Genomic DNA, 72,089 nt, shown 5'->3' on the forward strand with positions numbered 1-72,089 from the left:
TCGTTCTATCGTAAGTATTTCTCCTATCAGATACATTCTAGTTTTTGGATGTTGTTAGAATCGTTCGAGATTCGAGTATGTTGTACTTGGCGGAGTTCTGATCGTTTATTATATGTCAGTTTTGAAATAGAGCGACGTTCGGAATTGTTTTGATTTTTGGAAGCTATTTTTGAAAGTTTGAGTTTTGAGATTGGTTGGGTTTAAGCTTTTGTTGTTGTATTAGCATTGATTCGTATTGATATCGATATTGAAATGCTGTTTGCATTTCCGGTTTGTTCAGTTTATAGCCGTTATGCCGTCAGTTTGAGTTTCGAGATTTCGAACCGTTTTGAGTTATTGAACTTGGCTTGTAAGTTGATCGTGGTTATTGATCATTTATTGTATCTGAACAGATTCGTTTGGACTTTGTCAAGCCCAGGGTTAACAGCATTTGATCGTCAAGAGTTGGACGAAGATCGGTAAAGAGTTTTCTTTGAGCCGTCGATTGTTGTTTAGATTGTCTAGTAGTTGATACAATCTTTTGTTGTAGCTTTTCCAGAGTTGGAACTACTTGCCTTGAAAAGTAAAAGCAGTCATCGTTGTGTGGGATAGCATACTCGGGACAGTTGGTTCTCGAGTTTTCCTTAAAATCACATATTGCATCGATATTGGTTCTAGTTTATGGAACCTGTATTTTGTTGATTATTTGAATGAATTATATGGCTAAGTTCCTTTTGTTCCCATATGCATTCATATAGAGCCAGCACTATTGTTTCGATGGGCAGAACAGCCCTTTTGTTAGACGTTTGGGAGCTATAGTCGAGTGGCCTATGACGTAGTCGTTGCGCCTAGTGCTAGCATACTCATTATAGTTGCTCAAAGTCTAGAAGAGTGGGATACGTGGCACCACCTCGATTGTGAGAGTCGGTGAGTCGTCACGTGATCTTATCCTCGGGATCCCAAAAAGCACAGCAGTAATCCCTCGTTTATCAGAATTGATATCTCGATTTAAAGACATGCATTTCATTACGTTGTTAATTGATCTTGTATTTCCTTGGAAGCATGTTGTTTGATTGTATTACTTGTTATGTTGCTTTTACTGGAAATATCATTCTCACTGGTTATCCGGCTGTTGCTTTGTTTTGTATGTGTACTTGGCAATAGGAGGGGCAGGATCAAGTCAGCGTAGACCTGGTTAGCGTCAAGAGCAAGAGATAGAAGTGAGACTCGTTTAGAAGTCGAATCAGCATGTCAATCTAGTTTATGTTTTGGGATCATGTTTTGTCATTCGAACTTTTCGTTTTGTATTGTAAGCAAGAATCGATGTAGGTACTACCGAATCGAATGTTTTTCTTCCCTAAACTGTTCTTGTATTGTTATTGGCTTATCAGATACTTTAAATGCAAGTGTTTAGGTTTGGTTGGATTTCTTTTCGGTGCCTTAGATTTCTGGGTGAGAGGACGGCGCGGGCGCGCGGCCTCTTGGCAAGGTTAAGGCGCAGGCGAGCGTTCTGAGAGCGCGGGCGCGCTGGTTTTGGCGAGGCGCGGGCGCGCGAACGTCCTTTTTTAAAAAAAAATTATTTCTTTGGTTGCTTCTAATCTTGGTTCTTGTATGCTTATCGGTTGTTTTGTCCGAGATTAGTTGTTTAGAAACGAGGTCTCACACTATTTCTAGTCAATTTAACCTTGTGTTAATTATTAGAGTGATCGAAATCAATTTCTCCTCTGTCTACTTAGAATCGATTAACATGCAAGCAAACAATTGACCAGATCATTCACAAGACAAATATAAATCTAATAATCAATAATATAAAACCAAATTTGAAAAATCCCAAATAAACATTCAAGTTTTCTACATAGATTTTTTCGACCCAATCACGTGGCCTTGATTGAAAGGAAAATGCTACTCAATAAATAAAATTATGATTCAAACAAAGTTTTAATCATGAACTAAAATAATAAGAACAAAAAGAACAAAAAAAAAAGATGAAATTTTCACTCCCAAAGCCTGTAGCCGCCGTCTCTCCTGTGATAGAACACGTTTGGAACCTTCATCTGATGATAAAAATCCTATTTATATTCCCCAAATCTTCAAAATATTGCACCCTTTGCGATCAAGAATTTTCCAAAAATAAAACTTTGTACGTATTTCTCGCTCAAGCGCGTAAAGGTACGCTCGAGCAAGACATCTTATGTCTCGTCAATTTTCCTGCCCGTATTTCTCGATCAAGCGCGTAAAGGTGCGCTCAAGAGAGTTGTTTTCTTCCCCAAATCTAAAAATTTTGCGACATGCACGTGCCCCGTGTCTGGATCCGTGCATACCTACTTTCCAGCGCGCAGTTTTCTTGAAAAAATCATATCTTGAGTTCTAGCTGTCAGATCGAGCTGAAATTTGGACAGCAGCTTCAAAACATCTTGAAATTCATTTTGAGTAGTGGATATTGGATTTGGATCTATTTAAAATAAAAAAAATAATTTTTGTATCATGGATGCTCCGTAATTCATTCTTCAAAAATCTATTTTTTTACAAAATTAACCCGAAGAGTGAAATGCACACATATGCAATAAATCACATAAAAACACGATGAGACGATACGAATGTATGCAAAATAATCATAAAAATAACATAAAATAATGCATACAAAATGCACTTATCATTAACCTTCTAACGAGATATAGCTCTTCTCCAACCCGAAGACATTGTGTGAGACCTCGATTCTACTCATCTAATCTCGGAATAAACAATAATTAAGCAAACAAGATCCAAGATTAAAAGCAAAGGAAATATTTTTTTTTCTTTTAAAAGGGCTGCGCTCGATCGCATGTACTCGTGTGATCGAGCGCACCATCCAAAAAAACACACTGTCGGGAAAAATTGGAGGTGTCGCTCTCGAGCACATGAATTCGTGCGATCGAGCGCGCCCTCCTGCGCTATCTTCTGTCCAAGAATAAAAGGGGATGCACTCGATCGTGCCAACTCGTGCGATCGAGCGCACCTTGAGCTCAGAAAAACATCAGAAAACAGAACAATTTTTTTCCAACTTTCAACAACAATTCAAAATATAAATTACAACATGCAAGCATCAATATTCAATAACCAAAGTCGACTTATTCAATACAACAAATTGAGTCTAAAAGCTCTCAAAACAAACTAGATTGCCATGCAATTTCATTTCTAAACTGAGTCTCACTTCTATCACTTCCAACTTGATCTAGTCATGCAGCTTCTGACTCGCTCATGCCCCACCTGTTTCCAAGTACACATACAAAACAAGACAACAGCGATAAATTCGATGAGAATACAATTCCCAGTAAAAGAGACAAAACATGCATTTCAAATAATATATCGAACGCGATATATAAAACAACCAAACAATTAATTCTAATAGCATGTCAATAACTCCAAATCAAATGCATAAATGCAATGCATGTCTTTAAAGCCAGGATTATCAAGTCTGGATAATCACAAGGTAAAAGTTCTCTTCTCTCATTTGGGATCCCGAGGACAAAATATCACCAACACACCGACTCTCCCGATCGAGGTGGACGATGCATATTTTACTCCTCTAGATTTTGGGAACTTATAGAGAGCGTTTTTCGACAATTGGTAAAAAAAATCTGCTAACCAATGTCACTCAACTATAGTCCACAAAACATCTAACTCCTCTGGGCCTCTCTTGCCCGCAAAACAAGGGTAATTGGCTCAATATGAATGCAATGCAAATCATAAATCATTCAACTGACTTCAAGTAAAAACAGATAACATGCAAGTATGTGATTTCCTCGGGACTCTCGAATAAAACTCCAATTCGAGAACTCATCTCATTCCAAACGATGTCATATCTTACCTCTTCTTGATTCAACGAAGCTGAAATCCAGACAAGCTACAAGCACAAAAGGTTAAATCAAACATTATTCGAATCAAGTCAAAGAATAAGGTAACCTCGATACCAAACCTTGATCAATTCTTCAACGATTCAAATTTCTGTTAATTCCGGACTCCAAGATCTGCAACTAAATCTGAAAGGAGATATAAAAGAATTCCAAAGTCAATCCATCCAATTCAAACCATTCAAACTCAATTCCAACTCCTAAATCCAAAATCTCATCAATATAAACGATTGATATTCCAAAACTCAAACTAGCGGCATAACGGCTATAACTGGTCAAACCGGAAATACAGACAGTAGTACAGCATCTCAAACAACTCATATCAATGCTAAAACCACAATAAAGGTTCAAACTCAACAAATCTGAAAACTCAATTTTTAGAATAAACTTCCAAAATTCCTAACAATTCTGAACAACGTCCTAATTCAAAACCGACTGAGAATAAACGATCAGAACTCTGCCAAGAACAACGTGCTCGCAACTCAATCGATTCTAACAACATCCTAAAAATAAAACGAATCTGATCGGAGAAATACTTACGATAGAACGAAGCTCTCGCAGCCGTGATCGCTAATCTGCCTTCAAAATGAAATTCTATCGGACGGATCAAGCTCGGGATAAAATCCCAAGAGCTTGAGAGGCGTTAATGGCGGTTTGGAGCGTTGGAGGATAAAGTAAAATGGAGTGAAGGAGAAGTCAAAGTTGCTTAAATATCTAACAATCTCCAAATTTTCGTTTTAGTCCTTGAAAATTCCGAAATTTGCAAAAAGGACTCTCATCAAAATCAAGTCGGCTCTTAAACTCTGTAATCTCTGATTATCTCAAATAAAATCAATTAAGATAAATTCGGGGCATTACACATTGGAATGATGTAAAACACATATTTCGGTACATTCGTGGTACAACTGACATGGGTTTGTTTTATTCGAAAAAATCAAATTTTTCTTTATTAAGATATGCAGATGCAAGCTATCATTCATATCCACATAAAGCCAACTCTCAAACAGGTTATGTGTTTACACGATGGGGCACTTCTATATCATAGAAGTCGACAAAGAAAAATTTAACAGCGACATAATCACTCAGAGCTCATTTCAATGCACGAAGTAAGTCGAGAATGTATATGGTTGAGCTCTATAAAACAACATATTCAAGAATCATGCAGACTACAGACAACAAAACATAGTTCGACAACTATATTCGAAGATAATGTTGTTTGTATTGCACAATTAAAGGAAGGATATATTAAAGGCGATCGAACGAAACATATTTTGCCAAAGTTCTTATACATGCACGAACTTTTGAAGAAATGTGATATTGATGTCCAACAATTCGTTCCAATGACGATGTAGCTGATTTATTCACAAAAGCATTACCGACATCAACATTCAAGAAATTGATGCAAAATATTGGGATGCATCAATTAAAAAACCTTCGGTGATTGAAATCGGGGGGACTATCATCTTCGTTAAGATTTTTTTCACTAGGTTTTACTGACAAGATTTTAACGTGGCAACATTGGACTCTCCACTAATCATTTAAGGGGGAGTGTTATATGTATAGATGATATTTATATGATTGATTTGATTGTAATATTCTTTTTGTGTAATCATCTCTCTATTCTATAAATAAACATGTGTAATTGAAATGAGACATAATTGATTTTACTTATCTTTTATCTATTTCATTCTCTCCTCTCATTATCTTTCCTCTTTTATCTAACAATGTTATAATATAACTATTTTTTTCCAATATTAATCAAATGTGTTGTTTTTCCTCGACGGACTTTGACTTTTTCTACTCATAATTTCGCTGATTTGGGCTGACTTCACTTCGAAAGCCCATTATCACAATTAATTTTTTTAACCTACTAACGGTTGTCCAGATTCGTTTATTTTGGGATCAAACACTTTTCTTGTAATTGTCTGATTCCTAATTAAGCTAATCAACTGCTTAAACAAGTTTAATTGGTCAAAAAATGATTAAAGAATCTTCAATTGGGTTTAATGAGTTGAAAATCGGATTTAGGACCAATAATGGTCCAGAGAGCCCCAAGTTTTTGGGCAATTTGGAAGCTCCGAAGAGCAGATCGGAAGTTTTGAACTACATATCGAAAGATTCGATCGCCTTTGGATAAAAAAGTGTGGGCTTTTTGATTGCTTATTGGACTCGAGGGAGTTCGGAAGCTCCAAAACCCCCAGCTCAGAAGATCTGAACTCTACAAGCACGATGAGTTTTTCAATCATAGGAAACGCATTCGGTGGATAGAGATCGGATGCTCCAAATATACGATCAAACGTTCCGAACTCAGATCGGAAGTTCCGATCGTTGCCTATAAATAAAGGTTCGAGATAGTCATTTCATTTTCCAATTCCTCACTTCCCCGTTTTGTTCCAATCTGCTTATAAGGGCTTATAAATGTTGTCTCGAAGTCCGGACGATAACGGAGCGCTACCAAGATCGTAGCGGAGCTGTGCCTATGGTTTGAGTCTATCGCCATCAGTAGACTGACGACAAACACATGTATAAGTCTATAATCTAATTAGTTTTTGGGAGTATCTATTAGTCTAGTTGAAGTTTTTAGTATGCAATGAGTGATATGGTAATTACTTGCTTATAGTCTTGGACTTGTGAGCCAAAATTTCTAGGTTGCTTGAGTACAGGTATAGACGTATTATCTGAGATATCTTGGTTGAGTATGCATGTTTTATGTTTGCATGTTTATATTGCGTGTTTTAATTACATATATTATTTCTGATTTTTAAGTTGCATGCATTATCATGTTGAGTCTGTATCTTGATAAAATTTGTAGTGTGGTCGCTCAATCCCGTATTTTTGAGTGGATGGTTGGATCCATTAGTCTGGGACCAGGTCACATATATCCACAGATTGCTTCTGGTGTGTGAGCCACTTCCTGATGCGATGGCTCATTGTGCTACATATCATGACGTCACTTGACTGAACAGAGTTTACCGTGATAAATTTTTGGTACCCGTACATTTGCATTCACACCCATAGCATGTGTATACTCATAATTTTGTACTGAACCTTGTTATCGCTAATGTCTTTGGTTTTGTCTTGAAAACTCATTTCACGGGGGTAGGGCTTAGGTTGGACGGACCCGGAGGGAGTGGTCGTTGAAGTTGCAGTTGTTCTGTGGATCATGATTTGTTTCCAGTCTCAGGTTGATAAAATTTTAGTATTGTTTTGTCGATGGGGTTGTATAAACTATATTTCACCTTGGGTTTTAGGGCCGATTGATTTGTTATAAGGTTTACTTGCTGATGTTTTAATTTGTTTTCATACTTTAAGATTTAATTACATGTTATTAATGTTATGTAAAGATGATCCGGGAACGTGTCACTACTGTGGGTGCAATAATTGTTCCTATTTGATCGAGCGATCGAACATAATTGTAGGACCGAGCGCTTGCCGCTTTACCAAAAGTTATAGCTGGTGATAATGTTGCAATTCAAATCTTTTAAACCGCACATCAGCTCAAGTGTCATAGTTCGGTCGCTAGCTTTTGGTAAAGCGGCAAACACTTAGACCTACATGCAATTGGTATTAGAGCTAAGGACATGGGTTCGATTCTCATTGATTGTAAGAAGTGCAATTATTGGGAGGGACTGATTTAAGTTGCGCCATTACCACTAGTTAGCTATAACTTTTGGTAAAATAGCAAGCGTTTGGTCCTACAACTACATTTCTTTTCATTTCTTTTTTTAAATGGTTCTTGTTTTCAAAATATCCTTATTCCTATGGTAAAAAATATATAACAAAATAAAAACTCAAATATGAAATGGGTAAGAATTGCTCCATGATTAAACTTTAACAATAAAATATATTAATCTATATATAATTGCATAAAATTATATTTATATTTAATATATATGTGGGCATACGTACATAAGGATGTGACAAATTTAGCATATATATATAGTTCATCAGAAGTTAAATTAGGAGTGATATATCGTACATATTACATCAAAATCATATATCGTATACCGTATCAAAAATTACGATAATATTTTATATTGACACAGAAGCTCGTTTTATATCGAAATGAACCTTATATTTTTAAAAATGTATAAAATTATTGGATATTAAATTTTTTTATGTTGTTTCGGTATTCTGGTATATATCGAAATTTTCAAATTTCATACTGTTATCGTACCGAAAAGTAGGTATCGTTATCATACCCTATCAAAAATTTAGCAAATTCAATTTTTTCAACACGATAACCTCATTATACGAAAGTTCGGTATTTTTCTCATCCCTAAGTTTATAAATCACATAAGGATTTGTGATATTTGAGATTTTTCAATGCCTAAGTTGAATTTTAAATTTTGGCCTCCAAGCAATTAATTGTGCTTTTTTATTTTTATTAAATAGTATTTTTTTAAAAAAAAACTAAATTTATAACGTGTAACTTAGTTTAAAAAATCTATGATTTAATGACATTGTTTATTGAATATATATCTAGCAAATGTTATATGTTTGTGTACATATATACTATTAAATCATAATAATAAAATTTTTGAAATATATTTTCAATGATTTTTCAAGGTAGCAGGACATCTCTTCAAAATTCCAAATGTCCTCTTCGGATATTGTGTTCGTTCTAGCGTATTTGCACATCCGTTGTGTGTGACGAAAAATTTGATTTTTTTATTAAAATTAATTTTGAAAAAAAAAACCTAATAAATTTATGGGAACAAAATGAATGTTTCTTGGGTTAAATATTATAAATCTATAAGAAGTAGTTAAAATATCATGAATTATATATTTATATTAATTATTTCCCACCATTTTTTTCAAATAATTTGAAATTCAAATTAAGATCATAACATATCAAGTTGGTTTCTCTAAAACCCTCTCACTTAATAAATTGGTATATATATATATATATAACTGTTGCATGCAGCATGAGCTGCACACAGTTTCATTTTTTTTAATTTATTTATTTTTTAAATAATAAAATGTGAAGCATTTGAATAAAAATGGCTTGTAGAAATTAAAATTGGACTGAATAAAATTTGCAGATGTTGTTTTATATGATGTATTTTTGTTTATAAGTTTTCAAATTTTTGTGTTGCTTTGTTATATCAATTTATTTTTAGATAACATTGTAATATTATATTAAAATTAAATTAAACTTTTATTATTGTAAATTAATTATATTAGTTGTTATAAAATAAAATAATAAATCATTTTATTTAATTGAGAAATAAATAAATAGTAAGGAAGTGGAAATGGAAGTGGAAGTGGAAGTGGGGTCCACAAATATTTGGGTGTTGTGATATTTGATTATAGAATGTGTAATATTTGAAAGATGACGTGGAATAATAAGTCTACAAATATTTCGGAGAAGTCAAAAACTTTTGTGAGACGATTTCACGGGTTAATTTTGTGAGATGAATTTTTTATTTGAATTACTCATGAAAAAATTATTTTTTATGCCAAAAGTATTACTTCTTACTATAAACATGATAAGATTGATCTGTCTCAAAGTTAAATATCTAAAAGACCGTCTCACAAGAGATTACTCGAGGGAGAAATGTTTTCATTGTTGTGGATGTTCTTATTAAAGTTGCAAAGAAGTCAAAAGCATGAAGTACATAGAAGCTAAAAAAATAGTTGGTTTTTTTTAAAATATGAACGAATGGACTCACTCGATTCATATCAGTCATGAGTCATGACTCTGAGAGTTTGAGTGCCAACTAATTATGTCAAGAAATCCCATGACTTGAACCCAATTTGATTAATTTTGGTAAGAAAAATTTTGTTAAAACTGCTTTAATTTTTTTTTCTTTTAAAAATTTTACGAAACAAAAAATTTTCCAACTGTAAATGTACTTAAACTGCATACAATTTATAATGAACAAATGTCTTTTAGACTCTGATTTGACACCAATCATTTTCTTTAGTAAACAGTTTGAAAGGTGTTTATCACCAAAAAAATCCATTAATGAACCACAAACTTTCAGAAGATGTTAATGTAAAGAACATTAATTACTTATAATCTCAAGCAAATAATGACCAACTTATATTTTATTTATCATAGAAAAACGGTCTTACGGATCAAGTTCGTAGATGAATATCTTATTTAAGTTATTCATAAAAAATATTATTTTTTATGCAAAAAATATTGGTTTTATTATAAATATTCGTCTCACAAAAATACTCTTAATTTATTATATTGAATTTTATCTACGTTATATTGGGTTTGATTTATATTTAAATCATTATGAGCAAATGTCACTAAATTTGAGCCGGGCCATAAAGGGTGAAGGCCCATTAAATCCTTGAAAATATTATAAATAGGTCAATGTTATCACATTAAAGTGATATCCTTTATTAAAAGTTTCTAATTTTTGTAAGTATATATTTTGGATTGATCAATGACTTGATCGTCGGAGAGTTTTGTCGAATTTTATATTTGTTGAAATCTAGGAGTTTCAAGTTAGGTAGTGTCTAAGTCCTAACATCGGAGTGGGTGAATTACAAGACATTGTAGTTAACAAAGTCTTTTAGTGAATTTTTTCCTGTGAAGAAGAAGAAGAGACGTAGAATGATTCATCCTTCAAACTTCCATAATCTATGCACTATTTATATTTCCACACTACATCATTATTTCAGTTATTCGTGATTGTATTTCAATTAGTATCACTGAAATTGCTTGAGCTATTTTCGCACTTATTTTAGTTGCTTGATTACTCTCATCCCCAACAAAACTATCTTCACATAGCAAACTGCATTCAGTTTAGGGAGCTAAACTGAATGAATTCTATAAGGCCAAACTTCATCAAAGCTCATGAAAATTTGAAGTAAAATGCATTTAGTTTACGAAACTAAACTAATGTCCGAGTCAACTGACAAAGAGAATAATCAAGCAAGACTGAATCAACGCAACCCATTTGGATAGACTTTTTTGTACAAGACCAAACGTTGCATTTACAGAACATATCAGTGTACTTTGATGTCAAAAATGTCTGCGAAAAAGAGAAGTTAATGGCCATTGATTTGAATTCAAAAGAGTCATTGCTCGCCCAGTATAAATACTCATCAAGGGAATCAGAAATATCATACAACTTCTTAGAAAAGAGCCGTTAACTTGTCTTTTCCGCAGATATTTTTGCATCAAAGTACACTGATATCATCCGGCTTCTTAGAAAAGTAATTGCACATATATTTTCATTATCAGAGATAAACTGAATTATCCACACACAATCAGTTGAAGAGCAAAGAGATTATTTCAAGATCATATTAAAAGAGCCTAAGAACATAAGAAAAAGATTTAAGTACATCAGATTAGTAAAGATCATTTGTTGCAAATTGTTTAGTTGTAACAAGTTTTGTATTTGTAATTTATCAGTTGAGGTGTTGCAAACCTCGTTGTAACAAAAATCAATCGAGGACTGAGTTCTTGAGTGTCTAGGAGTTTTGGGATAGGTGATTGTGTGTAAGTCCTAGTCTTGAAGTGGTGTATTGAATCTTGATGTGTAAGATTAGCAAACACGATTACAATTCGAATCGCACCCTCTAATCAATAAACAAAAGATCCAAAGTTTTGTCCAATCTTTGAAACAAGTAAAATTGATAGGATTTTTGGATTTCCACCTTTAATCGACGGGAAGATTAACAACAGAAATCACAATAATTTAAACCAAAAAAAAACCTTCAGATAACTTGTATCTGACACTCTTCAGTGAGAAACAATCGACAAACGCTTACAAGTAATTAAACTGAGAAAGTTTGATTTGAAAAGCCAAAGCAAAGCTTTGTATAAAGTTCTAGAGAGAATTTCAATAATTTGTGTATAAACTGAATCTAAATTATTATTAATGAAATAAACAAAAGTATTTATAGTTTACAATCAAAAATAAAAGATAATGCAAAATATAGCCTAAAGATATCAAAGATATCATCTAAAAAGTTTCCTAGTATAATTAAAACTCTCAAAAAGAGGAAAATAACATCAAAATATCAAAATCCCGAACACACACAACACGCCGAAGTGTGTGTAAATTTCCGGAAAAATCACGCTCGCTCGAGCGAACATAACTCTCGCTCAAGCGAGAAGCTCTCTGGTCTTGAAATTTCCCAAGCTCGCTCGAGCGAGAAGTCCTCTGCCCAAAATTGTTTATGCAGCTCGCTCGAGCGAGACTGGGTTGCGCTCGAGCGAGACCTCTTCTGCATCACTTTGATTTTCTTCACTCCTTTCTACTCCCAACACTTCAAGGACGCATATGCAACTCCCAAATTGATCCTCAAGTACTCCAACTTCATCTTGGTAATTTAGCATTAGCTTTTGAAGTGCCTTCTTGAATTTGTTAGCTCGGCTCCTCGTTATTGACCCTCGTGAAAACTCCAAAGGATCTCGAACTCCACTTGCCACTCGATCCACATGCGAGCTATCCATGATCGCATCAAGTGGGCCATTGCAAGTTGATTGTAATAATCAAAGTCTTCTAAAGTGAATCCTTCCGAGATGAAAGAAGGGATGACGTAGGAGTCTTTGAAATCTCTGAACATCCATAAACAAACCCTTGTGTTTTTCATTTTCAGTCTATCATTCTCACCCACTCACGATTTTATTTGATCTATGTTCTAATATGTTATTCGATCTCATTCCGCACTTTACAAGATGATTGATTAACATAGACATACGAAAAGGAAAGGATTCAGTTGACCAATCTTAACTGAACTCCATATTTGAAGATTTAGGGATCAACTGCTACATTACACTTATCAGATTCAAGAAAGCAGCTTATAACCCTCAAAACGATCCTAACAACTGTGTTATGAGGAATTATGTTTGGATAAACTTGAGTTTATGTTGAGGTGTGTATTCAATTATACACGGAATTTTGTGAATAAAGAGAAAATCTATCCATCAAAATTCCTCATAACACAGACCTATCTCATACCTATCCATTAAAATTCCTCATAACACATTTTTCTCGACCAGACCTATGAAAAAGTATTATTCTTTATGTCGAAAAATATTATTTTTCACTCTAAATATAAATCGGATTGACATATCTCAAAAAAATAAATATTTGTAAGAATGTCTTATAGGATACCTACCAAATAAATATTTATTCACTAATAATGTCAGTCAAACATAATTCCTCGTAACACTTATTGGTACATTCTCAACTGACTGCTTCTTCTCGCTCAACTGAACTCCTTCTACTCAACTGATATTTTCCCACTCGAGTTTCTCTGTAATTTTCTCAGAATTTTGTGTAACGTTATCTCATAAAATTGAGTGTTATTTATAGAAAAAATTGAGTGTTATTTATAGTCAAAATTCTAACTTTTAGACTCTCATTTATTTCTTTTAATTGACATTATTTCGAGTTAATGCATTGGTTACAAATACGGAGCAGCAGTTATAGCTCGACTGAATAGTATACTGAACTTAGCTCAACTGAAACTCGAACTCAACTGAATTTTTGGCTATCGAATTTGGACCTTGGACCTCAATTGAATATAGAATTTCAACTGAATTTGGTCCTCAACTAAAATTCTCTCAACTGAAATTCGGGTTCTCACACATTCTTTAACAAAAAAATAAAAAAATAATAAATGTGTTGGTATTGTTGTTGTTATTGTTATTACTCCCACCGTCTCAATTATATGAGTCACCTTTTTTTTCGTTTGTCCCAAATATATAGGCGTATATCATATTTAGTAATATTTTTTTATACTCAATTACTAATATATACCTCTATTATCTATACCTTGAAAATTGTGCAATCATTTTTTGAATACATTAAATAGGGATAAAATAGAAATTTTGTACAAAATTTTTTTATCGATTATTTTTCTTAATTTGTGTGAAACAAATAGGACTATATAATCGAAACAGATAAAACATTATTAAATAATAAAATAATAATTATTGGTTCTCTATTAATTATTATAAAATTATTGTTGTTGAGTTCAAATAATATGAACCAAAATAATATATATAATAATGATATTATTATTATTATCATTATTTTTATTATTTTATAATTATAATAAAAACCAATAATTTTAATTTTGATAATAATAATTATTATTATTATTAAGTATAATAATTATAAATAATAATATTCAAAAAATTTCAAAAATAAAAATTACTTTTAATTACTATTTTAATAAATAATAATAATAATAATAATAGATAAATAAATTACTAATCATAATCGATATTATTAAATAATAACTATTAATTTATAATAAAGAAAATAATTATATAATCATTTATTATTTTACATATAATATTATAATAAACTATTGTTATATAGGTGTAGAATATCTTAAATAAACTAAATATAGAAAAAAAAATTGTACAAAAATAAAAATGGTAGGTGCATTTGTTATAGGATCGAAAATGTGTGTAGAGAGGGGTGAATACACATTTAAAAATATTTTCAGAAACTTGTTAAACAACTAAGCTAAGTTATCAGCTTGATTGCCAAATTTTTCTTAACAAAAAATTCGATGTGAGAATTGATCTGGTCAGTGCGGAAAAAATCTCACACTCTAAATTTGAACTTGTTACTAAAACAGATAGAAAAGTAGTAAAGTAAAGAGAACAACATATTTTTTATGGAAGTTCGAAGTCAAAGCATCTACGTCTCCCCTTCTTTTGTTTCCAGAAGGATTTTCACTAGAAGAATTTGATTTATACAAAACTTTGTACAAACTCAATCCAATCAACCCTTGACTGGAACTCCTAGCAATATTATCTCAATTCAAAACACTTTCTGATAGAGTTACAAAAAAAATAACAAGCTAAAATTGATCTTCAAAGCTTGAAAAGGTAACACAAATTGATCACTAAATTGATCTGATAAGGTAATGAATGAGTAATAGAAGCTCGGATGTTTGATCCGGCTCTTTGCTTGAATAATAATATGAGAGCTTGAGAACACTTACATGCTTAAATTGATAATTCAAAAGATTAAGGAGAAACTGCAATTGCATACTCATCAAGTATTTATAGGAGAGAATTTTCAACTTTATAAAATTTATCCGGTGAATATTTATTCCAAAAATTAAGAATAATGTACCACGTATCTTCGTTCTCTTTCTAAATATAGTACTGACAGCGCGAGACATTTGGAATATAGTCAGATATGAAAATAACGTCTTTATTCTTTTTGTCATTTCTCCAACAACCAAGATTGATCTTGAATTGATAGTGAAATTTGTTCTGATGAGGAATTGATCTGGTATGGACGATTGAACTAGTCTGGTAACGAATATTGATCCAGAAAGGTCAAACTAATTTCTCTTTAGTCAAAACTTGGTTCGATTAAAATATAATAAGAGATTATTTATAATTTTAGTCTTTGTTCAGATCAATTACTAAGATCATTTATGTAATTCATCAATTAAGTCCTTGGTTTTGTTCAAAGTTCCCAATTGATCTTCTTACATAAAGTTTGATATTGTTCGAGTAGTTTTCTTTTAGAATTGTCATCACCAAAATTCAGATTTTACTTTATCAAGATCGAAACGGTGGTTCCTTTATAAAATGGATGAAATGGCTAATTTCAATGGGAATGAAAATTCTCATTTCAATGTCAATCCAAACATAGGTATAAAAAATTAGATGAGAACATTCGATCAATTCTCACTTTATTCCCTCATACTCCCTCCGTCACACTCACTTAGGTTGTATTTATTTTTTCATCCATCCTAAATTATAGTCTAGTTTTCATTTTTAATATTATATCTTATATTATTTTATAAACTTATCCTTATTAAATTAATATCATTAAATACATATACAATTATTTTATTTTATTAAAATCTTCATTGCATAAGGGTAAAATGAGAAATTGCTTTCTAAAATTTATTTTCTTAAAAAACTTTCTTAATATATGTGAAAACACACGCTTGCCTATATCAATGGGACAAAAAAAATATCAATCATGTCCTTAGAGTCTCCTGCATCGTTCAACTTGGGAACAACACTTACACTTTCCTTCTCTTGGGGCCTCATCGCTTCTCGGGATTTTTCACAGCAGAATTTTCATTTAGTTTAATCTCACTCATATCTTCCATCATACATTTCGTAATATCAAACATTGGAGCACACACAAAAAAGTCAAGACACAATTGGCACACGTAGGTATCGAACAAATCATGTAACATGTAGCCGATTCAGGACGCAGATTTAATCTTAAATTACGGTTAATTCTCCTAACTTGTTTAAAGGTTTATTTCTAGAACAATTAAACCTATTAAAATATTGACGGATCAATCTTTCATAATTCAAATCCAATTCGAATGCATTAAGAACTGTGAGAATTCAGTTAACACCTAAAACCGCACGATGAAATCGAATACTATTTCTAGTCAATTTAACCTTGTGTTAATTATTAGAGTGATCGAAATCAATTTCTCCTCTATCTACTTAGAATCGATTAACATGCAAGCAAACAATTGGCCAGATCATTCACAAGATAAATATAAATCTAATAATCAATAATATAAAACCAAATTTGAAAAATCCCAAATAAACATTCAAGTTTTCTACATAGATTTTTTCGACCCAATCATGTGGTCTTGTTTGAAAAGAAAATGCTACTCAATAAATAAAATTATGATTCAAACAAATTTTTAATCAAGAACTAAAATAATAAGAAGAAAAAGAACAAAAAAAAAAGATGAAATTTTCACTCCCAAAGCCTGTAACCGCCGCCTCTCCTATGATAGAACACGTCTGGAACCTTCATCTGATGATAAAAATCCTATTTATATTCCCCAAATCTTAAAAATATTGCACCCTTCGCGACCAAGAATTTTCCAAAAATAAAACTCTGTACGTAATTCTCGCTCAAGCGCGTAAAGGTGCGCTCGAGCAAGACATCTTATGTCTCGTCAATTTTCCTGCCCGTATTTCTCGATCAAGCGCGTAAAGGTGCGCTCAAGAGAGTTGTTTTCTTCCCCAAATCTAAAAATTTTGCGACATGCACGTGCCCCGTGTCTGGATCCGTGCATACCTCCTTTCCAGCGCGCAGTTTTCTTGAAAAAATCATATCTTGAGTTTTAGCTGTCAGATCGAGCTGAAATTTGGACAGCAGCTTCAAAACATCTTGAAATTCATTTTGAATAGTGGATATTGGATTTGGATATATTTAAAATAAAAAAATAATTTTTTTTATCATGGATGCTCCGTAATTCATTCTTCAAAAATCTATTTTTCTACAAAATTAACCCGAAGAGTGAAATGCACACATATGCAATAAATCACATAAAAACACGATGAGACGATACGAATGTATGCAAAATAATCATAAAAATAACATAAAATAATGCATACAAAATGCACTTATCATTAACCTTCTAGCGAGATATAGCTCTTCTCCAACCCGAAGACATTGTGTGAGACCTCGATTCTACTCATCTAATCTCGGAATAAATAATAATTAAGCAAACAAGATCCAAAATTAAAAGCAAAGGAAATATTTTTTTTTCTTTTAAAAGGGTTGCGCTCGATCGCATGTACTCGTGCGATCGAGCGCACCATCCAACAAAACACACTGCCGGGAAAAATTAGAGGTGTCGCTCTCGAGCACATGAATTCGTGCGATCGAGCGCGCCCTCCTGTGCTATCTTCTGTCCAAGAATAAAAGGGGCTGCGCTCGATCGTGTCAACTCGTGCGATCGAGCGCATCTTGAGCCCAGAAAAACATCAGAAAACAGAACAATTTTTTCCAACTTTCAACAACAATTCAAAATAGAAATTACAACATGCAAGCATCAATATTCGATAACCAAATTCGACTTATTCAATACAACAACTTGAGTCTAAAAGCTCTCAAAACAAACTAGATTGTCATGCAATTTCATTTCTAAACCGAGTCTCACTTCTATCACTTCCAACTTGATCTAGTCATGCAGCTTCTGACTCGCTCCTGCCCCACCTACATGTAATTGGTATTGGAGCTAAAGCCATGGGTTCGATTCTCATTGATTGTAAGGAGTGCAATTATTGGGAGGGACTGATTTAAGTTACGCCATTACCACTAGTTAGCTATAACTTTTGGTAAAATAGCAAGCGTTTAGTCCTACAACTACATTTCTTTTCATTTCTTTTTTTAAATGGTTCTTGTTTTCAAAATATCCTTATTCCTATAGTAAAAATATATAACAAAATAAAAACTCAAATATGAAATGGGTAAGAATTGCTCCATGATTAAACTTTAACAATAAATATATTAATCTATATATAATTGCATAAAATTATATTTATATTTAATATATATGTGGGCATACGTACATAAGCATGTGACAAATTTAGCTTATATATATACAGTTCATCAGAAGTTAAATTACGAGTGATATATCGTACATATCACATCAAAATCATATATCGTATACCGTATCAAAAATTATGATAATATTTTATATTGACACAGAAGCTCGTTTTATATCGAAATGAACCTTATATTTTTAAAAATGTATAAAACTATTGGATATTTTTAAATTTTTTTATGTTGTTTCGGTATTCTGGTATATATCGAAATTTTCAAATTTCATACTGTTATCGTACCGAAAAGTAGGTATCGTTATCATACCCTACCAAAAATTTAGCAAATTCAATTTTTTCAACACGATAACCTCATTATACAAAAGTTCAATATTTTTCTCATCCCTAAGTTTATAAATCACATAAGGATTTGTGATATTTGAGATTTTTCAATGCCTAAGTTGAATTTTAAATTTTGGCCTCCAAGCAATTAATTGTGCTTTTTTATTTTTATTAAATAGTATTTTTTTAAAAAAAAAACTAAATTTATAACGTGTAAACTTAGTTTAAAAAATCTATGATTTAATGACATTGTTTATTGAATATATATCTAACAAATGTTATATGTTTGTGTACATATATACTATTAAATCATAATAATAAAAATTTTGAAATATATTTTCAATGATTTTTCAAGGTAGCAGGACATCTCTTCAAAATTCCAAATGTCCTCTTCGGATATTGTGTTCGGACATTCTAGCGTATTTGCACATCCGTTGTGTGTGACGAAAAATTTTACTTTTTTTATTAAAATTAATTTTGAAAAAAAACCTAATAAATTTATGGGAACAAAATGAATGTTTCTTGGGTTAAATATTAGAGGGTGTTTGGGAGAGCTTAAAAGCTCTCAAACAGCTTATACTCTCAAATTTTGTTTGACAAAAATTTTTAAAAACAGCTTATAAGCTGTCAAAATAAGTTGTTTGACAGCTTATAAGCTGTTTTTAAAAAAGTAAGGGAGCAGGTAATTTTTTCAAAAAGATCTTATTTTAATATTCTATCTCTCTAAAATATCCTTGAATATTTTCATAAATCTCCATCATATCCTCCACCTATTAAATATTAAATATTATTTTAAAAAAAATTACAAATCACATAAATTTTTCTAAACTAAAATATTAAAACAATTTTATTTTTTAATATATGTTTATTCTAAAATTATTTTCGTATGTGTATAACTCAAAATTTTATTTTCATAGAATTATACTCATTTTGGTAATTTTGACAATAAAAAGATCTTATAATATCAAACATATCAACATCTTTAAGATGTTTAATATAAGTTTACCCAAACGCTTTAACAACTTATTTTTAAAATAAGTTATAACAGCTTATAAGCTCGTAAAACAGCTTTTAAGCACTAGGAGCTTATAAGCTCTTTTTAATAAGTTTAGTCAAACACCCTCTTAGTCATAAATCTATAAGAAGTAGTTAAAATATCATGAATTATATATTTATATTAATTATTTCCCACCATTTTTTTCAAATAATTTGAAATTCAAATTAAGATCATAATAATACAAGTTGGTTTCTCAAAAACCCTCTCACTTAATAAATTGGTATATATATATATATATATATATATATATATATAGATATATATATATATAACTGTTGCATGCAGCATGAGCTGCACACAGTTTCATTTTTTTTAATTTATTTATTTTTTAAATAATAAAATGTGAAGCATTTGAATAAAAATGGCTTGTAGAAATTAAAATTGGACTGAATAAAATTTGCAGATGTTGTTTTATATGATGTATTTTTGTTTATAAGTTTTCAAATTTTTGTGTTGCTTTGTTATATCAATTTATTTTTAGATAACATTGTAATATTATATTAAAATTAAATTAAACTTTTATTATTGTAAATTAATTATATTAGTTGTTATAAAATAAAATAATAAATCATTTTATTTAATTGAGAAATAAATAAATAGTAAGGAAGTGGAAGTGGAAGTGGAAATGGAAGTGGAAGTGGAAGTGGGGTGCACAAATATTTGGGTGTTGTGATATTTGATTATAGAATGTGTAATATTTGAAAGATGACGTGGAATAATAAGTCTACAAATATTTCGGAGAAGTCAAAAATTTTTGTGAGACGATCTCACGGGTTAATTTTGTGAGATGAATTTTTTATTTGAATTACTCATGAAAAAATTATTTTTTATGCCAAAAATATTACTTCTTACTATAAACATGGTAAGATTGATCTGTCTCAAAGATAAATATCCAAAAGACCGTCTCACAAGAGATTACTCGAGGGAGAAATGTTTTCATTGTTGTGAATGTCCTTATTAAAGTTGCAAAGAAGTCAAAAGCATGAAGTACATGGAAGCTAAAAAAATAGTTGGTTTTTTTTTTTAAATATGAACGAATGGACTCACTCGATTCATATCAGTCATGAGTCATGTCTCTGAGAGTTTGAGTGCCAATTAATTATGTCAAGAAATCCCATGACTTGAACCCAATTTGATTAATTTCGGTAAGAAAAAGTTTGTTAAAACTGCTTTAATTTTTTTTTCTTTTAAAAATTTTACGAAACCAAAAATTTTTCAACTGTAAATGTACTTAAACTGCATACAATTTATAATGAACTAATGTCTTTTAGACTCTGATTTGACACCAATCATTTTCTTTAGTAAACAGTTTGAAAGGTGTTTATCACCAAAAAAAAAATCCATTAATGAACCACAAACTTACAGAAGATGTTAATGTAAAGAACATTAATTACTTATAATCTCCAGCAAATAATGACCAACTTATATTTTATTTATCATAGTGAGACGGTCTTACGGATCAAGTTCGTAGATGAATATCTTATTTAAGTTATTCATAAAAAATATTATTTTTTATGCAAAAAATATTGGTTTTATTATAAATATTCGTCTCACAAAAATACTCTTAATTTATTATATTGAAGTTTATCTACGTTTTATTGGATTTGATTTATATTTAAATCATTAATAGCGAATGTCACTAAATTTGAGTCAGGCCAGAAAGGGTGAAGGCCCATTAAATCCTTGAAAATATTATAAATAGGTCAATGTTATCGCATTAAAGTGATATCCTCTATTAAAAGTTTTTAATTTTTGTAAGTATATATTTTGGATTGATCAATGACTTGATCATCGGAGAGTTTTCGTCGAATATCTTCCGATGCATCTAGCCTCATTTCATGACATAGGTGATAACCTCAAATTTCATTTGCGTGGACGCTGAAAAACTTCCAAATTTTTGAGTCAATATCCCTTTACATGCAAGCAAAAGGCAGCCATCTACCAAAGCAAAAAGGATAGCCTTCATTGATTTTTCACTTTTAATCTCTCAACCACATTTAGAGGTTGGAATACAAATTGTTGGTGAAAATGAGATTTCCACATCTCACCAATCTTAATTATGAGAATCTTGATTTCAAAATTATAACACCATCTTCACTCGTATGCCACATAACTATGGTATGTTGAGATTATCTCAATTGCTCCAACTAGCCGGATAATTGTTTTTTTTTTGTAAAATATAAATATTTATGTGATATAATAATTTTTTCCATGAAATTTTTTGAATTAGATTCACATATCATCATTTTTTGTTAGAATTATAATTTTAAAAAATGTTTCATTCAAACATTTAAATTAAAGGAGTAGATAGGAGAGTAAATTGAGGTATTAAAGAACTTTATCTCAACGCTCATGAGGTACTAAATGTTTGATCTGTTATATATTTGACTATTTGAATGATCCCTCGAATTCCACGAAACTTTTAACATGATAATTCGAAATGCGTGCAACCCAAAATTCACACGTCGATCTTCTTAATTGCAGTGTAATTTACATTTGTCTTAATTGAATTAAAAAAATGATTATCAAAATCAAATAATCAGATACTTAAATAGCTAGACACATTGTTACATTTATTTGTTACATGTAATTATAATAAAAGTACTTCAACAGACAATTAAGAAACATAGTTGGGATGTCAAATGAAATTAAATCTATATTAAATAGGCTATGGTATCTCATTATTAGTGTTTAATGGCCAATGGTATTTATTTATTATACATTAAATTAAATTAAAAGCATTGAAATACAGATATATGTATCATATCCGACAAAATTATACTCCAATTTAGACGATAAAACTTGAATAATTTGCACATGAAATGCTTAAGCTTGACATCGACTTATATAGGTGCTCAATCACTCGAGCTTGAGCTAGAAATTTGATAATATATTAACGACCATCCTTTAGGCCAGTCTTTAAAATATCTAATAAATCGTTTGACGTGAATGATAAGATATGCTTACACATTCTTATTTCATACAATATTTAGTTTAGGTTTTACAAATGATTAGTATATCGAAAAATAAGTACGACACATGTCGATGTCTAAATGGTCGATCCCAACTATACACAGGACTGAAAGAAGAATCAGCTACCCCTCGTGAAAAGATTAAATACCAACGGCAAATTTGCGAAAGGCAGCAGTTACTAAGACTACTGCTCATTCATTACACACACCAGTAGAGGCCATTTTTCTCTCCAAAAACACACACAGTTTTATCTATCACCCCTTTAATTTTATTTACTCCTCCTCACATGTTCTTCCCTTTATAGAACAAACATCGTTCACATTTTCTTGAAAAGGCCTTCCGTATTCTGTGTTTCAAGAAATGGGTTTCGGAGATTACAAGACATGAATCGAGGACTCTGGGTAATTTGCGGGGTTTGATCGTGCCATATTTCTAAAAGATTTTTTCCTTTTTCTTTTTTGCACTGGTGGGATGTTTCATAATTTTGCCTTTTTTTTTCTTTGTTTTGAAGGTGTATGATCATTTGCGCTGAAAATGGGGAAGAAAGGAAGTGGGTGGCTTTGGACGGTGAAGAAAGTTTTCAAGCAATCTCCTGGTAGAGATTTGCCAGACAAGAAGGTTTGATCATTGTTCAGTAGATTTGATTCTGTGTAAATTTGATTTCTTTTTTTGTCATTTTTGTGTTGATGTAGTTGTTGATAATCCAATTACAAGCACTGCAATCATGCAGTATTTGGTTTTATGGAGAGTTGAAACTTGTAATTTTTCACAAATTATGCATGAACGCTATGATCTACTGTGGCTGCCATTGTAACACAAGAGATTAGATATATAAAAGGGAAAGTTCTTGAAATTGTATTTGTACGTCCAGTCAAATTAAATGTTCAATTTTTAGGCCCATTTCTTGTTTGGACACATTTAGATTATATCCCTAGTGAGTGATTGATTGATTTTTAGTTTTTTATGAAATCGAAGCACATTAATTTCATGAAATTTGGGTCATTCATATGGTCCCCTATCATTATGGACTGAAGGAAAAGTAGCAGGGGATCATGCCCTGTTGCTTTCTTTCCAACCTTGCTATTCCACATCAGATCACATTGATAATCATGTGCTATTTGTTGATCGATCCCTTTTCGTATGATTGCAAAATATTTGATGTAATTTTAGAATATTATTTTGTCATTTTACACTTATTTTATGAAATCTGATGATTAGATCGCGTTTCGTTTGTTGTTTCTTGGTTTCTCATGAGGAAATGGCAGTGCCAAGACTGATGTCAATGATCTTGAAATTTTTACACTCTGGGTTTCGTTGAATCGGAGAAATATGAATACATGCACATTAATTAATGTTTTTGTCACGGTGGATTAATTTTGTTGCTGAAGATATAACATGAGCTGACTTACTACTTATTAGGCCTAAGAAAGTGCTGAATGTAACATGTTGTTTGTGAATTCCGGACAACTTTTCAGGTCGGTAATGAAGAAAAATGGCAGTGTGAAGCACCAGAGGTTGTATCCCTCGAGCATTTCCCTGCAGAAAGTTCTCCAGACCTGACAAATGGGGGGAGCGAGCACTCGTCTCCAGCGGCTGAGGATCAAGATCGTGCTATAGCCGTGGCTGCAGCAACCGCAGCAGCGGCTGAGGCAGCTGTTGCAGCAGCTCAGGCGGCTGCTAAAGTTGTTAGATTAGCTGGTTATGGCCGCAAGTCAAAGGAAGAAAGGGCTTCAATTCTTATACAATCTTATTACAGAGGATATCTGGTAATTTTATCTGATCCATTTTACTTCCAGCAGCATAGAAATAACATTTATATAATGGTGATAATTGGTCCCAACAACACCATTACTTGAAAGAAGGATCTTACTCATTCTTAGTATAAAAGTCCTCCATCTCCCTAAAGTCTAAGCTTTGATACTCGAGAGGGATTCCTCTGTTTTTCCTATTTCTAGAAGTTCTATCAACAAAACTATTTCCCAATAAATATTTTTACTTATATCCAACTTTTAGGCAAGACGGGCATTGCGCGCTTTAAAGGGCTTGGTCAGGCTTCAAGCTCTAGTGAGGGGTCACAATGTGCGTAAGCAAGCGCAGATGACAATGCGGTGTATGCAAGCTCTTGTACGGGTCCAGGCACGAGTCCGAGCGAATAGACTTCAGTTAATCCAGGAAAAGCTTCAATCCAAGCTTGAAAAAGAAGGCAGGCTTAAATCGGGTGGAGATCAACTCATGAAGAAAAGGAATCAAATAGAGAAGTTTGAGAATGGACAATGGGACAAGATGAATCAGAGTATGAGTAAGATAAGGGAAAGTTCTTCAAGAAAATTGCCTGATCTTGAAATGAGAAGGGAAAGGGCTCTAGCTTATGCTCTTGCTTACCAGGTTTGAAATTTTTAAGCATTTGTTAATCTTCATTTTAACTGTTTCAAAGCTGAATCCTTCTCTATCATCGGCAAGAATCTTGAATGTTTTCTTGCATTTTATTTTATTGGTTGTGACCAAGTTAACGAACATTTGGCCTTACAATGTGATCCTGCAGCAAAACGAACACTTTCTACTTCAATCCCACATGAATGGGGACGGAACCGAACTCTATGAACACCGAACGAACAAGCCACCGTGGGGTTGGAACATGCTCGAGCAGTGGATGGCGGCTCAGCCATACTACCCCCGGCATAAGTTGGAGTGTGGAACCACCTTGGATGACATGTCTGAGAAAACAGTGGAAATGGATTATGTTACACAATTGGGCCTAGAAAATGTCAACATGGGCCGATTTAGGGGAGATTCTATCGATTCGAGCCCATATACAGACCGACAACCGCGACGATTGAGCTCCGATGATGTGCCTAGCTACATGGCCCCAACTCAGTCCGCCAAAGCAAGAATCCGAAACCAAGGCCTGGCTAAGCAAAGAAGCCCGCCAACGGCCCAATGGAACTCATCCACCAGAACCGGAAACGGTTTCGGGCTGGGCTACGAGACATCGAGTTCGGGTGGAGGAACGACATATCAGGCACCGAGAAGCCCAAATCCAAAAGATAATAATCATGGGCCCGGTAAGTGGATCCGTAGCCCGGAATCAAGTAGTGAGGAGAGGGCCTTGGTTAGTGCCATGCAAGGTTGGAGACGTAGTTTTGCCTAAATTTTTGAATATTTCTTTTTAATTAATGTGATGAAAGCATAATGTTTGTTAATAAGTTAATATGTTTGTTTATTTATAAACTATAATGCCTAATAATGTTGTGAAATACGTGTATGTGGATGGATATTTATTAAGGGTCTGTTTGGTTTGAATGATAGGATAGTGAAAGGATATGTAATTGAAGTGATAATATATTGAGATGTAAGGACAAATAATGTATCGTGATAAAATATATGATGTTTGGTATGATTTTAATATGATTGATTAATTTTGTGTATTACCCCGAAATGACAAAAATACCCCCAATAATAAAAAAAAATATAATAACTAGTATAAATAATAATAAATGAAAATAAATGTGATAATAATATGATGATATTAATATTAGTAACAACATTGTCATAAATTTTAAAATTTTATTTTTTTATTATGCAGTTTAATTCTCATTTTAACTTTTAAGAATATGAAATATTTTTATAATAAATAGTGATGGAACTCTTAATATTTTTATTATTTGAAATTTAAATTATTTTTTAATTTTTAAATTTAATTTAAATATTAATATTCATTATTTTTATTATTTTATTGATATGTATTTCTTACTTAAAACGTATACTTCATCTTAACTATATTTGTCAATATTAGTTAAATAAATTTGTTTCTTATCATCCATCAATAATTTGTTCTTATTAGATAATGGTATAATTAATATAATATTATTAAATGAATTCATATTACTTTAATTAATATTTCTCATTATTTTATTATTTATTATTTATTTTTAATTAATCAATTTATATGTTATTATTCTCGTTAATAATATTATCTGAAAAATAAATTAAAATTAAAAAATGGGTAGTAAATCTGTTCATTGGGTTTAGCACAATTTTCGAAAAGAACATATATTATTATTATTAATTTTGAAGATTTCATTCACTCCCAGTAGCGTATTGTACAAGACAAACAATTTGAAATTTTTTTTTGAATTTTATATTTATTTATAAAGGGTAGAATAGTAAATATGCACTTTATCCTTGCCCCAACATAAATAATCACGTGGCTCAGCAGGGTTAAATTATCTGCCATTTTAGGTGTACAGTGCGGGCCGTTGACGGGCCATTGAGATAGCCAAAAAACGTACCAAACAAATGATAATGACTGATTATTAATTAATCAACCCCTTATCTTATCTACCAAACAGGCCCTTAGTTGTTGAACTTGTAAAATTTCATCTTATTATCGACAATAATGGAAAATTGATGTATCACATATTGTTTCAAACTTTTGAATTTCGTGACCAATCCAAAATGGATATTAAAATTTTTATTTATTTTCTAAAATTCCGGTCGAAATTTAGAATTTCCTAGAAAGATACCACACAAACGTACTTCCAAGTTCGATTACATGTATATTGAGTGGGTTTTCTTTTTTCTTTCAAGTATCAAGGTATACATATCAATGGCCAACCTGTCATGGTTATTCAGCGTATTCGAGTAAGTGGAGTAGATAAATATTTAACTCTTAATAATAAGTTTGTTTTTTTCTACCATCACTTTCTCGACCAAATATGTTGGTCATGGGGTTTACTCAGTATGTATCAAATGGCAACGACCACGGATTCTATCTTACAAAAAATTAAAACTATATATATGTTGATTTGATTTTTTTTATATATATAATTTCAAACGATTAAGTTGATTTATCTTAAGCATGTTTTATAATATTAAATTACAATTAAAATTTGAAGTTACTAATATAGATTGAACTAGCTAGTACGTGGTCGGTGGTTATTACAAATTAAAAAAAAATTGGCCATGTATGATTGTCGGTGAAAAGAGAGACATAAAGTAATAATTTTTAGTTTCTATAAACAGATAATCTTTACGGGGATCGCTTGCTTTATACATGCAAATTGCAATCCAATAATAATGTGATTCCTTTTCCAGCTTTGAATTGTCCACAGACTCGGACGCCCGTGACAGATCTTAGAAATTTCATTATTTCAAAACTAATTAAACGAAAAAATTTCAAAGAAAATATTACAACTTGTGGTCTCGAACTCGAGATTTATCTATATCAATGGATGGTAGTGCTTTTTATGTCTAGTTGCTAAGTGCTAACTGGTCCTAACTAATGGAATCAGTCTAATTTGTATGTACAAGACACAATAATAATTATAAAAATAACAGTATAAATTATTATTTTTGTGGTACTTTTTCTCGAAACTTTCTTTCTTCTTTTCTTTTAATTGCTTCGGGCATTTATAGCATGATTAAAGAGGATGACAAATTATTATTATTTCATTAAGTACTCATCTAACTTAGAGTTTGGTGGGCCAACGTAACTTCTAAGTCATTTAAAATTTATTGGAAGCTAGATCTTTTAATTTACATAGGTTTCTACAAACTATTTGCTATAAAATAATTTATAATAGTTAAACTAAGTTTATAAGATTTTATAAGCTATTTAAAAAACGTAGGATTATATCTTCTTCTTTTTTTTTTGGAAACCATTATATCTTCATTTTTAAGATCATATAAATTTATTCTTCACTACTAAAAAATCCTACAATCTCTTTTTCCTCAGTCACTCGATTTTTTTGGTCTTACTTCATCTAGTTCACTTTTGACATCACCCAAATTTTATTAGTTTTACTTGGCACATACTTTTAGAAAAAATTTATAAGTTTTTTAAAAGCATATAAGCTCTAATCAAACACTTAAGTTACATCTTTCGCATTTAATAGCAATGACTCAGAGAAAATTGTGCGTATTTGGTTTATTTTAGAGCGGGTAATTTTTACTATGTAAGTTAAATTGTGTGAGACTTTATTAAATTTGGCAAATATTATTAATTATTCATGAATATGTATTTGTACAGCTTGTGATTAGATAGTGATATTTAAATTAAAAAATATCATGCAACTATACAAGATTATATGATTTAAGAAATTGTAAAAAGTGAACTATATAAACTGAAAATTGTAGTTGGAAGTGCAAAAATTGAATGAAAACTCAAGCTTAGGAAAAATAATGAAAATGAAAAGATCGCATTTCATTCATTTATTTTTTTATGACGGTGGAAAAAGAACGAGAATTAAAAGATCTCGTTTGATTTTCGTTTAGGGAATGAATTAAATGAGTGTGGGGAAAGAAAATGAAATATTGAGATGGTTTCTTTGGTGTCCCTATCGTCATCATATAAATGATCATCATATGTTAAATGCATATTTATAATAACGATAATGTCACCAATTAAGTTGGATAGAGAAAAATCCACGTATTTTTAATATATGTATATGAGAGACCCTAAACTTATTACGAGTCATTTACGACTAACATCATTTAAAAAAAAATATGAAGTACTGTTAATAAAAACATATCTTTCTGTTTTCTTAAAATTACTTAATTCATTGTACTTTTGAAAATGGTTTCAAGGGTTTCTACAAGATAATTTTTTTCTACTAAATAGAGATATAATTAGGCACCGTTTGGTTCGAGGATAGGATAAATAATACTTGGATAAGTAATATAATGTAATATAAAATAAATAGAAAATGATAGTTAATTTAGTATTTGATTTGATTGATAGATTATAGTTTATTTGATTTGATTGATTGGATTTTGTATTAAAAATTTAAATTACCATTTTGTCCTTTTAAGAATAAATAAAATATGAATAATATTATTTATAAGGGTAATATAGTAACTTAAATTCAGTGATTTGATTGATTAATAAATGATTAATTATTTGATTGATGTAAAATAAATAATTAATAGATGAATAAATAATATGACGAAAAAAACGCGGGATTGGATAGGATAAATTATACAAGTACTAATTATACTTGTACCAAACGGTACATTATAGTATAATTATTTGATGATAATAATCTACGTAATTAATATCATCCATGAAATAATGTACTATTATAAACAGTTAAATTCAAGCTACCATAAAACATCTCTTAAAGTGAATGATAAATAATTGATTGATTATCCATAGACATGTCAATTCGGTCCGGCCCGCCCCAACCCGCCTTGGCCCGCCATTAGGCGGGGCGCCGGGGAGGCGCGGGCCGGACCAAATTGGAGGGTTGGGAATATCCCACCCAACCCAACCCTTCATGGGTTGTGGGTTGGGCGGGCCAACCCGCCAAAAAATCAAAAAATATTTTTTTAAAAAAATAAATTTAAAAAATTATATATAAACAATTATAAATGACATACATATTTAAAAAATCATTCAAAATAAATAAATCATTATAAATAATATAAATTTTTAAAATTAATCAATTAAACATAAGTTATAATAAATTATATAAGTCATTTAGAACTTATAATCATATATAAAATATTTCAAACAATATAAATTGTTCAAAATTTATCAATCATACGTTAATACATAAAATATTTAAAATATTAATTATAATAAAAACTTTTTAAAAAAATTGGCGGCCCGGCCCGCAGCCCAAACGGGCCAGCCCATTTCGGCCCACCCCTAAACGGGCTGCCAATTCTTCAACCCAACCCGCCATTTTTTAATGGCGGGAGGGCCAACCCGAATTGACATCTCTAATTATCCATTTTGTTTTCTACAATGGTTGACTCAATTTATATAAAATATTATGTCATTCACCGTTGTATATGTTATCCAAATAAGTTGATTTATATATTATTCTCATATTATTATATATGCATCCTTCGTCATCTTATCCACGAGTCAAGCGGTGTAGGATATTACTCCAACAGACTAACAGTCGATCCAATGATCCATGTTTTGCTACATTAGCATTATCAACATTATTATTAATCATATATTGAGATATGAGCTCTTAGATACGAGATTGAGTAATTTTATCATTGATTTGAATTGTAGAACCAAATATTTGACAATCGTATCAGAATTCAGAGGTTATATACCAATTAAAATTCCTTACTTTAGTTTTTAAATTCATTCTGGAAATAAGTGTTCGAATGTGAAAATAATCAAAATCCAAAAATAAAATTATTCAGAATTGATTTTCCTTCGAGTACACTTTGTTGTCATGACTAAAAGGAAGTTAGGCCATGCAATATTACTGTCAATATTTACAGTCACGTCATACACAGTTACACACCACGAAAATCAAAGATTTGGGGCTCAAATTTCGTACCCAATTTTAAGGTGTGTTTAGATGTTTAAAAAATTGAATTTGGAATTGGATTTAGATTTGAAATTGGAATTGGATTTTAAATTCACGAAATTAGAATTTCATTTTGGTGTTTAGCAAAAATTTAAAATATATTTTGAAATTTAATTGTATAAATTTTGGATAAATGATATTTTTTTAAAAAATTTATAAAGAAAACTTAAAATTTATAAGTAAAGTGTATAAATGTATTATTAAAATTAATTTTATTGTTTTATAAACTCAAATCCCAAAAAATTCCGTGAAATCCGACCAATTTTATCCAAATTTCACTTAACTAATTGAAATCATATGAAATCTCATCAAATATCAATCACATTTTGAAATCTCAACTTGTCAAATACTAAAACGATATTTTCAATTTCAAATCTCACTTAAATGCTATCTAATTCCACTAAAACGAAGAATGACCCCATTCTCGAAACAAATGTAGCATTGGAAGTATTAGCTAATGTAGTTAAACAAAAAAAACACTATTTCCGTCTCATTCATTTAGATTATGCATATTTTTACGTAGATTAAGAAAGTGTTTGAAAACGTAAATTTTGTAAATCAATTTTTCATTTTGTCTTTATTTAATGAAAATTTTAATAAAATAAAATAATTATACAAATAGTCAATTATATCAATTTAATATGGATAAAATGGTAAAGAAAATAGGAAAAATAACATTAAATATGAAAACAAAACTATATACTTGGAAAGGATGAAAAAAAAGAGAGTAGTCTAAAAGAGTATGACGCAGAGGATATTCTAAAACAAATTTTGATGTTCGAGTTATAGCAGTAAATGATTTTTTAGTCAACACTTCTTTTGATTTCCTTTGAATACCGCAATTGACCTAATTAATGCGATTTGAAGACTGCCACGTTAGCCTAATAGTTTATTTAGTGCATATAAATAGGTAACGAGAATTGACCTTATAACTGAATTATATTATCTTATCCAAATTTGTAGACATGGAGACTAGTATGAGTATATTTATACACATATAAAACTGGGATTTTTTTTTTGAGAGTATAAAACTAGGATTTTAAGGGGACAACAAAACTATATTATTTAATGTTTCCATTTTTTTTTTTACAAAACTATGTTATTTTATTTATGTTTCCATTGTTTTAGCAAAGGTTAGAAAGGCGTATACTATGTAGTTAGATTCCAAAAATTATGATATTACGAGTTAATTTTGTGAAACGAATATCTTATTTGATTTGGTCCATGAAAAAATATTATTTTTATGTCAAATGTATTACTTTTAATTATAATTATAGGCAGATCGATTCATCTCATCGATAATCCTAAAGGCACTATACTCATTTTACGTTCATCTAAAATCCTAAAGGGACTATACTCATTTTTGCATAAAAAGCACACTCTCTTTCTAAGTCTGGCTTAAGCATCGGAGTGGACCCGCACCTTGGTTGGGGAAGGATAGACTGTATATCGTCCTCATCAGCCCGATCATCTCGTCAGACCCACTTCACTACTCTGATAGCCCGGACACTCATTTTTATCAAACATCATCATGTATTACTTTTGATTATAATTATAGGCAGATCGATTCATCTCACCGATATAAATATTTGATATCATTTCTGGTCTCACAAAATTAATGCTCGAATAGGTTATTTTTAGAAACGAAGTTCGACTAAAAGGGTGTTTGGGAGAGCTTATAAGCTCTTGAAAACAACTTATAAGCTCTGAAGTATTTGGTAAATTTTTTTAATAAACAACTTATAAGCTGTCAATATAAGTTGTTTGACAACTTATAAGCTGTTTTTAAAAAAGTAGATGCACCCCTACTTTTTAAGAAAATGTCTTATTTTAATATTTTGCTTTTCAATATTATCCTTATATATTTTCACGTATGTCCACCATACCCTCTATCCATTTTTAACTTTACCTACACAATCAAAGCTTCCCCTCGCGTAGCCTTCGACTTCTTCTCTCCCAGATTTTCTTCTTTTTTTTTTCTTTTTTTGTTTTCTTTCCTTTTTTTTTTTGCACGGAATCTCTCCCAGATTTTCATTTGTCTTTGACTTCTTCATTTTAATAGATTAAATCTTCCATCTTCATACAGATTTCAACCTTTATCAATTTGTTTTATTTATATATATATATAATTTAAAATAAGGTTTTGTTCAATAATTTTCCTAGAACTTAAAAAACTAAACTATCAAGATATTATTGGGTAATTTTAAAAATATCATTACATTAAATATTTTTAAAAAAAAATTTAAAGCATACGGATTTTTTAAATTAAAATATAAATAATTTTTTATTTAAGTTTAACATTTAACATAAATTTTTTTTAAAAAAATTCGTATATATATAATATTTACATTACCTTCATATAATTATATCATTTTCGTAATTTTGACACTAAAAAGATCTTTTAATACCAAACATATCAACATCTTTAACTTGTTTAAAATAAGTTCATTCAAACACTTTAACAACTTATTTTTTAAAATAAGACCTAACAACTTATAAGTGTCTAAAACAGGTAGTGTTTGCAACCTCTAAAAATAAGTGATTATGAAGATTCTCTTCAAAAGATCTTTTAATACCAAACATATCAACATCTTTAACTTGTTTAAAATAAGTTCATTCAAACACTTTAACAACTTATTTTTTAAAATAAGACCTAACAATTTATAAGTGTCTAAAACAGGTAGTGTTTGCAACCTCTAAAAATAAGTGATTATGAAGATTCTCTTCAAAAATTTGTGAAGAGAATCTTCATAATCACTTATTTTTAGAGGTTGCAAATACTACCTTATAAGCTCCTACAACTTATAAGCTGTTTTTAATAAGTTTAACCAAACACCCTCTAAGTTTATTTTGCTATCATCCCAAAGATAACACTTAAAATTACGGTAGGACTTTTTAGGCAGTTGATAAAACTGGAAACATTGTTTAATTGGTCCGGAAATTTTATGTTTTATACAGATTTGTTTAGCCGATTAGGGAAAAAAAATTTGTTAAGATTGTTGAAACTTGAAAGCAAATATTGATTTATTGTTGATAGGATTTGAACAGGAGAAAAAAATGGAAACAAGATTTGTGATTTGAATTATGTATGTATCAAATGTAACATCTATACATCATAATATTGTACTCTCTCTCGTTTTTTTACCCCAAATTGTTTTTTATAAAACTTTTTACCCCAAAAATTGAATGTTGCTTTTTAATAACATATTTTTTTTTTGTTATCGAACATATAATCAAATTTAGAGTTCAAAACCCATAAATTTTTAAATCTCACATGAAATTCAAATTTTTTATTTGTTTATTAACATCAGGATTAATCCAGCACCATGGATGTATTTTTAAGTAAATAACATAACACAAAAACTCATGCAGACGATCATTGGTCAATTTTGTGATATATATCTCTTATTTGGATCATCCATTAAAAATTTATTTGTTATGTCAAAAATATTATTTTTTTTATTATAGTTATGGGTAGAACTGACCCGTCTCACGGATAAATATCTGTGATCGTATCACAAGAGACTTACTTAATACTTATATAGTTTTTTTTTTCCTTTTTGAATTGTCCCACATATATAGTTCATCAGTTTCTACATTAATTTTATCATTTTTTCCACTAATAATATACCATTGTTAACCGAGTTTTAGAAACTTGATTCTTTTAAAAAAATAATTAAATAAAAAATGAAATTTTTTTTGGAAAATTTATTTTTCAATATATTTTTTTAATTTATGTGAAAAATAACAAATCATTCTAGCTGTTCGGGATGGAAATTTGAACAATCTTGCTTCGACTTCCTCAAAATTTGTAAAACTTAATGTATACACTCTTCATCATAAAACAAAATCTTTAAAGAGGTATACGATTTATTTGGTAAAACTTCTTTTATTTTTCTCAGAATAACTCCTCCCTTAAATTTTTTTATTACTTTCAAAATGGTTCTTTGAATTTATTTATTGGTGGATTTCACTATTTAATAGACTTTATCTATCATTCAATTTAACTTTATATAAGTTAAAGTATTAGTACTGAAGTTTTTTAGGATTTTTTTAATTTAAAAAAAGTGCCCCTCTTTCATTGTTTTCCTTAAAGCAGTTTTTTTATAATCGGGTCGATAATCGTACTGAAAAATCTTTAAAAATTATTCAATCGATCTGATCGATTCAACCAGATGCTCGGATCAGAATATTATTATATGACATAAAATAATAATATAATATAGTAATTAGTATTTTTTATTTTAAAAATATTAAATATATGCATATATATAATAAAAAAATATATTTACCAAAATTTAAGATCTAAACAACAATATATATATATATATATAATCGAAATATCAAATTTAATTATTTATATATTTTATAAACAAGAAATAAATCAAAATAAACTTAAATATTACTAAAATACTTTTTTTTTTAAAAAAGTTAAGCCAAATAATCATGTAAAATGTATATATAATCAAAAATAAAACTTTTATATTTTAAATATATGAATACATTTTTTTGGAATGAATATAAGAAATAATTCATTTTTAATGAAAAAAAATTAGGTAAACCGATCGCTCCAGTTTTAAACTGATTTACTTGTTCAAAGTTGGTTCAACCGATTCTTGAACGGGTTTGACCGTTTCCAAGCGGGTTGACCAGAAAAAAACGGTTTTTGAGATTGCTTCGGACCGAACCGAACCCGTGACCGATTCGCTGCTAAACCGATCCGATTTTAAAAACATTCCTTCTAAGTTTTCAATTATAATTTTTTTTTAAAATTTCGTTTTAGCTGAAATTTCTCTTTTTAATAAATTCCAATGTGAACTTGTTAGTTGGTTGTAAACATTGGTGTGGTATCTAAATATCCGATCCAACAATTGTAACGAGGTCACACGAATTTTGCATGTAATGCAATTCATTATTTTAAATGAAAAAATATAAGTGATGGTCTTACAAATCATTATATCATGTGTTTGGGTGTTATATCTCCAATTTAGGATTGAATAAATTGTTTAAGAAATCCCGTTCCAACTTCCAAGTGGACCAAACTTTTGGAATGCCATGTAATTAACCAATTATGCTCTCTTTTTTAATCAGAAATGTTTCACTAATGAATAAATAACCATATGTTATTTATATACTTCTGCCAAACATACAAGTGAGCGTCAAATTTTCCAGAATCATTTTTTCATTTTTTGTGAGACTATATCTATAAGACGTGTCCATCTAATTCATATCTACAATGAAATATTATGCTTTTTTTTATAAATCGAATTAAGTAGGAGATACGCCTTGTAAAATTGATCCGTCTTAAAATTGATCCATGAAACCATGTTGTGAGACTCTTTTGTGAAACTATATCTATAAGACGTGTCCATCTAATTCATATCTACAATAAAATATTATGTTTTTTTATGAATCGAATTAAGTAGGAGATGCGTCTTATAAAATTGATACGTGTTAAAATTGATCCATGCAACAACGTTACGAGAGTTTTTATGTCTTTTATATATTATATTAGATAAATGAATACAACTTGGAAAAAAAAAGGAATTATTGAAACCATAAATATTCTTGAAGGACAAAAATAAATGTCACTGAATATGTGCCTCATATAATTCATGGCCCCCCTGTGGTAATTTCTTCAAACTCAGTGCTTTAAATCCATGTTCCTTGTGGGGCTATATAGAGCAGCCAAGCCAACCTGGAAAGAATACAACTTATATATTATTATCAAAGAAAATTCTTGATACTCTGATAAAGATGCAGCATTATTTTTTGTTTATCAACTCGATTTCCTATGTATCAATGGCGACAAAATTACCTGGAATCTGGCGCATCTTGCTCCTTACATTCAAAGCCGTAAACTGAAGCAGAATGGGAAAAAAGGTTGTTTGCTAGAGTGGGGTTTTTAGGGGGTCAGCACTGAAAACCAGGGAAAAGAAATATTTTTATTCAGTTTTTTGTTTTTTCGGTTTGCCTTTTTCTGCAATTCTGTTATACAGTATACCTTTTTTTTTTTTCAAAACTGATTTTGCAGTCCTTCCACGTGTAAAGTTCATGCCTTTGGCATTCTCTGATGATTTATGTTGGATAATTGGAGCAAGAAACAGATGGTTCCAGCCTTTTTCAGGTGGGTTCTTCTGCTTAGCTTGTTTCTTGTAAAGCAGAAATTGATTCCCAAAAGGGTTCTTCTTTTTAGGTGAAATTAATGCCTGCCAAAAGAGGGATTCTTGAGTTGATTGAAGTGCACTTAGCCTCCAGTTCTTGTAAGTTTACTTGTTTTAGTTAATTTCATAATTTGTTTGGACATTAGTTGTACTGTTTAATTTGAGGAAGTTTTTCATATTTACTCTGGTTTTCGGGTTCTGTGTCGGGGTAAATATAATTTTGTTTGCAGAATCGAATGGATAATACGTATAACCCTTGAATTTATTGAAAGAATTCTTGATTTTGTTCCAGTTGAGGTGGACTTTTTTAAATCTTGATTCCCTTATGTGGCTTTTGTTCAGAGGTGGCTGATCTAGAAACCGAGTGATGGATGAAAATTGTGTTTCTGAAGAGAAAAATGATGGATTATATCCGATATTTTACGGTGTTTCTTGCGCATTTTTTGCTCTTAAATTCTTGCCAGAGCCTGAAATTTGTGATGCTAGATGGTCAGAAATAAGAAATAGGATGCTTCAATGCAGTGCCCATCTTCTGGGATTGCTAGTTTGGAGAGTTCAAAGAGAGGAGTCTAACAATAGCGTTAAAACTCAGCTTCTCCATAAGCTGGAGAATGCACAAAAAGAGATACGAGAATTAAAGAAACGGCGAAGCGAAGATGCAAAAGCTAATGAAAAAGTTGTGAGCATAATTTCATCCAGAGAGCAGAAGTGGTTGGATGAGAGAAAGAAACTTAGGCAGCAAATAGGCGCTTTACTGAATGATCTTAGAGTTCTTGAGAACGACAAGGATACGGATATTTCCGAGTTGAACGAGAAATTGAAAGAAAAGGAGGTTATTTTGTTGTCAAAGGATAAATCTTTTGATGAACAGCAGAAGAAGAGAGAAGAGGTTGAAGAAAGGCTACAAAAGGCTGAAATCCTAGTTGAGGAGTTGAGAGAAAACATTAAGCATGAAGCTCAACGTCATTCCGGTGAAATTACAAAGCATAAAACTGCGTTTATTGAGCTCGTGTCTAACCAAAGACAGCTCGAAGCAGAGATGGGTCGAGCCCTTAAACAAGTTGAAGCAGCAAGAGAAGAGCTTGATTCAGTATTAGATCAAAAGGAGCAGTCTATATTGATGACTCAAAGATTATCTATGGAACTTGTTAAAATGCGTAAAGATTCAGAACAGAAAGACCAGATTTTGTCGGCTATGTTAAGGAAATCTAAATTGGATACAGCTGAGAAGCAAATGCTTTTAAAAGAAGTGAAAGAATCAAAGGCCAAGAGAAAGCAGGCTGAGCTAGAAACAGCGAGGTTGAGGGCCGTTTCTGTATCGAAAAATGAGAGAAATTCATTAAGAAATATGTTATCTAAGCAATTAAGTTCAAAGTCACATGCATTTGCAGGGAGGGCCATGATGTCTTTAGATGCTGGGAATTTCAGATCTATGAAGAAGGACTACCATCTAGAGTATGAAAAACCCGAGATGAGAAAAGGGCTCGAAGCTGTTTCCCTTGTATCTGATCCGTATTCAACTGATGGAACGGAGGAAACACGTAAGATCAGTTCTTGATAGTTTGTTATATAGTTCTAATTGTTTAAATTCTAGTTGTTGAGATTTTTTTCTTATTGACTTTGCCATTTGGATGCCCTAGAGTCAACATCTGATGTCGAGCACTTGGAGAATTGGGTCAACTCTGAGGCAGAAAAGTATAAGATTGCTATTGAGCAAAGGCATTACCTTGAATTAGAAGCTTTTGCAGAACAACTGAGACTCAAAGACGAAAAGCTAGAAGCATTTCGTTGGCGTATGCTAAGCATGGAACTCGAATCAAAGAGGGTACAGTCTCATATTGAAGGGCTAGATCATGAACTTACTCAACTGAAGCAAGAAGAGATGAAGTTGAAAGCCACACTATTGGACCGGGAAGCTGAATTACACAAACTTAAAGAGCAATTGCAATTGCAGTTCAACCCTTCAAATCTCCATAAACTAAATGTCAACCCCTCTCTACACGATGCAGTCGCTGTCCGCGACCCCGTTTGGTCGAATGTAAAGGTTATTAAAAGAAAACCAGGACAGAGAAAGCCAGAAATGAAGGCAATAGCTGAAGAAATTTCCAAGGAAATGGAGAATGATAAGGCTGATCATATCCCATCTAACGAACCGCTCAAGGATATAGTATTGACACTTCAATCAGGGACCAATATTTTCCAGCAAGAGAGTGTCGGGTCTGAGGATGTTGCAAGTTCGGAAACATCAACATCAGTAAGCCAAGAATCAAGCAACAAAAGTAACTGGAAAATGGATATCCACGCTCTCGGTGTGTCATACAAGATTAAGAGACTTAAGCAGCAATTACTCATGCTCGAGAGGCTTACAGGAAAGCAAGAAAGTAATGAAAATGGTGGAAACAAAAATGGGGATTGTGGACTGAAGGGATTCTATCCTCTTATATCACTCTTGAACAAACAGGTGGATCGATATCAGTCACTTCAGACCAAAAACGATGATCTTTGTAAGAGAATGGTAAGCTCTAATCCGTAAGCATAAGAACAAGAAGTTTATCTTAATTTTGCTTACTTTACATTAGATGTTTATGAGTCGGTCATCTAATCTTGTCCTCTTATCCGTATATATTGCAGCATGAGAACAACCTGAATTTGAACAGTGGAGTTTCCGACATTGCTAAAACAGAGGATGAAACCAAAATACTGGAGCAGTTTCTCGAAGAAACCTTTCAACTACAGAGATATATTGTCGCAACAGGTCAAAAACTGATGGAAGTGCAAGCCAAGATCGCATCGGGTTTTGTATGTGATACAGAAGACATTGAAAAGCCTGCAACATTCGACATGAAGCGGTTCGCTGACAGTATTCGAACCCTTTTCCGAGAAGTTCAGAGAGGACTTGAGGTACGGATATCTAGGATCATTGGAGATATTGAGGGAACCCTTGCATGCAATGGGATCATACATCTGAAAAAATAGCTCTGACCTGTTAATAACATGAAGAAGAGGTCAATATTGTAGCAAGAAGTTTTAAGGTATATTTATATCTCACATGCTTTAAAGCTTTTATACTAAATTTGTATAGCTAGCATAAGATCTCGTTTTCAATTTATAACTCAAGATCATTGATATTTCTTATCAACTTAATTTCTTGAAATGTGCGTTAAACCTCATGATTATGGTGATTATTTGTGTCAATGGCATTGAAATGCATCTATTGTTTGGTTCAAAATCATTCTTCGGATTGATCGAGTTTAGCTACCTGATGAAATATACTCGGTATAAAACAATTAGTCGTTGGATTGAACATGTCTTTCAAGTTTCAACTACTATATCATTTTGTGTTTCATTTGTACAGTATAAACAATTCCTTTGGCAGACCTTGTCTGAAAATGTAGCTTGAAAAGCACAATTTCTGCCTTTTGACATGAATAGCTATGTTCTTCAAATTTTGGTTGCATGTCATATATAGTCCGGCACAGATCAACTTTGCTGATGCAAAATGTTTACTTGTATGATGTGATGTGATGTGATGTGATGTTTGGAGGACAAATAAAGAGTTGTGTATAGATCACTTTGATAATGCATTGATGCCAACTCTAGGCAAAAAGGGTTCTAAACACATGTTATGTTTGGTCCAAGCAATGCACAAGCACATGCATTTGAAAATGTACTTCCAACTACCTATATAGGGATTCATGTTTGTTATAGATTTTTTTTGGACAAAACACAATTTTCACATTCTTGAAGTGAGAATAAACAACTTTGGTTCGATTTGTTTCAAATTTCAGTCTTAGAATATCAATATAGGAGACGAAAACTGTAAAGAGATAAATAAGCAATATCGAATTGAAATTTTTTTAATACATTATTAGAAAATGTGTTAAACTATATATTTACATTAGTTGAAACTTGTATCATTTATAGTGATGGAAAATGCTGTATTTCTCGATTTGTTCCGTGGAGAACTCGCATGGAAATGAAAAATTTTACCTGATGTTGGTCCACAGATGGTAATAATAATAATAATAATAATTAATTAATTAATTAATAAACACAAGTAAAAGATAAGGAATTATGCATCATGATTCATAACGATACGTTGTGTCTGATCTTTGGATTATATATATGAAATGAATTTTTACTTATTTTGATTATATGAATTATTTTGTCATTATATATTTGGTATTATATATAGGGGTGGAATAGGGTCGGGAATCGTCCCGTAATCCTCATACCCAATTCTCCTCTAAAAAAGAGTCGATTTTTTTTTTCTCCCGATCCCCTACTCGACATATTTCGGGCGGGATCCCGTCGGGTAGGGACATGGAATCCCGAAATTTTTTTTTCATGCTCAAGATCATTTCCTTCAAAAAACCAAAAAACGTGATTATTTTATAAAAATAATATTTAGAAACTTATATTTCTAAATAAAAAATAAATATTCAACTTAAAACATATAATATTAAAATATTTTGGATAATACTTCAAAGTTTTGTCAAAAGAAGAAGTGCATCGCATAATTATTAATAAAATATTCTAATACAAATTAGTAGATAAATTTTGTTAAATAGATTGTCAAATGACATCTTTTGTTCTACATATTTGTTCTAATTAGATAATTATAAATATGAATTAATTAAATTATTTATTAATTTTAAAAAAAAAATATACAAAAACAAAATGTCATTTTATGATTCTACAATTTGATCGTTCCAAAATAAACAAATATGCGAATTAAGTTCACAATTAATTGTTATATGAGTTGAAATCCAATAATATTTAGCTCAATATATTAATAAAATTCTTAATAAAATATATTATAATATTATTACGAGACGGATCGGGAATCCCGTCGGGATAATGTTTTATTCCCGATCTCTCTCCCGATATTAATCGGGATGGAAAAAATCCCGAAAATTCGTATCGAAAAAATTTCGAGTTGGGATTTTTCGGGACGAGAATGGGATGGGATTCGGGAAGGGTCGGGATTTCGGAAATTTTCGCCACCTCTAATTACATATTCATTTATAAATTAATGGAAAATGATCAATTCGAAAATATTTCATTGGTTCGAATAAATTCTAAATGAATTTCAAATGTATTTTTTCATAAACTTAAAATCTATTGCTTATATTTTTATTTTCTATTTCATATTAATTTAATTAAGATAAATTTCAAGTTTTGTTCATAAGTAAAATGCTAATTTTAAAATGTGATGTATTAATTGATTTTAACCAATAAAATTATAATCAAAATTAAAACTGTTAAAACGGGCTGATAGAGCGGGCCAACCCGCAACCCACCAAAACCCGCCAGTTGGCGGGGCAGACCGACCCATTAATTTTTAGTTATATTTGGCGGGTTTCGACGTGTTGGCCTGCAACCCACCATAACCCACCATTTGATGGGGCGGGATGGACCGGCCCACTATTTAGGTGGGTTGGAAATTTCTCAACCCAACCCACCTATATAGCGGTGCGAGACGAGTTAACCCAACAGACCCAACCCACTTTAGCAGCTCTAAATTCAAACTTCGTAGATTTGAAATTCATTGAACCCTCAACATCGTATAGAGCTCCATTAATTCACACTCAAGATAAGGAGCCCATTGAACTGGATACGGAAATGTCCGTAATTGGATTATTCTCTTCTAGTGTAACGTCCGGCCAATATATCTATCCATCTCTTCTATTATTATTATTATTTATAAATATTCGAGTGTATTTTCTGGTGTTTTTTAATGTTTTTTTCGTAAGAAAAAGCCTTTTAAAGTTTTGGTGAGACTGAAATAAATGTTGGATTACATTAGAATAAATAAAATTTACTTCTACTGGTGACAGATTTGAAATATTAATATATATTAAGTATTATGGATCGGAGTTTGAAATATGATATCCTACACATATTGTATTGAAATATAACTAACATTTTTTTAAAAAATAAGTGAGTTAAATTGAAAATAATTATTATGGGACGTTTGACAATGAAATTTTAACTATTAAATTAATTAATTAAAGATTATTAAATGTATCACATTGACCATATGAATAGCCCCTATAACACAAATGTGTTCATTAAAAGGTCATAATAATCATTCAAATATCATAAATAGTTGGAGTATGTAGCCGTTACAATTACAAACTCACAATTCATTCATTTTATTTTTTAGTATTCATGTGGGGGGAGCCTTTCCATTTTCAAACAAAGCGTAACTCAACCCCAACTCCCCTCAAATCTATATATATATATATATAATATATACACAAAAATATATGTGTATACAATCTCCAAGCCAAAGATAACTAGCTAGCTAGCTATTACAAGTTCATGTTGTTAATGTAATGGGGTTACAAGTAGATTATCACTATGAGAATGGCCCAAACTCCACACCTAAACTCTCTTTATCCAAACTCCCAACCAAGCCAAGAGAGCCGATTCAAATGCTGACACCACCACTCCACCAGTCTCTTTCCGTTCCGTTCCGGTGGGAGGTGGCGCCGGGGAAGGCGAGAGCCGCCAACGCCACCGCGACACCACCGTATGCCACGGTTGCACGTGGTCTGCCTTCCAAAACCGTGGCGGCGAGGCGTTTGGACTTGCCCCCAAGATTGGTGATTAATGATGATAGCAAGATTGCCATGATGTCATCACCCGTCACGGTTCTCGACGGGCCTTACGTCGGCCGTTCGCTGTCGCTAGCATGCACGTTCTCGTTCCGGAAAGGCGTGGTGGCGGCGGCTACCCGAGAAGAGAGTGCGAGGCTTAAGAAGAGGGGCGGAGCTAGAAACTCGGGTTCGGGACGGTGGGGGAGCTTTGAGGAGGAGGGGAAGTTTTCTCTTAGTGATGCTTTCAAGAATGAAAAAAAGATCAAAAGATTTAAGAGGAGGAGCTTCTTTAACTTATCTAGCATGAATTCTAATACATGGGTGAGTTTAATTCTAATTAATTTATACATTTATCTTACTTTATTAATTTTATGTTTAAAACGAATGGTGATCGAACGCATACTTAAGTATGATTCAGTTATTGAAACATTTTCAACTTAATAATTCAACTATCTAAATTTTTTATTATGAAATTACATTAAAAAGTGATTATATGTAACTATATATAGTATTTCAGATTATTTATTTATTTTTTTGAGAATCTAGTATTTCAGATTGTCTTAGGATTTTAGACTCGTACGATTCTTGCATTGTATTAATCAGACCAAATAAATTGTGTTTCAGGCTGATATTTGTGCAAGTTTTAAGCACGTGGTTCTGTGGAGGCGTAGGCGATGAGAAAACCAGAAGTCTCGATGAAATTTCCACTTGAAACTGAAATGCCATGCATAGGAGTTAATAATTAATGTTGCTTTAATTTTTAAGCTTATTCGTGCATGTGTTGGCTCTTCAAGATCTCTTCATCCTTACTTTAGTTAATTGGAGGATGTTTCTTTTAGTTTATAATTATGGGATTCAAATTTATAAAATTGAATATACATAAACATGTGTATCATATATTGATTAAAAGTTATATGTACGTACGTTTAACTTTAAGATTTAAGATTATATATGAAATTAATTTTAATTCAGTTACGTTGTTTATCCTTTTTTAGTACATGTATATTGAAATATATATTTCCAAGCGCATGATTGTATAGTTAAATAAATGAATTTAGATAGCTTAATTTAATATTACCATAATATATGTCCAAAATTGAAAGGAACTTCAAATCATGCGTGCTTGAAATGCAACACCTCAAGTGTGTGACAATAGCTAGTTAGATAATATTTTTTTTAAAAGATTTCATGGCATCATTAAAATCTAATTGTCTAGCTACTTCGTTATCACATGCATATCTTAAATTCCCATATAGAGTCTTTAAGAGTCACTTTTCATGCATAAATATTATATTATATTATATATATATATATTAAAAGACCATTATAGTCATTTAAATCTTACTTTTGTTGGACAAACGGTTACAACTATATATTTAATTTCATTACTCGTGAAGAGAGCCTAGCCTCTTCATGTTCAAATCACTTTTAACTCCCACCCTCTTAAAAATCTAGCAATATATATACACACACAAAAGTCACAAATTATGTATATGTGATGTGACGTGATTATGTTATAATTACTCCAATGGGCTTGGAAGTAGATTATGGCAATAAGCACAAGCCAAACTCCACACCAAAACTTCCTTTATCCAAATTACTCCCACCGAAGCCAACTCATGAGCCGATTCAAATGCTGACGCCTCCGCTTCACCAGTCGCTTTCCGTTCCATTCCGGTGGGAGGTGGCGCCCGGGAAGGCGAGGTCCAGCACCGATGGCCCCGTTACATGCGGTACGGCGGCGGCCAGGCGGTTGGACTTGCCTCCTAGATTAATGATGTTGAACGATGATAGTAAGAATATTAGCATAATGCCCTCGCCCGTCACGGTTCTGGACGGGCCATATGTTGGCCGTTCGTTGTCGCTGGCATGCACGTTTTCCTTCCGGAAAGGCTCGGTGACGACTGGCCGGGAGGAGGGTGCGATGCGTCAGAGGGGCGGAGCTAGAAACTTGGGTTCGGGGCGGTGGGGGAGCTTCAAGGAGGAGGGGAAGTTTTCCCTTCGTGATGCTTTCAAGAATGAAAAAAGACTTAAGAGGAGGAGGAGCTTCTTTTACTTATCTGGCTTCAATTCTAATATATGGGTGAGTACTTTATGATTTTGCCTAGCTACAAATATATATATATTAATTTATTCCTCATTTGTTTAGTTTTATGATTCAAAACAGTAGTGATCGTTTAAATAAACTAGTACACGGAGCATATATATTATTTGAAATTAAATATTATTTTATAAACTTGAATTTAATTATAATTTTTTGTTTAAATGTTAGAATAATGTGATAGTGGTTAGGATAATGGGGATAGTGGAACAAAATGTGGAAAGTTTTTGAATAAGAAATTTACTTTTTTGGATCTCCATTATTAAACATCTTAAAAGAATGATAAATAGTAAATTTGAAAATATATTAAAATGATCAAATATAGTTTTTCTATGGGGTTTATGTATTATAACATAGTAAAGATAACATAGTAAATATATATATATAATGTCATATATCTTCTAATTAGCCCTTATTTAAACACGATTATACACATGACTGTGCACATCACCATGTGTGTGTAGTATATATATCAAGTTTTATGGTATTACATAATACATATTAGCAACGACACGCAAAGCGCGTGTGCATCATAATATTTATTATTTTATATAATGTTAGTTTGTAAGATATCAGATTTCTTGTTATGATTTTTTTTATTATTATCATAAATTTTATAATAAATAATTTAAACAATCGACAAAGATTTTGGAAAAATGAGATCGAGAACACGGTTGAAGAAACGTGGGTGTTTGGGTGGCATGGGAAGTGGGCCGTGATTTTATATTTTGGAGACACATTTGGGTCGGTAGTTTACCTAATTAAGGGAGTTTTCATATTGTAGTTGTAATTTATGAAGAAGGGTAATTTAGTCTACACATTAAATTGACCATGACAGTTTTTATAAGGTGTTTAGCCATTATTATATAGTAAAGATATACACTTCTATCCTATATGGAGAAAACTTATTCACAAGTAAAAAGGTTACTACGATCCAATACACTGATCGAATAAGTTATATATCGATATAGCATGCATAAACTTTACCCATATACGTACACAAACAATTTGTAAGATTTAAGACTTGTAATTCGTGCATTATATTGCATCAAATTATTCATTGTGTTGCAGGCTGATATTTGTGCAAGATTTAGGCATGCAGTTCCATGGAGGCGTAGCTGATTTTTTTTCAGGAGAAAAAAAAAAAGAAAAAAGTCAGAAGCTTTGATGAAACCTCCGTTCCCCAAAATTTCCTCTTTTGTGTTTAATTTCTTTTATTTTGTGAATTACTTAATCAATGTTATGTTTATTTATGTGTTATAAATTAGGTATTCAAGATTATCTCTTGACCATCTTTCAATAGGATGTTTAGATATCCTCATGTATTTTTTAAAAAAAATATATTGTGGATCCAAACGTTCCATTCATGTTCGTTGGTTATCATATCATAGAGATTAAGATTACAAATAACTAAAAATTACTATTTATTAAGTAATTATGGAAGCTAAAAAAATATTTATCTTATATGTGAAGATATAATTAATATCATTTATTTCAACAACTTATTGTTACTTATTTTGTGATATACATTCAATTTAAAAATTAAATGAAAAATAATAATATAAAACTCGCGAATCGACTCGAGCCACGTAAATTTTGAACCATGTTATAAGAATTTGCAACGATCAAGTTTGAGTCGTACACACCGCAACTCAATTTAAACTTAAACGAAGCATACAGAATTTCAATTATATTCGACGACAGTTTAATTTTCAAACCATCTTAGTTAAGATAATGAGCCCATTGGGCTAAACATGAAAATATCCATGGTGGGCTATTCAAGCGCTATCTGGCCCAACACATATTTTTCAAAGCTCACGAATTTTTAAATTTTATCTCATTTTTTTTCTCAAATTTTTTTTTTTATCTCATTTTAATATTATATTATATTTTTATTTAAAATAATAGAATGGTTCAAATATGTATTTAGGTATCTCATTACAGTTGAGTTAGAGTACATTTTTTTTCTTCCAATAGTATGCAAGTCGTTTGCTAGCTCAATAAATTAACTAATATTGCGTTATGTGCTTGTATAAGTATTTGTTTTTTAAATTAAATAAATTTATTTTTGGACTTAATGAAAAAAATTGTAATTATTTTATTTTATATTATAAAATAAGGGTATAGTAGTGACTTTTTTTGTATTTGCTAAGAGTATAATAATTTTAGTATAGATTAATATTGCTGAGAGCTAATTTGATTGTGTTTTAGATCATCTCCAATCCAACACTAATTTGGTGTAAAACGCCAAAATAATGTTGGATCCATCCCTCCAACCGAGACTCCAAGTGCTATATTTAGCGTTATATTGAAAGAATGCTACAGTGGTGCACCACTGTAGCAATAGCCTTAAGTTTTATTTTTTTTATTTTAATTTTTGTAACTTGTAATTTTATTTTAATTTTCAATTAATAATTAAATTTCTTATTTTTATAATTTATTTAATTAAATAAAATATAATATTAAAATTAAAAATTATAAGTTTAAGTATTTAAGATAATTATTTTTTATTTTTTTAAAATTATTTGTTCAAAATATTTAATTATTTTTTAAAATTAATTTCAGTATAGAAATTATTAAGCATATAATTAATGTATTGATATTTTAATTTATGTGTTAATTAATATTTTGTTGAATAAATTAGTTGTGATAAATAAAATAATAGGAAATATTTGAGAATATTCGTTTTAGTGTAAAATTTAGAGTTTGATGCCCCTAAAAAATATACGAGTCTAATCCGACCGAGCCCAATAATCCATATTTTTGGAAATATACTTTGAGGCCGTTCTAGTCTTATTTTATGAGAAGCCCAGGAAGGGCCCAATATCTAGAACCTTCCAGTACTATCGGACACATGAAGATCTGCAACAGATAAGAACAATATCTTATAAATCCAAAATTTGATATGATTTCAGACTCATCAATTAGAGTCCTACTCTAACACATATTCTACCTTGACAAGGTAACCTACCCTTCCAAGCCCCTATAAATACAGGTATGGTTCATGGTTTATGGATGATCTATTGGATTCACTTCTTGTTCACACCCTCACGCACGCATATTCTCTTGTTTTTACTTTTTGTCAAGCTCTTTCACTTTCGAGCACTGACTTAGGCATCGGAGGGGTCACGCCGAAACACCTTCGGCGCCCCCTAATTTAGTTTCTGTCTGTGCACAGCTTCGTCGTGCCCGACCCGATCCGATTTATTGAAGATTTGAAGATCCACTCTACCAGACCGAACCCGGAGGAAAAAATCGACATCATCAATTGACGCCGTCTGTGGGAATTTGAAGAAACAGAATTAAGATGTGAGAATGGAACGAAAAAAGGAGGATTCAAATAAAAAAAAAATTTGCAACAAAGCTTTTGTTGATCTACGATGGAGATAAACATTATCACGAGAACAATATTCAAACATCTTAAACTTTCTGGGCAACACCGCGGTCGATCCTCCATGGCTATTTCCTTTCTACCGCTGCACTCAACATTTACTGCACCTCCCACGAACGAACCCGAAACAAAGTCCCCAAACTACATATTATCCCGGCTTCACAATAAAGATGAAGATCAATTTTGAGGATTTCCAACCTTCAAAACCCCCAAACCAAACTCCACCCACGTCTTTTCCCCATAGAGCCCACGTAGTCGCTCCTTGACAATGGGTTGCCTTCACTATTATGTTCACTGTCGAGGAATATGGTCCGACCATCCCATGAATATGCTTCACTAAGGGATTATCGACCACCATCATCTATGCCTTGTGCGCTCACACAAGCTCCGAGTTGCGCCGCCACCGGCCCGACTACTACAACTATATTTAGCTGCTCGATAATTCTCCTTCTGACGAATGCATCATCTCGCGCACCTTTTGTACCATGCCATCCGACCCTTGTGCTTCTGTACTATCAATCGTTGCATCTGTCTTCAATACCTCGCCGAGGAAGTCGGGTTCGCGCAATCGAACTTGTTTTGGGTTCTACACCACCCTTCGCCCCTTTTTGCCGTTTGAGTTTCTGGGAATCTGAGTACTAAAACCACCACTGTTCTTGAGCGCGAAACAGTATCTTGGGTTTTGAACGTTTCGTGTTCGCTTTCAATCTTGGAAGGATTTGATTGATGTCTTCTTACACCGTTCGGAAACATTCTCCAACGGTTGTTCTTCTTCAAGAGATAAGTTTCGGTTCTTTATCTTGATTTATATACCAGCGCTCAAGTTTAGATAATTCTCGGCATATAAATTTCTCTTCGCACGAATTTTCTTGAATCGTTTGTTATATTTTCTTATGCGATCATGCTTATGACCGGATTAATATGATTATTGGTTCATGTTTAGATTTCAAATTGGTTTGTGTGTCTTGATAGGGCTCGATTGTTTCACCCCGTTTCCAGTTATATCGCACATGTTCGATGAATTCCTTGAGCCAACGTTTTCTATGCATACTTTACTATATGCTTCCTGTGAGTTTCAAGCTTCAACTGAGTTTAGTCATTAGACGAGGAAGAATTAATCTACATTCATGCTTCTCAACATTCCTATCCCTATCACATACTACTGTTTCGCATAGGTTAATTGGCGAACATTTTTTTTCTTTTGACAAAACACAGGTGAAATCGTAAGAATCGGCCAAATCTGTTGATCATCTCATAACACCTGATTTATTTTCTTAAAAGTGTTTAGTCCGTACAATTTGACTTTGAGATAGATTGCTATTCAAGATTTAACTCCAAGCTTTTTATCACTTTGTTTAAATATCTGAGTCGGGTAGTATTTTAAGCTTGAATCACATGCTCCATACCGATGTTTCTTATGTGTCCTTCCTTGTACAGAAAGAATGAAATAAGCTCTACATGTTTACCAAATTACTCGGAATTAGCAAAATTCACCCCTACATGTATTACACACGTTTTTGTCTAAAATAAAAATACAAATTGTCTCATGCCATCTCCATTACCTTGGGCAAACGAGAATGAGCAAAATCATGGTATCACTGTCATGAGCTTACCATATAGATTTACATTAGTATAAATCAAGAATTTATTTAATTTCTTGGTGGATTTTTCACCTAGACATACACCTGGGTTACTTTTTGTTTTGTTTTCTCTTTTTCCTTTTTCGTAATGGGTTATGTATTTTTATATAATTATGCACACTATAAGTGCTCATGTTAATTATTTGTTTATTCGTATTGATCCATGATAGTAATATTATCTCGAACCACATAAGCTCAATTTTTAAATCCTTGATAGATGGCTTTATCACTTTCGATTTCATCAATCATTAGTTTTCCACTTACTAGAATATTTTATTGGCATATCTTATGTGACAGGTTTCAAAAGTTCTAGATTTCACCATTTCATGAATTTGGATATTATAATTTTTTCTTGATATGTTAATGTCATACATTCAAAATATTAGTGTTTTGGATTCCTTTTGCAATGGTTTTGTCGTTTAATGCAGAACTCAAAATATGTTACGCTTGGCTACATGGATTTTGCGTGGACTTAGCCCATGTCACTTTTACCATCGAGTATCTTAGCTTGATACTTTGTGGCAACTTAGTCAAGCCTATTCAACAACTCCTCGAGAAAAAAAAAAAAAAGAAAGATAAGTTTTTTAATTATTTTTAGCAAAACTATTTTTGTTGTGACAAATTTTGAGATATCTCATAATAAATTTTTATGTAGAGTCATGTGTTTAATTAACTTAATATTATATTATGTTTCTATTGCTTGGTATTTTTGTTTGGCTTATTTAACAGAAATCGCCATGCAATCTAGCAAAAAGGCACAATCCATGACTCAACACTTTATAAGTTCGGGAAGGGCCGGCATCATAAATCCACTCCGGTGGTGCGAAACCAAAATCCTCTCCGGGGGTGTTAAACCAAAATCCTCTCCGGGGGTGCTAAACCCAAACCCACTCCGGTGGTACTCAAAAGCCCGACGAGCTCGGCACTCACCACGCCACTCGTGGTCAAATCAAAGCCCGATCAGTTCGGAACCCACCACGCCACTCGTGGTCAAATCAAAGCCCGATCAGTTCGGCACCCACCATGCCATTCGTGATCAGAATCCAAGCCCGACCAGCTCGGCACACACCACGCCACTCGTGGTCAAATCAAAGCCCGATCAGTTCGGCACCCACCACGCCACTCGTGGTCAAATCAAAGCCCGATCAGTTCGGCACCCACCACGCCATTCGTGATCAGAATCCAAGCCCGACCAGCTCGGCACACACCACGCCATTCGTGGTCAGAATCCAAGCCCGACCAGCTCGGCACACACCACGCCATTCGTGGTCAGAATCCAAGCCCGATCAGTTCGACACTCACCACGCCATTCGTGGTCAAATCAAAGCCCGATTAGTTCGGCACCCACCACGCCATTCGTGGTCAAATCAAAGCCCGATCAGTTCGGCACTCACCACGCCATTCGTGGTCAAATCAAAGCCCGACCAGTTCGGCACTCACCATGCCATTCGTGGTCAAATCAAAGCCCGATCAGTTCGGCACTCACCACGCCATTCGTGGTCAAATCAAAGCCCGATAAGTTCGGCACTCACCACGCCATTCATGGTCAAATCAAATCCCGATCAGTTCGGCACTCACCACGCCATTCGTGGTCAAATCAAAGCCCGAATAGCTCGGCAATATGTAAACCCACGCCACTCGTGGTTATCTCAAAAGCCCGACTAGCTCGGCAATATGTAAACCCACGCCACTCGTGGTTATCTCAAAAGCCCGATTAGCTCGGCAATATGTAAACTCGCGCCACTCGTGGTTATCTCAAAAGCCCGATTAGCTCGGCAATATGTGTAACATCCGAAAATTTTTATACGTAAATTTGCATGCATAATTAGGGAAAATAATTATTTAAAAATTTTATTTGGGTTAAATGACTTATATGTGTTATTATGTGAATTATATGCATGATTTAAATTTATTTTAGCATTTAACCCGCAATTATTGTATTTTTAGATTTTTGAGTAAATAAGTTATTTGATCGTGTAGACGGGACCGTGGACGGACGAGATATCAAATTTTGAGCCAAAAATATTTTATGAGATTTTATGAGCCTTAAAATAATATTTTATGATATTTTTTCAAGAAAATTTTAGTATTTAATTATATATTTATTTAAGGGTTGATTTTTAGCCAAAATAAGTTATTTTAATGAATTTTATTAATTTTTAAAACTCCCTTAAATTAATATTTCGGGATTTATGTTTTATATCAGATTAGTATGTATTTTTAAAAGTTTAAAATTTTATGTTTATGTTATATTATCTACCTAATTAATTTATATTATCTATTAACCTATTTTTTACCCAAAATTTTATCCCAAAAATCATTCCCTACACTACGTAAACCCTATCAGCCGCCTCCACTCTCCTTTCCCCCTCCATTCCATCGACCAACAGCATATTTCCAGAGCACCATAGCCGATCCTTGGAGTTTATCAAGTTGTTCGTCGTTTCGCCGTCCCGGAGTTGTACACGCGGTTACCTTCGTTAATAAATCAAAAGGCATGTTTAATTCCCTACCATATAAGCTAATACTCACGTTTTTTATCAGACTATATGGATTTGACATGATATTTACTGAACTTCTTCTGAAAAATCTCATAGACTTCTTCACGTGCATGAGTTTTCTTGTTTTCTTCAAGGTTTGATCACGTTTTTCTCATGTGGCTCGGGTCCAGGCTGTTGGCTGTGGTTAGTATCGTGTCCTAGGTTCTGTAGGATTGAGTGAGGCAGGGGGTTTGTGCCAAGAAGGGCCAGAACCGAAGCCAAAGAAGTTGGGTGCAGCAGATCGCGCAGATTGCGCAGCGTTGGGAGATTGGCTTGTTCTCGGTTCATAGGGCGTGTTTTAGGTTGATTCCAGTGGGGTTAGAACCCCAAGACCTTGGGGAAGATATTACAGGTGGTGCTCCTACTGGTGGTTGCCGGAGATGGGCGACCGAACGGCCTGAAGTTTCTGGTCTCGTTCTGCGCGTGAGCAGAAACTAGGGGTAGATTGTTTTGGTTCGTTCGCCTTCTACAGAGCTCCGTTTGAGGTAAAATTTGTTGGGTTAGAACCGTATGGATGTTAGCTAAGTATGGGCAGTGGTTTCACGGCCAAAGGTCTCCAGAGTAGGCGGCACGGTCAGTTTTTCCAAAGTCGCTCAGGGCTGTTGTGAGTTAGGATTAAGGAAAGAAAGGCTAAGGTTGTGTCTAGGCTTTAGGCGGGCCAGGCTTGGTGTTTTGGGTACGGTTCAGGTCCGTTGGGTCACGGGTCATGTTAGTCGGGTCCGGGTCTGGTTTATATTAGTTGGGCTCGAGTATTTTTTATTTTTAAGTTAATTATTAAGTTGGGCTGTAAATGGGCCAAAGCTAGTTCAATTAATTAATTGGGCCACATGTGAATTAAGTTATTGGGCTTTAGTAATTATTTAAGTGTGTCTATTAATTTTTATGGGTCTTGGGGCCCATGAAAATTATTGGGCCAGTCTTTAGGTTTTTGGGTCATTGGGCCAAACTAAGTAATTAATGGGCTTGAGTTTTGTTATTGAGCTATGTATGTCATATTGGGCTTGAATAAATTATTTGGGCTTTAATGTAAGTTAATGGGCTTAAGTTGAATTATTGGGCCAGTCTTAGAATTTATGGGTTTAAGTCTAAGGGGCCAGCAGTCTGACCAACCCGTAAAAAATTAACTAAGTCCGGAATATATATTTAATTCTTTTTTATGCATGAAGTTTATTTTAAGTATAAGTATATTTATTATTAAAATTAATTAAATATATATTACGGACATATTTTAAGTGCATGCATACATGAAATATTTTATGATGTGTTTATGATTAAGAATTGAACATGAAAAATATTTTTATGGAAATTGAAGTGATGTGGCGGCACAGAGGTGGTTTACCACCGGCACAGAGGTAGTTCTACTATCGGCATAGAAGTGATTTTACCACTGACACAGAGGTAGTTTACTACCAGCATAGAGGTGGATTTATCCACCGCCACATACGATGGTTCTTAGACTGATCAGTCGGCACAGTTATTAGTCACATTCATGGATATGACCATACTCAGTTTTTATGATGATGACATGCTCAATTATGTTATGTATGATTAGCTATGATGTATGTACGACTGATGATGAATAATTTTTATGATGCATTATTTTAAGATCATGCATGCATGTCCACGTAAGTTATATGTATTAGTATGATTATGTGATGCATTATTTTAACCCTTGTTATAAAGGATTAGACATGTTGAGCCTCTAGGCTCACTACGCTTATATGGTGCAGGTGAGTACGATGATTCATTTGTAGCTCCTACCGGTGGCGAGGATGTATGAGCGAGCATGGCAGTGGCCCCGTGACCGTCGCATGGAAGAGTTATCATTATTTTTAAATACTTTATTAGGGCTTTTAAAACATGTTTCAAAGTTTTATTTATGTTTATTTTCGCATGCATGAGTTTGAATTTTGGGTTATTATTTCTTTTATGTTTATACATATATGTATGGGCGTATATGTATAGTATTATTTTTTTAAAAAAAAAAAAAATTTCCGCATTTATTACTGTCATGCTTGCTCATACATCCTCGCCACCGGTAGGAGCTACAAACGAATCATCACACTCACCTGCACCATATAAGCGTAGTGAGCCTAGGGGCTCAACATGTCTAATCCTTTATAACAAGGGTTAAAAATAATGCATCACATAATCATACTAATACATATAATATCATGAGTATGCATGCATGCTCTTAAAAATGTGCACTGTAAACTCTTGCATACCATATCTTATAACATAACATCCATCATACTAATCATATAATCCATACGTAAATAGAGCATGACTTAATCATAAGTAACTGTGAAGGTTATATCCGTATATGTGGCTCGTAAACATGAGCGACTGATCAGTCTGAGAACCATCGTACGTGGCGGTGAATAATCACCTCTATGCTGGTAGTAAACTACCTCTGTGCCAGTGGTAAAACCACTTCTATGCCGGTAGTAGAACTACCTTTGTGCTGGTGGTAAACCACCTCTGTGCCGCCACATAACTTCAATTTCCATAAAAACATTTTTCATGCTCAATTCTTAATCATAAACACATCATAAAAATTCTTCATGTATGCATGCACTTAAAATATGTTCGTAATATATATTTAATTAAATTTTTATAATAAATATACTTTTACTTAAAATAGACTTCATGCATAAAAATAATTAAATATATATTTCGGACTTAGTTTATTTTCATGGATTGGTCCAGACTGCTGATCACTCACTCTAAGTCCATTAAACTTAAATAAAAGCCCAATGGAAATAAATTTTTAATTAAATGTCATTATTCATAAATGGACCTAAATAAAAACATTTAAGTCCATTAACTTAAGCTAAGCCCAATAATAATATTTTAACCCAAATAACTTAATTAAACTTAATTGAGCCTAAATAAAAATATTTAAGTCCATTAACTTAATTAAACCCAATAAAACTCTAGACTAGCCCAAAAATCCATCGACGGGCCCAAAAATTCCCATGGGCTCCCAAGCCCATGAAAATCATTGGGTTAACTTAAATAAATCATTTAAGGCCCAAATAAAATTATTTGGAGTCCCAAATAATTTTTTAATCATTAAACTGGCCCAAAAACCAATTAAACTCTTAATTACTTAAAAATTAAAATACCCGAGCCCGACCCACCTAACCCGGACCCGGACCCTACTGACCCGATCCATGACACCCAAGACCCGACCCGAACCACCCAGCCCAAGCCCAGCTCAAAATAAAACCCAGAAGTTCAAAACTTAACCCAAGCATATTTCTGCTCATAACCAACTCCGTGCAGCTGTACTAATTCCTTTCGTTCTCTCTGATCAGACAATATTTGACCATGAAACCACTTCTATCACTTAGACAACATCAAGACGTTTACATCAAGCTAAAAATCAGCCCAAACAGTGGTTCGAGGAAGGAGAACAAAGCCTTGCATTCGGGAGCTCATCACATAAGAACTCTAAATTTAAGCGTGCTTGACTTGGAGCAATTATAGGATGGGTGACCCCCTGGGAAGTTTCTCAGGGTGCGTGTGAGTGAGGACATAAGCACGCTGAAAAGACCCGTCTTGATACAGTGGGACGTTACAATATGTAAACTCACGCCACTCGTGGTTATCTCAAAATCTCGACCAAGCTCGACACCTACCACGCCACTCGTGGCCTCCATCAAAAGCCCATCCGGTTGGAAAATGTTGCTTGTACTTGGTTAATACAAGAGTTCTTACATGAGCTCGGGATCCGACCAGACCACATGGTCTAAACTTCATACTTCTTTTAGACCAGTAGGGGGAGGTACTATTGATTCCCCTAAAAAATATACGAGTCTAATCCGACCGAGCCCAATAATCCATATTTTTGGAAATATACTTTGAGGCCGTTCTAGTCTTATTTTATGAGAAGCCCAGGAAGGGCCCAATATCTAGAACCTTCCAGTACTCTCGGACACATGAAGATCTGCAACAGATAAGAACAATATCTTATGAATCCAAGATTTGATATGATTTCAGACTCATCAATTAGAGTCCTACTCTAACACATGTTCTACCTTGACAAGGTAACCTATCCTTCCAAGCCCCTATAAATACAGGTATGGTTCATGGTTTATGGATGATCTATTGGATTCACTTCTTGTTCACACCCTCACGCACGCATATTCTCTTGTTTTTACTTTTTGTCAAGCTCTTTCACTTTCGAGCACTGACTTAGGCATCGGAGGGGTCACGCCGAAACACCTTCGGCGCCTCCTAATTTAGTTTCTGTCTGTGCAGAGATTCGTCGTGCCCGACCCGACCCGATTTATTGAAGATTTGAAGATCCACTCTACCAGACCGAACCCGGAGGAAAAAATCGACATCATCAGAGTTAATAGATTGAAGATGAGTTTTATGTTTGGTGTAGAAATTATACTATTTGTGAAGTTAGTGTTCCATTAAAATAGTGTAATGTGATGAAGATGACCTTACAATATAATATAGATCATTGCCTTTGAAATTATAAATCAACCAATCTAATGAGTAAATCATATATTTCACTCCAACACAAAATCATTTCTTAAAAAAATATTAATAGAAGATTTTGAAATAAATATTTCTTTTTTTGAATCAGAAATAAGTAAACAAATTTCCAAATTTGAATTCTCAATATTGTTGTTTAAAGTTTGACTTCAAATATAAAAATACAATTCCAGTACAAATTACAGTTGAAATTGCCAATTAATTAGTCTTCTCGGGGACCCCCGCCATTTACGGCACTGATTAAAATAATGAATTCCTTAATAGCTCCTAAAACCCCCTACTTTTTGAAAAAATCAAAACATTGAAAAGTAATCATGGTTTTGCAAGTTGCAACGCTCCATGTTCTCACTTCCCACCTTTATACCATCATAATTATGTTAATAATGATTATTATTGGATGGTTTTCATTTCAAAATATTTTTTCTAAAAAAATAAAAGAAATGTACTCTCGGGACAGTCATCTCATAAACCGAAATCGAGTTGAACCCTCCCACTCAAGGAGTCATGGTTACGCTTAGACTGTAACACTACTCATATAGTTTTTACATAATAACATGTTGGATCGATTATCTGGTGGGACCCACATAATATTAAAAAAAAGGGTGATCCCACCCAAGGGCTCCACACAGAGCCGCCCCAAGCCCCGACGTGAAGGGAGGTAAATCAAGGTTATGTCTGGCCAGATAAGTACCCAGGGAGAGGAAGGCTCGCAAGCGCGATAAACAAGACCAAATACATCTTTTACGGGATTCGAACACTCTTCACCTTCTTTTTCACCAAGGCCTTTGCCAGTCCAGCTGTACCTGGGTCACCCACAAAATATTATGGACTATGATAAATGTGGCTTTTGGTATTCTAAAAAAATTATTGGGAGAAAATAGAATGGTGATGGCCCTCCTCTTTCCATACGTTAAAACTAAATTTATATCAATGGGAAAGAATATTTTCTATTTTCATTCATTATAGGAAGCAAATGTTGAAAGGGTGATGAATGACCAAGTAACAAAACAGTTAAAATAACAGTTTCTTGGTATGACCTCTTTAAAAGATATCAGACGGGGAACCTATTTTAGCCATTTCAGGATTTTAGAGCTGATATTTTACTATTCATTATTAAACTCCATCGAGATATATTAGTCATGTTTTAACAAGAATTCGATCAGGTATCTTGGAATTTAACAACAATAATTTTTTCCTTTTTACTGCCTTTCCCCATAACTTTTTTCAATTTTAGGCATTTGAATTTTTTTAAGAAAAAAATAATGTAAAAAATAATCCCAAAAATAGCAAAAATAATTTGTTTGGTAATTAATCCTTTCCTTGCCGTTTGAAGTAACAATGAAAAATGAGTAGTTCTCTTATGCATTTTCATACGTGAGACATTTTTATCCATATTTATAATAAAAAATAATATTTTTTTATGAATGACTTAAATAAGAGACTTATCTCATAAAATTGACACGTCTGATAAAAATTTTTTGCCATGAAAAATTGGGTAAGAGGAATAAATCCAAAATCCAAATCACACGGAATAACAAATAACAAAAATTCAAAAGCCACGAAAAATGTGTAAAATCACATGCAAAAGAAAATTTAATTTAAGGATGGAACCTTAAAAATTTATTTAGGATAGGAAGAATACAATGTTTCTTCGCTCTATTTATCTGAGTATATGTAGTAATAAAAAACAAAATTCACGGGGGGTGAGTGCTGACCCACGAAACATGCAATGATTAGAAAGAGTTGAGGTGAGGCAGCTCTTCAGTAGTTTGCCCCATTTTTTTGCTCCAAAAAGTCGCTAAATTACTCCCCACTACTCATGCTTTATGATTATAATTCTTCCCTTATCGTGCTTTCCTCTACGCCATTCTTCCCTTTTATATGCTCCTCAAACTCCACCTTAATCCCACCAAAGGAATTGAAAAGATTACTCAGAAAATCTTGTCGTCTTTTCTTTTGGGTTTAGTCAAAATCTTGGCACCAAACCATAATCGTCACTGTCGTTTCATTGGGCCTATTTGGGTTGTCTTCTTTCGCCTTTCTTCGAAGCCACACTCCATGATCAAGCGTGAGCGGGAAGGGATTGTGGGGTGTTTGTTTTTTTGCATTTTTTTAGTCCAAGAAATATAGAAAGCAGTTTTGTTTTATCTGTTTCACCGTTTCTCTTCTTGTGAATTGCCGAAAAGGAGTGTTGAGCATTTTTTAAGTTTAAAGGTGAGTTTTTGATTCCTTGAACTGAGGGGTTTTATTTTATCTACCTCTTCGATTTTGTGATGAATTTGCAGTTCTATGAATGCCCTTGTGTGTAATTCGATTGGATTGGCTTCTGAATCTTGTTTTCTTGAAATTTTTTTATGATAGCCCCATCGCAATCTTTTTGGTGTTTTTGAGGATAAAATGGTATTCAGTGAACTTCATGAAACTCTTTTTGTTTATAAACAATTGGAGCGTATTGGTCAAGTTTTGTCAATATTAACTTTTCTATGGAATCCTAGTTCCTTTAAAATATCGATTTTGTTATTGGGAAAAGGCATTATCCTGGCTCATTCTTCTCAATGTCTTGTCTCTTTGCGCTGCGCACTCTAGTGTTTGTCTTTGTTATATTTGCTGATTTTCAAGAATGGGATGAGATTCTAGCTGTCCATACGTTTCTTGAAAAAATAAAAGGAAAAACGTTAATGGAAACTTTTTTTTTCCTTATTCTTTGTCAGGATTGCACAATTTATTCCAAGGACCGTCATGTTTACAATTCTAAGTACTGTTAATTATTTGACTTTGCAAAGTTGTGCTATTTTTATTCAACTTCATTGAATGAGATTTAAACCAAAATTTGGTCATTATGTTATATTGGTGGGAATGGTTGTTGCAGTGTAGAAAAAGACCTTTTAGCTACCATTTTAGTTCTTCCGATTTGATGGAGACAATGACTGCAACTGCTTCAATGCAACTCCCCCGTGAGCCGGCCAATTATGATGAGGTCTCCATGCAGCAGAGTATGCTCTTTTCTGATAGTTTGAAGGTGATTTATTGCTTCTTTTATGATTCTTTAATGTTCTCTATTTGGTGGTCCTAATTGTACCGTAGAATTTCATTACTGGTTTAATTCTATCCTGGTCAAGCAAATCAAGGTTTATAGCGAATTCATGACAACGGTGGATCGAGTTGTAAAATGGTAAAAATGAAATATGATTGTGTGAAGCAAGTATGCAAATCTGGACATGGCATTGGGTGAAGATCTCTTCACAGTTTGTTTAGATCACACTCATGTATAAAGGGACGGATCCAGGAATTTAGTCGAGGAGTCGAAACTAATTTAGTAAGAATTGTTACATATCTCTTTATCTAATGGGAGTCAGTTGCCCCTACTCTTGCTCTCCACAGTTGCTCTGGTGTTTGTTACTTTTAACAGACCATGTCCGTTTTTGAGTTCTTTCTAGTTTAGGAGGAAAGAAGCGCTTGCCTTCGGATTGAAGAATTTGGAATCAAAGAATTTCATAACTATAGTATAAATACAATTTAGCTGATTAAATGTCCGTCCACCATTTGATAATGTGTTTTCAATGGCATTTTGGGTATTGGCTTTGCAGCTTTATTATTTTGGGCTGGCTTTGGAGTTTAGATGTAACAATTAGATATTATTTCATTTATTTCTGTAGGACTTGAAGAATCTTAGCAAACAACTGTACTCGGCAGCAGAATACTTTGAGTTGTCTTATACCAATGATGACCAAAAACATATGTGAGTTGTTATCATAGATTATTGAAGAGGACAATTTCAAGTTTTCCATAAAACGTTATATCTGCTCCAACTCCAATAAAGTTTTTTCTCAAGTTTTTGCCTCCCAAAATATTACTGATTATGTAGAGTGGTGAATACATTGAAAGATTATGCCATTAAAGCTCTTGTCAATACGGTGGATCATTTGGGCTCGGTGACGTATAAGGTTAATGATTTGTTGGATGAAAAGGTTGATGAAGTCACTCGAACCGAGCTTCGTGTGTCTTGCATCCAGCAGGTGATGCAAAATTTCACAACTGCTGCTACTTCGTTGCAATTCTTGACTTTAGAATATTGATTTCTTATATTTGTAGTCTATAAGCCAGATATTCTATGACCATTTACATAATATTCTCAAGATTCGGTGAACTTGAGATACACCACCTCCTAAAATGCTAATTGTATAACTTGTGTATCCTGGGAACACAATCTTTTGTTGCTAAGATCTCAACAGATGTACTATTTGTTTTGTTCTGAGCCTTGAATGTGTTTCTTCTGTATTTTAGAGACTTCGGACGTGCCAAGATTATATTGATCGGGAAGGTCTTTCTCAGCAATCGTTAGTGATCAACACTCCCAAGTACCACAAGAGATACATCCTGCCAAGTAAATTATTATGATATACCACGTTAGATTATTTCCGATTATAAAATGTTAAAAATCTTATGCAAAAAAATTCTCTCCTATCGTTAGTGGGAGAGACTGTGGATGGAGCCGTTCGCTCGAAGTCGAAATACCAAGGGTGCAACTTGGATGATGGCGATGACTGGCACCAATTCAAGAACGGTAGGGCGTTGAATATCTCTCATTTCATGTCAATTCATTGCATTTGCATAACCTTATTTCCTAAATTTATAGTTCTCACGAGATAATATAACTTGCAGCTATACGAGCAACGATAAACGAAACTCCACCAGCTGTAGTCAGGTGAGTTCTGTGCTCACCAAATCATCATCCATCAAGTTTTACACATCGAAGTTACGTAGTTTCTGAGGCTGAACCAGTTCGGCCTCTCGACGGAAGTAAAAATTTGAATTTTACTTTATGCTGTTTGCTTTCGCAGTAAAGGGTATTCAACTTTACCTTCTCCTAAACTTCCCCCAAGATTTGGAAGTTTTTCATTCTCCAACATGCCTAATAGAGATTCGGGTTCGTTACTACTTACTATATCAACTGAACGATATTTAGTCTTCTTTTTCAAGAATTAATTGTGATGATCATGCTTTTTTTTTTTGGTTCTTGTAACCAGAAAAGAGAACAGTATCACCACACCGGTTTCCACTTCTGCGTACCAGTTCCCTCTCGAGTAAGCCCACAACGCCAAAAAGTTCAAATTCAACAACCCCAAATCGTAGCCGACCAACGACTCCAAACCCTTCTCTTGGAAGACAAACGGTAACACAAACAAGATCCTTCCTTCTCTTTCAGAGGTTATCTGCCCAGCTACGACCTCATATTAACTCTTGCTCTTCTTCTATCTGTTAAAATTGGCAGTATATCTCCGAACCTCGGAAATCAGCTTCCATGCGAATTCGAGTAGGAAAAGAAAGTCCCAAAGAGAACGAACAGTATCCTAGCAAGAGCAAACGCCTACTCAAATCGTTGCTCAGTCGACGGAAATCTAAGAAAGATGATACCTTGTATACTTATTTGGATGAATATTAATGTAAAGAATGTTGGGGATGAAAAAGAAATGCTGCATGAATCAATACAATCATCCTCTAATTAGCCTTTTGCCATTATTTTTTTTACTTTTTTCTTGGAGTTCCATTGGGAGAGTTGTGTGATTTTTGTTTTCTTCATTAGGCTTCAGGTTCACATCTTGGTTTTGCAATATCAATTGTAAGTGTAATTTATCAAAAATATAATTTTTAAAAGTTACAAGATGTTTGTCAGAGGTAAAACAACTTTCGATTTTGTGGTGAGGTACAGATACATGTTTGAACATTCATCTGTAACTATTACTATATATATAATATATTTTTTTGGGAGTTGATTTCTATATATATAATTTGAATATTGTTTGATTTGCATGTAATATGGCAGGTTTTCCATTTTACAAATAAATTTTGTACATACAATAAAAAAAAATAGATTTCAAATAACATTGGCCAGAGTTTAATATTTAGGCAGGTGATGTTATATTACATCATGCAAGATAAAATAATATTCTCGACTGGACGAATTATTCTCTTAATTAAAAGAATAAATAAATACATTTCACTTTGCTTTTTTTTTTTTTTGGTTTGGATTAGAATTCCATGGGGCTATAGCTTGTTTGGCTAAACTTGTTGGGGCAACATAAGCATAATAGAATATTCGTATGGTATATTACTCCTATTTATTTATATGAATCAATACACATGCATATATTGCCAGTAGCTGATCAAATCTCTCTTCATTCTCAGAGCTCTGCCGCCCGTCACCGCTCCTCGAGGAGCGGCGGTATGGTACCTCCAGATTCAGGCAAGCGGAATAGGAGACGAAATGCCGGAATGGATCGAAATATATACATGCTAATGTAAATATGTAAGTATATGTTACTAATCCAGGTTAATTCTCTTTGTCAAGTTTTATTGATTAGTTCCCCTGCATGAGAATCAATCAAGTCTTTGGTTTTGGTTAATTTATCACGTAACTTGCACGTTTTTTTTGTTTTTTTTTTTTTGTTCTATCGTAGTTCACGGTTTTAGTCTAATAATAGTTTTCAATGTTATTAGTGTTACCAATTTTTATTTTACGGTGTCACATCAACGTAAAATTGAAAAAAAAAATTTGTAAATAAATGGATTAAAACCGTGGTTAAATTATATTTTATTCTGCTTGAACGAGCCTTGTTATATGTGAAACCATCAAACTTAAATGCTGTTTGAAATTCTTCTAAACAGCTTGGAGCTAACGATAATTTTTTCTTTGCTTGTCAAATTTGTGCATATTTATTAAAATTTTACTTATTTTATACTGTAACTCTGTGTTTGTAACTAATGTATTAACTTCTTGGAAGATGAATGCAAGTAAACAATTAACAAATTGACATTCCATATAAATTTACTTAGATACATTGAGTTGATAATTTATCAACATAATTTGATTAGATACTTGGAAGATACACAATTTTCATTCAAGATGGAGCCAGAAGTAGCAAGTTTTTGCTGCTGCAAGATTAGTTCACTTCCTTAAACCAGTGACTAAGTTGCAACTCTGGAGGAACACCAACCAGCCTTCTCATTGCTCTCATCCCAAAATTTTTACTGTGTTAGTTTCTCGGCGATCAAATACATATTCCTCGCCCTGTAATAAACCGGCCCATGTCCTAACATGATGAATCGAAACTTGTATGGTTATTTTGTGTCCACCAGTAGAAAAAGAGTTACCAGTAGATGAGGCTCCACCACTATAGGCTTATGTAAGGGCAGATCCAACTCTTACTGGTTTGAGGCTTCTTGCAGCTCTTCGGATGTACTCGAACGCTAACACAAAGAGCCCGAAAAAATAAATTAGGAAAACATGCAGCTTCTCTGCACTTTCTACAATGACAGATGAATTGATTGCTCTCCATAACAAGTTCCGAGTAGATTTGGAACCTGCAAAAGTAACTTGATCTTTAATAAGAAACTTAACTTTGGTGGTCGTTTATATGTTTTAGACCAGTGGTAGTGAGACCAGAAAATCAATAACAGGGGCAATATTAAAAATTTATGGTTCCCAAAATTTGGAGAGTATAAATTCCCATTTTTTGTTACATGTACAGAAGAAAATCTACATGTAAATAGGAAATTGTTAGGGAGTCTTGCTGCCCCTATCTGCTTCTGCCACTTATTTAGACTGGTGATAGTAAAAAGGTAGAATTTATGCATGAATAACTTACTGCTTTTACTTGAAAGATTTGTCCACTCATGTAGACTTGTATTTTCGGACGCCTTTATCAACTCGAGAAGAGCTTTATTGACCTGAACTTCCAACCAAAAGATAAAACGTAAGCATCTTATTGTCTTTGTATTAGATTTTGTAATGAATTTAATTTACATGAACATATGGATTAGCTTTTTCCTAGCTCAGATTTGAATGGCTTTAGGTTGCTCACAAGGTTGCTTCAATTACTAATAGCCTAGTAATACTTCTCGAAATGAGATGTCAGATATTAGCTCAAGAGAAAAGCTCAAAGCCAAAACACTAGTCTTTTAAGTGGGACGGTCTTTCAATACTAAATGTCCACCGTACAATACCTTCATACCAACATGGGGTATATAAATTATAATTTAAGGAAGTAGAATGTTACCTCTTCAGTTCTCTCATGGCTCACGAGATGCCCGCCATTAAGTTCCACCATTCTTGCGTATGGGCACAATTTCTCTGCAAGCCGTTTTGCATGGCACATTTGAGCAATAACGTCATATCTACACAACATGGAATGATTTCATTAAGTCACTTGAGCAGAATTTTTCTTCACATTTTCTAGATACATGTACATAGCGTTATTAAGCTACCTTCCATGAATTACTGATATAGGAAATCCAGAAGCACGTATAGATTCTAGCTCGGTTCTTGACATTTTATGCGTCCAGCAAGAATTTAACTGGCCTTCAAATCCATAATGTGGCTGCATACCTGTTGATGATATGCCCTTTACATATTCCTGCAGAATGAAGGAATAAAATAAGGATGTTGCAATATAATTCTAAGACTTGAATTTAATTCACCAAGAAACAGGAAAAAGTATAATCAAAATCTTGCATATTTCGCTCACATTGTCATGACACCAAGTAAATTTAACGGCCTCAAAACCAAAATTCCATGGAGGAAAATACATTTAAACTCCCAAGTACAAAGTAGTTACATTTGTTAGGTTTATGTACCCAAATGTTGCTAACAAATCCTTACTTGGTATAAGATTAATCTTCTTGTCTTCTGTCCAACATACTCTTCCAAATATTCCTGAGAAATGAAACATCAAATTCCAGTTCTCCAACATATTGAAAAAAAACCACAATAATTTGAAAATATGAATACGGATAGATGTCCAAATTACACGTTACATATAAAGAAGAATTCCTAGATATACCTGTGAGTAATGTGTATCTAAATCAACAGCTGCTCTCTGCTCAGGAGTTTTTGCCCTCAGAAATCGAATTGCAATCGACAAACTTTGGCGATCGATCTGAAAAGGAAAGAATTATTTTGACATCTAACACCAATACACTGGTTCAAATTTTGTACTACATAAAATTCTCAGAATTGGCCACAACCCTTTCCTTGCAAAATTTTCAAAAACAAAACATTAGACACCAAGCCAAAGAGATCCTATAACGATTCATACCTTTGGTATACATTCATAACCTCCACCAGTTACATTTAATAGAGCCAAAGATGAAATTCTCTCAGGTACCATCGAAGCCAATTTACACGCAATCATAGCTCCTGCATTATAGAAACAAACTCATAAATTGACCAAGAAAGCGACTTAGGTAGAATTTCGATTCGACAGAGGTAGATTTAATATTCTGCGAACATATTCACAACAGAAACATTGTGGAATTCTCCACTTTATGCACCTGAAATCTATGCAGGTGTATGCAAACGAACCCAAAGAAGAAATTTCTTTTCATATTACTACATTAGAACTTGAGCTCAGATTTTACTGAATTCATGCTCAAGTTCTAATGTAAAAATATGAAAAACACTTGGGTTTAAAATATGGTCCAAATTCGAGTTGAAGTATCACACTCTATCAAGCAAGAATTCGAACTGCTGAGCTCGTTTTGTATGAAATATTCATAAAAGATTAATAACTTAAAACTTAACGGTTGCAGCCTAAAAAAAAATAAAGCTCCAAGTGGACTTGAAATATATTCTAGATGATCTAGGTCAACTCAATAACTTTGAATGTGAATCAATTAACATATGAGAGAACTTTTCCAAGTGCCCTGAACCGACTTGATTTGACTTAATTTTAAATGAGAATCGAACTTCATCAAACTCATACCTAGAGGAGAAGAACTTGGTCAAAAAATGCCAACTTGAAATTGAAAAATCAAGAACTCACCCATTGAATGACCAAAAACATGAGCTTTTTTCCAACCCAAGTGATCCATTAAAGCTATTGCATCGCTTGCCATAGTTTTGGTCCTGTTAAAGTACATTCATCCTCTTCAATAACACGAGATAATTTCAAAGATAGAACTTTAATTTGAACCCCAACTCTTCATCCAAGAAGAATTATAGTGGGTCACACATTAAAATGCAATCTTGAACAAATTTCAATGATTTTTTTCTATCTTTCCACAAATTCACAAAAGCTACATAAAACTAAAGCGCACACACAAAAACCGAAGATAAAATATAAAGTTGAAAATCATAGTATAAGGATATTAAATCACGAAAAATAGCGGAAACATTTCTATCTAACAATGCAAGGAAAACATTGAATATCCTCAACTAAAGCTAAAGATTGACAATGAATAATTTATTACGTATATTCAGATTTTTTGCTGGGAATGGAGCTCCGACCGATTCCACGATTATCAAACGCGCAAACTTCCACGCCAGAACCGCCGGCGCTCTCATTGCCCTGATCGCCGTTCGCCGATTCACTATCGTTCGGGATGGTCGTTCCGACCAGGCCCTTTATCTGTGGGCCCCATGAATCGTGGGTCGCAGCCAATCCTGAAGTCCACAACAAAGATAAAAATGTGAAAAATCAGCGAACGAGCAAATTTAATCCAAAACCCATGTAAGAAAAACAATGAAACGAAACAAATTCTTTGAAATAACATCAGAAGAATGCGTTACCGATGATCATAAGAACTTTGACTGGTCCACCACCATAGGTTCTGTAAAAGATTTTGATTCCATTGTTGCTGCTCGGTGCTTCGCCGACGCTGCAGAACGGCATTTTTTCTGTTTCCCTTGGATTGTTTCTGGGTTCGATTCAATGGATTTTGGAGAGAGGAATGGATGGGACGAGGAAGGAGACGATTCAACGGAAGATAAAAGCTAGCTGTCGGATTGCAGAGATATATATACATACATAATATACATGCGCGTGTGAACAAGTGAGTGTTGGCCATTTAAGTATATTATAATATAATATATTATTATTATATTACGATTCCAATTTATTTTCTTATTAAATTTTTTTAAAAAATTTTAAATCTTGATGAAATTTTTACATATAAATTTTTGTGTGTGTGTGTGTGGTGGTTTTCTATTTAGATTTTAATTAATAATTAATTAATTTATCTACTTCAAATTTAAATCCTATGTAAATTTTGAAGAAATTTTATGGCATTGAGGTAGGGGTATCAATTCGGGTGGGTTTGGGTCAGGTTAACGAGAATAAATTTTAGAATTTCTCAATACGAACCCGAACCAACCCAAAAATGGCCAATCCGAACCCGAATCCGACTAATCCGATCAACCCGAACCAACGCGATTTTTTTAATTTTTTTTTATTTTTTTAAAAAAATAATTAAATAAAAATTCAAAACATACAAAAATAATATTTAATTTAATCACGTAATAACAAAATTTAAGCTTATATATAATTTAAATTTAAAAATATAGTTGTAAAATTTTTTAAAGTATAAAAATTGTTCAAAATAAACATTAAATGACTAAAATCTATTATATTAATACACAATAAAAAAATTTCAAACATACAATATATAAGAATGTAGCAAATCTTTCTCACTTTTATATACAAAATAATAATATTAAAAATATTCGGATCATCTCGGATTGACTTGAACTCAACCCTAATCCGATTAATTTTTTCGGGTTAGATTTCGGGTCAATCCAATTCGATCTAAACCCAAAAACCCCCAATCCTAACCCGATATTTTTTTGGATCGACTCGTGTCGGGTTGACATGTTAAATTGAGTTTTGACACCCCTACGTTAAGATCAGATGGTCCACAGATGTCCTTAAATTTGTTTTTAATAATAGAAAGTGATTTTTTCGTTCATTAATTTGTTTAATTTTGGATTTTAATCAATCTAATTATCTATATAATAAATTTTAAATTTTAAATTATTTTGATCTAATTGTTGATGTTGTGTTGGATGTGTCAGTAATTTCAGACGCTATATCTACATTTTTTTATATTATTTCAGACTTCAGCACTACAATAAAATGAAATTAAAAATTAAAAAAACCAAAATTATTACTCCAAAATTATCTTAATTAACACCGACCCATTTCTTTTATTGTAATGATGGTAAAAAGGAAAAAATAATAATAATTATAGATATTAAGTTGATAGTTTTCTCAATAATATAAGAGGCATATATACACACATGTTGAGAAGAATAATATAACATTTTTAAATATGTGTTAATAGTGGGAGATTGATCTAACTCGTTATTTCTCATAACTTAATTTCCTCATAATACTGTAATAATTTGAGTTAATTATTTTTGTATATAGTGATTATAATTCAATGCTTTTATACATAATAATTCAGTTTAACTATGTTTCCTCACAATTTAAAAATAATCTCCGGTATTGGTACCTTAAAATATTTTGATACATACTAATTACTAGCGGTAACGCACACGCATTACGTGTGTAACGTAAGTTACATAATATATAAATATAATGTGTTATGCTTATATTATATAACATTTATTTTTAAAGTGTTTGATTTTAATATGATATACATTTTCGTAATTTGACATTATTATGAAGGGTTTTTTTTTTTCAATTTAAGGTTGAGTATATCATGGCATACCGGATCAAAATACCGAGTTTTCGGCATATCGTACCGAAATTTTTTCGATATACAGACATTTTTTCGGTATACCGAATTTTTTTTTAGTATCTATACGGTATTAATATGGATTTTTTCCGTACCAAAATTTCAGAATTTTGGTATCGGTATCGATATGAATTTTTTTCATACCAATTTTTGATACGGTATACCGAAAAACCACCCCTACTCTTACTTAATATATAGTATAGATATGTATATAGATATATGGGATAACAGGATATTTTTATTTTATGTTCTTTATCTAAGAATTTATTTATGGGCTCGTTTTCAATGTAATAAAATTATGGTTTCCACATTATGAAAGCTTTATCGTAGCATTGAAAACATGGCAGCTAAAAAAAGTTTGTGTGGCAATCGGCTGTCGATGGTCGGAATTCTTTGGAAATTTTTTATTTCAAAAGACTTTTTTATATATTTATCTGAATTCCAATAACAAATATATTTATTATTATGAAAGGACAAAATTGAAATATATGAGTTAAAAATTGGTATTTAAAAAGGTCAACATTGGGCAGCAAAGTCCAAATCGATTAATTAGTAAATAACAATTGAAGACGAAAGAGACGAGGAAGCGAAGAACTTAGGGGGAGTAGTTATTTTGACGTTATCACGTTACACCTTCATAGACCTTTTTTCCCCCCTTATTTCTTATTATTTTCTTAAACATGTCTTAATTAAATTAAGATTTTGGTCAACAATATAATATTTTATATCAATCATTACTTGAAATTGTAATAAAAACAAAAGTCTTTTCAAAATTAACCGCGAGTATTAATTTCTAAAAAAAATAAAATTGATATTATCTAAAAATGCCTGCTAAAAATAAGTTGTCTCATTTGTCACAAGTAGAATTAATAAATTTCTAAACTAAAATAAAAACTGATCTAACGATCTTGATTGATTGAAATATCGAATGCTTCTTAAAATAATTAAAACTAACACACTATGCACACGATAATTCGCATGCAGGGATTGGTTTTTCACGTAATTAAATCTTTTTTAAAAAAATCTCTAATTTTTTTTCGTGCGTTCATTTAAAACGTTTTACTCAATTTTCGTATGTATTATATAAGTCGGATGAATACCCATTTTCTCTTTAATAAAATGTAAAACAAGTACAATCAATAAATCATCGATGGCTTTTCGTATTGTTCATATTACAATAAGGTTTTTTTTAAAGTGTTGGCGAAATAGGCTGGATATTAAAGTTTAAACTGTAACAAATATTTTCTCAATTTAAAAAATCAGTAAATTTAAAAATAAAATAAAAAAAGAGTCGTGCTATTTCTATGTAGTTTCTTAAAAATTTTACATGGTATATGTGTGTGCGTATACTATGCCAGAGAGTCGAAGCAATGTGGATAACGATTTGAGGGAGAAAAAAAAGATAAATTTGAGATTTTAGTGGCTAAGAAAGTTTTGATAGATAGGAAGTGACACGAACGGGCTGAGTCACTTGTCTTACTCTTCTACCATCTTCATCATTTCATGGGCCATAGAATAATATTATTACACATGTGATCCATAACAAACCCTATTTAAAAATAGTTATATATGAATTTTAAAAAAAATAGTTATATACGTACATTTTGTAAGAATTCGGGCAATGCCACGCCCCGAATATCAAAAGCATGGCATCGATAGTATTCCTAAGTATTCAAAAATTAAACATTCAAAACCATATAATATCGTAAATGTATTTGCATGATCAGATAATGGCTGCCGTAACTTGTATAATATTTTTGGGATT

The 72,089-nt window shown here is 32.5% G+C and overlaps 6 protein-coding genes across 8 annotated transcripts; 5 read left to right on the forward strand and 1 right to left on the reverse strand.

Moving 5' to 3' along the window:
- Window positions 1–22,657: 22,657 nt before the first annotated feature.
- On the forward strand, window positions 22,658–25,874 carry LOC140865356 (protein IQ-DOMAIN 21). Its single transcript, XM_073269970.1, has 5 exons — window positions 22,658–22,905; window positions 23,016–23,122; window positions 23,980–24,270; window positions 24,518–24,889; window positions 25,047–25,874. Exons 2-5 carry the CDS (start codon window positions 23,039–23,041, stop codon window positions 25,650–25,652), a joined length of 1,353 nt encoding a protein of 450 aa, XP_073126071.1. The 5' UTR covers window positions 22,658–22,905; window positions 23,016–23,038; the 3' UTR covers window positions 25,653–25,874.
- Window positions 25,875–36,424: 10,550 nt separating this feature from the next.
- LOC140864063 (uncharacterized) lies at window positions 36,425–40,161 on the forward strand. 2 transcript variants are annotated; one of them, XM_073267965.1, is made up of 6 exons: window positions 36,425–36,723; window positions 36,872–36,964; window positions 37,034–37,100; window positions 37,344–38,542; window positions 38,642–39,516; window positions 39,633–40,161. In XM_073267965.1, exons 4-6 carry the CDS (start codon window positions 37,369–37,371, stop codon window positions 39,975–39,977), a joined length of 2,394 nt encoding a protein of 797 aa, XP_073124066.1. In that variant the 5' UTR covers window positions 36,425–36,723; window positions 36,872–36,964; window positions 37,034–37,100; window positions 37,344–37,368; the 3' UTR covers window positions 39,978–40,161. The 2 variants fall into 2 exon arrangements, with proteins under 2 accessions (XP_073124066.1, XP_073124065.1); XM_073267964.1 differs by having other exon boundaries at window positions 36,425–36,720.
- A 3,181-nt stretch (window positions 40,162–43,342) lies between these two features.
- On the forward strand, window positions 43,343–44,284 carry LOC140861727 (uncharacterized). Its single transcript, XM_073264745.1, has 2 exons — window positions 43,343–43,927; window positions 44,231–44,284. The coding sequence occupies exons 1-2, from the start codon at window positions 43,343–43,345 to the stop codon at window positions 44,282–44,284; spliced, it is 639 nt and encodes a 212-aa protein (XP_073120846.1).
- An 844-nt stretch (window positions 44,285–45,128) lies between these two features.
- On the forward strand, window positions 45,129–46,959 carry LOC140867790 (uncharacterized). Its single transcript, XM_073272852.1, has 2 exons — window positions 45,129–45,689; window positions 46,779–46,959. The coding sequence occupies exons 1-2, from the start codon at window positions 45,135–45,137 to the stop codon at window positions 46,827–46,829; spliced, it is 606 nt and encodes a 201-aa protein (XP_073128953.1). The 5' UTR covers window positions 45,129–45,134; the 3' UTR covers window positions 46,830–46,959.
- Window positions 46,960–59,535: 12,576 nt separating this feature from the next.
- Window positions 59,536–63,543, forward strand: LOC140864705 (protein ABIL2). 2 transcript variants are annotated; one of them, XM_073269021.1, is made up of 10 exons: window positions 59,536–60,004; window positions 60,665–60,809; window positions 61,447–61,529; window positions 61,656–61,806; window positions 62,075–62,174; window positions 62,262–62,354; window positions 62,453–62,495; window positions 62,632–62,717; window positions 62,818–62,963; window positions 63,063–63,543. In XM_073269021.1, the coding sequence occupies exons 2-10, from the start codon at window positions 60,705–60,707 to the stop codon at window positions 63,231–63,233; spliced, it is 978 nt and encodes a 325-aa protein (XP_073125122.1). In that variant the 5' UTR covers window positions 59,536–60,004; window positions 60,665–60,704; the 3' UTR covers window positions 63,234–63,543. The 2 variants fall into 2 exon arrangements, with proteins under 2 accessions (XP_073125122.1, XP_073125121.1); XM_073269020.1 differs by having other exon boundaries at window positions 59,537–60,004; window positions 60,660–60,809; window positions 63,063–63,541.
- Window positions 63,544–64,577: 1,034 nt separating this feature from the next.
- On the reverse strand, window positions 64,578–68,584 carry LOC140863511 (uncharacterized). Its single transcript, XM_073266979.1, has 10 exons — window positions 68,358–68,584; window positions 68,039–68,231; window positions 67,612–67,694; window positions 66,886–66,986; window positions 66,631–66,726; window positions 66,450–66,503; window positions 66,056–66,204; window positions 65,848–65,965; window positions 65,437–65,518; window positions 64,578–65,152 (listed from the first exon to the last, which is right to left on the reverse strand). The coding sequence occupies exons 1-10, from the start codon at window positions 68,458–68,460 to the stop codon at window positions 64,971–64,973; spliced, it is 1,161 nt and encodes a 386-aa protein (XP_073123080.1). The 5' UTR covers window positions 68,461–68,584; the 3' UTR covers window positions 64,578–64,970.
- Window positions 68,585–72,089: the final 3,505 nt, after the last annotated feature.

This window comes from Henckelia pumila, chromosome 4 (assembly GCF_033568475.1).
Source record: "Henckelia pumila isolate YLH828 chromosome 4, ASM3356847v2, whole genome shotgun sequence".
NCBI classification, from domain to species: domain Eukaryota; kingdom Viridiplantae; phylum Streptophyta; class Magnoliopsida; order Lamiales; family Gesneriaceae; genus Henckelia; species Henckelia pumila.

Excerpts from the sequence above, each read along its gene's own strand:
- LOC140865356 (XM_073269970.1), top strand. The coding sequence starts at position 23,039 with ATGGGGAAGAAAGGAAGTGGGTGGCTTTGGACGGTGAAGAAAGTTTTC. Across the intron at positions 23,123-23,979 it reads GAGATTTGCCAGACAAGAAG|GTCGGTAATGAAGAAAAATG; the intron begins GTTTGATCATTG and ends ACAACTTTTCAG. Across the intron at positions 24,271-24,517 it reads CTTATTACAGAGGATATCTG|GCAAGACGGGCATTGCGCGC; the intron begins GTAATTTTATCT and ends TCCAACTTTTAG.
- LOC140864705 (XM_073269021.1), top strand. The coding sequence starts at position 60,705 with ATGGAGACAATGACTGCAACTGCTTCAATGCAACTCCCCCGTGAGCCG. Across the intron at positions 62,355-62,452 it reads CTGGCACCAATTCAAGAACG|CTATACGAGCAACGATAAAC; the intron begins GTAGGGCGTTGA and ends TATAACTTGCAG. Across the intron at positions 62,496-62,631 it reads ACTCCACCAGCTGTAGTCAG|TAAAGGGTATTCAACTTTAC; the intron begins GTGAGTTCTGTG and ends TTGCTTTCGCAG.
- LOC140861727 (XM_073264745.1), top strand. The coding sequence starts at position 43,343 with ATGGGGTTACAAGTAGATTATCACTATGAGAATGGCCCAAACTCCACA. Across the intron at positions 43,928-44,230 it reads GCATGAATTCTAATACATGG|GCTGATATTTGTGCAAGTTT; the intron begins GTGAGTTTAATT and ends ATTGTGTTTCAG.
- LOC140867790 (XM_073272852.1), top strand. The coding sequence starts at position 45,135 with ATGGGCTTGGAAGTAGATTATGGCAATAAGCACAAGCCAAACTCCACA. Across the intron at positions 45,690-46,778 it reads GCTTCAATTCTAATATATGG|GCTGATATTTGTGCAAGATT; the intron begins GTGAGTACTTTA and ends ATTGTGTTGCAG.
- LOC140863511 (XM_073266979.1), bottom strand. The coding sequence starts at position 68,460 with ATGCCGTTCTGCAGCGTCGGCGAAGCACCGAGCAGCAACAATGGAATC. Across the intron at positions 66,727-66,885 it reads GTTATGAATGTATACCAAAG|ATCGATCGCCAAAGTTTGTC; the intron begins GTATGAATCGTT and ends TTTCCTTTTCAG. Across the intron at positions 65,519-65,847 it reads GCCATGAGAGAACTGAAGAG|GTCAATAAAGCTCTTCTCGA; the intron begins GTAACATTCTAC and ends TTGGAAGTTCAG.
- LOC140864063 (XM_073267965.1), top strand. The coding sequence starts at position 37,369 with ATGGATGAAAATTGTGTTTCTGAAGAGAAAAATGATGGATTATATCCG. Across the intron at positions 38,543-38,641 it reads TGATGGAACGGAGGAAACAC|AGTCAACATCTGATGTCGAG; the intron begins GTAAGATCAGTT and ends TGGATGCCCTAG. Across the intron at positions 39,517-39,632 it reads ATGATCTTTGTAAGAGAATG|CATGAGAACAACCTGAATTT; the intron begins GTAAGCTCTAAT and ends TATATATTGCAG.